We start from the raw sequence: 72,089 nt of genomic DNA on the forward strand, positions 1-72,089 counted from the left end.
GTCTCCATAAATTTTATATATTTCTATATGATTAACCCGTAATTTTTTTTCTACCTCCTTTAAACTCCCTTTTAACGCAAAAATATGAAAATTCGTACGTGCTTCGTAAGATAGATTAAAGTATTGATTAAAGAAGAAAATAGAAGAAATGAAAACGACTAATCCTAGCCTCATTTTAACTGTCAATTTATCCAACTATTATTCTCTGCTTCCAAGCAACGAAACAACCAACCCATCAGCTGTGCAAATGCCGTCATTGTTCGCACGTTCGACCGCCGAAACGATTCTATCGACGGGCACCTATGGCGACCGTGGAGAAAATTTACGAGTAAAACTAATTGAAACATTTCTTTGCGTAGGAAGATTTTCCGAGCGTCCCGAGCGCCGCGGGATTTACTTAATCGTAATAAATAGTACGCGAGGAGCATCCACACAGCCAAGCAGCCTTCCTTAATCCGTTTCACTGCGTTCTTCCATTGTTTGCACGCTTCGCTCTTGTTAAATACGTCGAACAAGGAATTCCAAGCGCGAATCTCTACCCTCGTGAACTTATGTAACGTTAAGCGTAACACTGTGCGAAAACATTTGGATTTCGCAGTGCCAACGTTAAATGTTTACAGTCCCCTGATAGGAAAAGAGGTTTCGAGTTGTTGGTACGGTACAAAAAATAAAAATAAAAGTTGTCGCAAAAACTAAGTAGTTTGCTCGGATGGACGATGGATCACTAACCTTCTGATCGATGGGTAGCGGCGATGACGATCAACGCGGTCCACAGGATGACCAGGGATGTTATTATTGTCATAGTTGGCGTCCACGACGATCTCCGTTAGTCTCCTGTCACTTAACACGCACAAAGCGGTGAAATGTACGCGAGCCGGAGTCCAGATGCAGACTGACTGAGTCGTGCGAAATCCTGCAGGAGCAACACGACACGCATGCGTCCTAGCTTCCACGTGCCTGTCTCTTTCGCGTCTTTACTACTTACAGTGGTACTTGTGATTTTACGGACGTCCCGTCGCCCGACGAAGATTTCGGATATTTGTCGAATGGATTCTAAAAAGTACGTCCGGATCTAACATCAGGCACGCCTAGAATATTTACCGTCCGTGACAAGAGGATAGCGTGATCCATTATTTTGCGAAAATAGGTGGGAATGCTTGTACCTACAGTGTTGAAAAAGAGTATTAACTGAAATGGATAAACTAACAATAAGAATACTGACAGGATTACTGGTACGTATTCCTTTTACTTTTGTGTAGGAACGCAAATTATGATTGTTGTTCATTTGCTCATCGACTCGTAATTGTATTGACAATATATTTTGGTGGAACATGTTTTTGCAGAATGTTATCGGTCGCGTTTTGTTATTTACATTGCAGATCAGCAGGATAAGCTGTGTTAGGATGGTAAAATTTTTAAATTACTTTCAGTTTCTTTTGCTTGGTATTAATATTTCTCTTATTACTGCAGGTAAGCAATAAGTTTGTTAAGAACCACCAAAATCAATTAATCTTGGAGGAAGGCAATATTGAATTGTACTATTTGCAAGTTAATCTCCATTTTGATTAACAAAATTACCCTCGATATTGACTTTTAATGCATAATAAAAATCACAAAACCATAAATACGTACAAGTATTCACCCTCTAATTAAAAATCTTTGAATGAATTTTGTATTATTTTATCTTTCTCGAGGAATGTAAGATCTATTGTAGTTTAGAAGTTTAAATTTACTATGATTCGAATAATTATAACGCTACACAGTATGTGTGTGTGTGTATCTTAACGATGGTAACCAGCGTCTCGAAGGCTGCAATAATGACTGAGATTTCGTTAAATGTTCTACGAGGAACATTCCATTTATAAGAATTACGTTTGAAGAGATTAAACTGTAGGAATTATATTGCTGGGGAGCATTATGTCTCTGCTTGAAATTAATTTCAGCCATGTACTTGCGTTGTGAACAGAGAGAGAAGGGGCACGCTTCAGCACGCAGAACCAGACGTCACGAAACGCACTAAAATCGTGAAACGGAATGGAAATAATGCGTTAGGCTGTTGAGACAGTTAGGATTGTTATAATGCAACGTTTCGTAGAATCACGGTATTTCACGCTTAAGCTTTCGAAGCGATGTCGACGGAATGGTAATGAAGAACGAGTGACGTATTAACGCTAAGTTTTTGTAAGAATCCCGTACTTGTGCATACGTTTAGTTGACGAAGCAGTCGACAGTTATAACATTAATTTATATTTTCAAGTTGTAGAACGAAAGTACACTTTCTACACTATAAAAGGAATTTATACGTTCTAAATTATAGAATTAATTTATTCCTTGAAGTTATAAGATGAATTTATTCATTCATGTTATACAATTGATTTATACCTTCAACCTAAATAATCAATGTACACCTTTCAAGTTATATGATTAATTAATACTTCTACTTCACCGAATAAATTTGTACCTTCATTAAGAATTGATAAAAGACAAAATATTGCATGTAAAGATAACATAACGAGGCTAATGTTCGGCATATTAAAATGTATGGAAATAATTCATGTACCTACAAAATTTCACATTTATAAATGCACTTGTTTCCACTAAAGGAGTCTCGAAAATTTCATGATTCCCAGAGTTTCGAAACAGAATGGCACCTTAGGTAACACCTCGTGTGTGGATCGTTGCGCGAGAAGGTAGACAGAGATGACAGCGGAGGAAGGGGAAGAGCCACGAAGAAACGAGACAAGGAGGAGAGTCAGGAAGAGGAGAGAGAACGATGAAAAGAGAGGACGGAGCAACATAACAAGTGCGCAAACACATTCCACTAAACGAACATCGTTAGCAAGAGATTCACCTTTCGACTCCCACGTTTGATATGAATTTTTCCCTTCTGCTGGCGCGCATCAGCGCACATTTTTTGTTCGGCGAGGGGGGTTCGTACCCTGGATGGAAAATCGCGCACAGCGGGAGTCTTGTGACGGCGGTCTTAGGCGAAGTCAAACGAGAAAACTTTGCGGATTAAGCGCAATCAAGTACCGATAATTCCCTGGTGAATCGCGCATCCCCTTTCTATCCACCTGCAGACGAGTCGGAGGGACCTCTGTTAGGTCCCATCTCCAAGGGAGGCTAGATTATTCAGTCGCGTTCCCAGCGACAGCCTCCCTTATGGAAACCAACGAAAGCACCCGCGAGTATTATCTATCGAATTAATCGAGAAGATTCTCTCCTCGTCGCTTTGATTTTAACATTTATTCTAATATCAATTCGCTGACTGGCGCTTCGTCTCCTGAACAACGCCCGTGGCTCTTCGTTAAGATTCGAACCGCGACACGCAAAGGGAAAACGAATGAAATTCAACGCGTCCGATTTATTTCTGACTTAATCGCGAAGATAAAGGGCCTCGAATAGTGCATCGAATTTTATGATAGAACTGAATTAGCACACAGTGTGCCAATAACACTATTGCAATACGTATACAAAACTATTGCAACATATTATTCACGAACAACACGTTATTTATTTTTATTAGCAATGTTCGTTCAGTGATAATAATGACAAAAACATTTGGGACATTTACTAGATCCCATTATACATGGAATGAGTCCATTATCGAGACGTCGAATTGCGTTAGAGATAGTTTAATGAACGAATCGCATAATGTATTATAAATATTTAAATGCTGTAATACAGTGTTAACATGCAAAGTATGAGATCGTAGAGTTGAAAATATGCAACTCGTACGCGTGCTCTGCAGTGCATTATTCACATTCTACACGGCCACCATCAATCTCAATTATTCTGTACACATATGATATTTACGTTCGAACATTTTGTAAAATAACCTCTGTCATTGCAAATAAACATTCCATCTTGTTTAAAAAAACGTGACAATGACATACAAATGAGAACATTCATTTTACGTTGCCCGTGATCTGTTGTTGTCAAGGTTTAACGAGGATTTGACACTAATACAAAAAATGAATCGACGACGATTAATTGACGAATAGATATTGTTTAACTGTACTCATTGTCAGTACAGTTACCTCTTCGATTTGTTCAATTGCAATACTTTTAAAGAACTCGTAGTAATAATTAACGATCAAGAATATTGACAAGTCATGTGAGTAACACAAAATGAGTTCTCACGTTTTTATTTAAATGGAAAATTTTCTGTATAACACTTATACAATTATTATTATTCTATACTTTCTGTGTAATAGATTCTATATAATAATTACTTTCCCCTACGAAACAATTTAATCTATTTTTCAAGTTTCTTTTAATACCAACGCAACGGACACCATCGTTCGTGGAATTACCTTAACGTTACTCTTTCCGAGGTTTATTTTGATCAGTGGAGATGTTGTCCTGGACCAAGCGAAACCAGTAAACTAGGTAATAATGAGACTAATAATTCGCGTCCGGAAGCCTCTCACGTTCTACGTAATTCACGGGCTCGAGTACAAATGGCTCTTGCAGCCTCCGCGCCGTTAATGTTAATATACACCGTGGAGCCACACGTGGAGCATCAGATTTCTAATTCTAATAAATCCCATATGGGGCGTGCCTGCTTGGATTGCGTCCCTGGAACGCCAGCCAATGGTCCTTATAATTCTTTAATGAACAACCTGCACGTGGATCCAGAGGAAAGTGAGACACTGGCTTCAGGTACAATGATAGCCTGTAAAACAATGGACGGCATTGTATTCCACTTTCCAAATATAACGATTTGTGTCATGTATGTTCAGAGAGACTACGAAAGATAGTTCAGAAGTTTGCAGGTTGGTGATACGCTCTGAGATGGATAAAAAGGTTAAAGATCACTGGAAGATTTGTATTTATCGGTGAATAATAATAAATCTAAAACTTTTGCTGTTCACAAATTAATTAATTCAACGTAGAGGAAGAGAGAGATTTGAAAAATAAATTCTTCAAAGAAATTTTCATTCTCCCCTAAGTTATACTTGATTAATTTTTCGTACATTACTGAAATATTACAGAGGCACAGGCTAATTAACATATTACAATTTTCCATATAACCATCCCGAAAAGAAATTAATTTGAAACAAATATCGGGCAAAGTTGGCTCAATTTAAATTGTGAATAAACGAAAGTTGTTGAACAAGCTTTAATCTCAACATCGCTTTCGCTGTGGCCTGCGTGCCCAATACTATTTTGGCAACAAAATATCGTGTTTGCGTATCTGTAACTAGTCATCTCCCGCGGATTGAATATCAAACAATAAATAAACAACGACTACGTCTATCGACGGGCGTTCCATTTCATCGCGTATCTTTATTTGCACAATGAAACGAACGAACCTACGGATTTATAATCATCTTCTCGCACGTTTCTCGAGCAATCCTCGTTTCGATCTGCAGATTGCAATTGCGCGTCCGCAAACAACGCGTGTCTCCTCGTCGTTCGACTGAAACACGCTTACGCGATCAGTTAACAACGTATCGTAAATATAAACTCCATGCGTACGGCTACGCAGGGCTTTTGTCAACTGGAACGTGAGTTAAAAAAAATAGAAAAGCAACGCGGGGACGTCACGAGCACACTTTTCGCGCATCTTTTCCCGCGGCTCGATTCAATCTGACGGGCATTGTAAACAATTGGAGTGGAACCGACGTTAAACATTTGCGTTGCAAAATTCAGATGCGCAAGAATTACGTTCGGGACAGTGACGAATCGATGCGCTTCGTTTTCACTTGGCCACCAGCTGGGAAAAATTGCTACGCGAATCGTAAATAAAAGTACACGGGTGCGTGTACGCGGAAACCGTTTCATTTTAATTGCGAGTTAATACAATTACTAAACTATGGCAGTCTGCAGGGTTATATCAGTATTTCTTTGTAGGTTTCTATTAGGGTTGTAATCAGCTTATGTTGAACCTGGAATAATAAAAGTTTTTGAAAGAATTAATAAAGTACTCATCCCCTTCACTCGCTAACTTAGCATACGTAGCGTCAAAATAAATTGTTTCCCGTCGCGGAATCGTCTCGTGGTCGCTGCCCGTTAAATTGATAGAGGACATTAAAAGGTACACCAAAGATAGATCGTGAGAGTGAAAATGTTCCGACGTTGACTCCATCGGTTCACCGTGACGAGAACGGAAGACCCGTTGCACCTTATGGCGTAATCCAAAGGTAGCATAACGATCTGTCTTTTGTCCGTGAACTCGACGAGTTGGCTGCAACCAGCAAGCTCGCACACTGACACACGTACAAAAGGGATTAGCGAACGTGGACAGGCCGTCCGTGCAAATCCAAGAAGCTACCGGAACAAACACGGACACCCAGCTCCGCCCGTTTCCCCTCGGTACCCTTTTTCTCTTTCCAAACCATCGTCCGTGCTGTACGCCGAGTACTACCAAGCCAGTGGATCCCCGACAGTATTTCAGTGAAGTATCTAAGAAGTGAAATGAAATGTAGAGGGCTGGAGGCGTGACTCGAACTCGTATGAGTCGCGCCAGATGTTACAATATTTACTGCGAGAACAGTTTTCTCCTATACACCCCTCGATAACCCTCTATGTTTCCACTTGGGTGCTTGTGACGTGTGTATCCACGTATCCGTCGCGTACGTGCACGCGCTCGCACCTGTGGTAATATTAATGTCCCTTAATGACAGCCGTGAAGAGGAGGAGCCGGAAGGAAAAAGGGCGGTACGGACCGATTCCTTCCACGATCCTAGGTGAATACGGATGACGTGACTTTGGTGGGGTTCATGTACCACCAGAGGCCAGTATTCTTCCATCGAAGGCCTCCAATTACTCCATGGAAACTGTAGACTGACGTTAATTACCTTTTCGATCATGGACACTGCGAGTGCTCGCCACTCCCGTAGCGGATACCGATCCACTGACAGAGAAATAGAGTTCTCTTGACACCTTCGTAATTGTTTCTATGAACGTTTGTTAGGGTGGCTCGAGAATAAGATATGCCCGAGTGATAAGACACTTGATGGCGTTTTCTTCTAATGTTGAGAAAATTAGGTGCGTTCTTTGTGAAATAATATTGATTTTATACAGGACCTCGCCAGGGTGGATGAAAGAAGAGAAAATTCTGGTTTTAAAACAGAAAACTTGTACATAAAGAAATTCTGCCTTGCTGTATAACGCTACAAATATTTGATACAATTTATATAATATTTCTGATGGTCTACTGGTGATTTATCTTATGCAAGCTTTTGGCTTTTATATACGTTTCCAAATATAATAATTTTTTATCTCCATTTTTATTAAATAAATCGGTATCATTTTATTATTACAACAGAAGCTTGCAATTTTAGCTATTAAAGAATTTTTGATTGTATAACAATACATACAATATTGCTATTTTAAAAGTTACTTTGTAAAATAAGCTAGAGGAATCTTATTCAAAAAATGAAACAGTCATATTAACTGTATTATTTGAAATACTATTTCAATTTGAGATTAAATACAAATATATTAGCAATAAATTAAATTTAAATAGTTATATGTTCTTCGAAGAAAATTACAAAAAATGTGGAACGCTTCACGATTTTGCGTGTCATCCTTGCGCAGGGGCCATGCTAATCTTCTCTGTATCGTTCCAATTTTAGTATATGTACTGCCGAAGCAGTACGACTGTCGATCGCTCAAGGCTATATATATAGGAAAGAGTACTAGTTCGAATACTTGCGAGAAATTCTTGTTTCAACGTGCCATCTGTCGACAGCCAGACATATTAGTCTTGTAAGACACCTATCACAACGATAAATGAAATTCAAAACTGTTCTTGTACTTTGACCTCTTCAGAGACTCTCGTACAAACATTTACGTTTAATTTTTTATTTATTTCAAATAATATAACATGAAAATAATCACTAACATTTCCAATTAATATTCATGATCAAATTTCTTAAAGATATAACTGAAACATGAAACAGTGTAAACAAAAACGTGCGATTTTAAATTGATTAAGTATTACATTATATTTAGTCATTATGTTAAGTCTTTAATTTTATATTTTTATAGATTAGATTATTGACACATCTGACACTACTGATAAAAACGTCCCAAATATACTAAGTAAACAGAAGAGCGCAAGAATATTGTCCCAAATACCCCGTTATAATTAAACACGACTCCAAAAACATGAATTGAAAATGTTTAGACATGCAGGGATTTAATATACTTGGACTGGAATATTAAAACCACTACTGGCATAGTTTGCTTCAAACTTAAAACGATTTTCATCGACAGTGTCAACTGATATAGTAACTTCTTCCACCTTATCTGTCTCATGTTCTTCAGTTTCCAGTTTTCAACCATCGAATGATGGGTGCTGATCGAATCTTTCTGACGTGCAAAAGTAGGTTAATTCGATGGTATGGATCGCAGGAGGGTGTACTCCCGTGGGATGACTCCTTCCTCCGTACACTCTCCCTCTTCCATTTCACACATCGTCCCGGATAACGCGACGTCGCATTAATGTGTAATTGGTGGCGAGCTGGCAAGGTGACACGATACCAGGACGCCAAGAGGGAGGCCAGCTATGTGATGTAGTGGCGGCAAGCCTGCCGCTAGCATAGACATTTTACCCGTGGAAGACGCATGGTCCTTGCTAATATGACGTTTGAAATATGGCGCAACGCGCGTTCGAAGGTACAGGAAAGAGGCGCCGAGGCGAAGAAAAGAGACAGAATCGAGCACCCAGCGCAAACTGCCGAGGGAGAAAGCGGCGAAACGAACTCGGGGAGAAAACAAAGGTGAAAGATATTAGGCTCGAGCTCTGCGAGAGCAGTTTTTGAACTACCCGGTTAGGAAAACTCGTCGAAAGAGGAAACAAGTGTTCGCGCTCGTCCTACCGTCGCTCATTTTCGTTGCTTTTCGTGCACCCTACCCGACGACAGAAGAGTGACATCAGTTTTGCACATTTTTATTCCGTTTGTCGAGAAGAAAGTATTCTGGTTTATTTTCACGCGAGTGAATTAGTTGGCATTTCTAATGAAGCGAATGAATTAGTTGTGGACACCTTTCAACCAGGTTTCGGGAAACTTGAATTTATAATTTCAAAAAAAGGAAATTTCATTAGAAATACACTGTAGACATACATATAAACAATGGAACAAATGAGTTCGTTTAATATTTAGTTACCAAAACCTCTACCAAAATGCTAATGAATTGTGTTTGTGTAATCCTAGAATTTATGAACATCTATGAACAACATCGACGTTGATAATGATTATAGAGTGGCGCTGAATATTTAATTACCAGAATATCGCGCTGTTCCATCACTCATTACTGAGACACACAGAATGGATATCAATATCACATGTCTGGCTGCAATTAGGATACTATGAATGGTCGTCGAGAGAAAATGTAACACTTGCAATACGTTATACTGGGTTATGTTTTCTATGTAATTTTACGTGTTTACTTTTTATTCTTTCTCCTTTTACAATAATTAATTTCATAATCTTGTATTTACAGATATAACAATTACCTAGCCAAGTTTCAGGTGGAAACATTTATTTCTCATATCAGTATCCATACTTGTTTCATATTAATATTATAAATATATTCGTGTAGATTCAGTGAGCAGATTGAAAATGTTCTACGATCGAATAACTGCCCTCGATTACTAATGACGCTCCTTCTGCTCTCATCTACACATCGTCCTCTCCAAGCTGATCTTGTAGGTAGAATTAGAGCTCTGATACGATTCTGACTTAGTTTCAAAGACATAATCTTCCCACCCGTCGAACTCCACGGATATGGAATCTTCTCAACTTTCGAACCGTGTACGCGGAACAAATTTATCTCTCGTACAACATACATTGAACTTTCATCGCTTCGAACAGTGCGGATTCAGACTCCCACCACTTTGAGAACTACATTCATATCCATGACTGTTTCACACATTATCACATATTAGAATAGTCTAAATTTTGATTTTTAACATAAATATGTTCCTCAATGTCTAAAAGTTCGTATCGTAATTAAACAATATACCACAAGTTTATTCTCGGAGAATGTTTTACATGACGTCATCTTAAGGTTCCATTTTAATCGATGCGCTTATAATACTATTACTATTCATAATTGACATATGCAAAACACTTGAAACGAAAACAAAACGGTGCAAATTTTATTTGTCAGAAAAACGAACGTTGGATTGATACTAGCGCTAGATATGGACTCAAAACGCACGTCGACGGTTCTGAATTTTCCTGAAAAAATATCAATTCAAACTATCCTAAAGTCGAGGACCTACCGTGTGACTGTACTTTTATTTCAAATGCGGGGGTGCAGATTTTTCAAAAGCTTCGAGAAGGGGCGACAAACTCTCGCGCCGGCGTTTCCCGGGTCCCGAGAGCGCCAGGCCCGTACGGATTACGGAACACGAATCCAGAGGGGTTCAGAAAGTCAGAATCAAAGCAAGGACTCCGTTATACCGGAACGGCGCGTACTCTGCGCGCCACCGATTTATTCGAAAATCCGTGGAAAGTGGCACGTTTCACCCGTTGTGAAGCGTCTGGCCCACCCCCTTGCATCCCGTCGTGCCTGTCTTCCCTCGGTCGCACCTTCTTTTCCCCACCCACAACTCGGTCTCCGGCTGCCTTGGCCGCCTAACGCGTTTCCAGCACCCTCCACCCACCCTTTCCACCTCCTGTGCCCGGTATCCCGGTTTAGGTATTCCCGTAGTAAGCTTGCTGGAGCCTCAGAGCCAGTTTAGCGTCCTCTCTCGCGCCCCTATCTGATTTCAATGTGGTTCGGTTACGTGCTTCAAATCAAAAACACGAACGTTATTTCTGCACGTGGTCTCCACTTTTCTCGTCCTCTAGCACCCCTCCCGTCCCACCCCTGGTGCCGCTCGTCCACGACACCCTCGCAACGCGATCATTCCTCGTCGGTCCTCGAGTCGTGTTCTTTACTCGTTTTCCCGCCGACACGTTTTCTGCTTTCCGCGCCTTCAGTCAACGTGGCCGAGCAGGGACACACACAATCGTGGATACCATTCGCATACGTGAACGGGTGTCTTGCAAACTTTTATCACACAACCGATTTCGATCGCGCGGGAGAGTTAGCACACAAGAAATGCGGTACCGACACCGCTCGTTGAATAAATCTGCGTTAGGGATACTTGAGACGGAAATATCCCCACCATTGGGCTTGAATAATGGGTAGACTCGAGAAGCAGTTAAGGAAACTCAACTTTCTTCCATTGTATCCTGTTTACAGTCTTCTTCGGCTTGTTCGTTTGCGCTTGATCAATTTTTATGAAGCTTCTATACAGGTGCTTCACTTATTGACAATTGCCAGGACTGATTTTCGAGCACTATGCGAAGATTTACTGCGCTTCTCGTTCACAGAAGAATATACTACTGCATTTGACTCTTTAATAAATCTGTGTTAGGGATACTGTGAACTTACTCTCTGCACTGTCTCTTTTTCTACTATTCAGCAACAGTAAAAGCAAATCTAGACTGATATAACTTCAAGCAATTGTATATCATTCGTTGTCCTCTTCTAGCAATCAAGTTTGAATTCCATCCAAGTTGCCTTAACACGTTGATTGCTAGAGAAATATTCTTGAAAATTGGATGATTAATAGCACTACCTCTGTTATTGATAAGTCAACGCTGAGAATTGTTGAAATGGAATCACCTTCATCACTATATAACAGACTGTTAAATTAATAAAATAAAATGTGATATTGTTTTAGAAGTTTTCAAACAGTTAATTGTACTAACTTTGGATCCCTAAAATATCATTCCGAGCTACTCTCAGAGCAGGATCGTATTTATAGCTGCCGGACGTGCCTGGGACGTTGGCTGTAGCTCTATTTCGTTCACGGTCAGCGTCCCATTCACTTTTCTCATCAGAAAGAACGCGGTAACAGTGGCCATTTCGTTTCTCCTCCTTAAATGTGAACTTCGGAACGCTTTAAACACTTTAAGCGAGGGTAGATTGCGATTTTCACTTGGAACAGAAGTCGAAGAATCGATTTAATTAAAATTAAATTTATTAAACTTATATTATTAACAAAATAAACCAAAATGCATCGCAAAAACAAACGATTCCTTTAAGTGAAGACACAGAGGGATGAAGTTTTACAGATACGACGATGACATTAAGCTCGGGCGGAAGTCGTCCGAGCTTCGACGATTTGGCAAGCACATAATCTGATTGTTTGACTTATAAACTTTTATTTTCACGCGAGGGAGGTGGCACAAAAGAGAGAGACAGGGGCGACACATGACAGAGACGAGGTGAAAGTTGGGGTTAGACGTTGAGAAAGGAAGGACGAAAGGATTCGAGCGGGACGGAGCGTATGTTCTGTCAAGCTGTCGCTGAGAGGGAGCTCGCCTGCCAACTTATGGGACACGTACAATGCGAGCCAAGAATATTGCAGCTTCTGTCGCCCTTTTCACCCCTTTCCGCCCGCTACTCCTTCATCCCGTCTCGTATCCGCGGCTATATCTTCCGGGCGCGAAGTGTCGCGTTCGAGAGGACTACTCCTACGTCGGATATTGAAATGTATTTAGCAAAAAAGAAGCGCATAAGTGCTTGACACGGACAACCGTTTTGTCGGCGACTCGGCAGCTCTCGCCTAGGAAGCTGGGGGTAACTTCCAGCGCGACGAACTGTCTACTACGGTGCTCATAACGCGAGGAAACGTATGACAGCTCGGGAGATACCGATCGAAGAGGAAGATGAAAACGGCGATGGAAACCGCCAGGCTTCTGAACCGGCACGTTTCGCGTCCCGTGTGCCGGGTCCCGCGCGCAATTTTAAAATAAATCACGGTTTACCCGGCCGGGGGATCCGGTATACTGCGTCGACGGATCTTCTTCCCTTGAAAGGGTTGCCATTGCCTCTGATCAGCGCTGAGACATGAATTTTTCAAGCGGCCCGCGGCAACAGGAAATTATTTGGCAAAATAACAGTGGACTGAGGCTCTGGGTCACAAATGACCACAGTTTTTAATGTTGCGTATTTGATATTATAGAAATTCTACAATTTGGGAGAAAGCTGATTGTGAGTGGAGCAATGGTCCTGGTTCGGTAGTGAGAGTTCTTTGAACTGCATTTTTTGTATCTTGCGACACCCAGTGAATGAATATCATGGTATGAATGTTCTGTTATTCGAATAGATCGACTTGTGGTAGTAGATGCCTTCTCAGGCTGTGAGTATAATATTTATTAGGTAAAAGCTTTTGGGCTGGGGCGCAAGATCTTAACGTAGAGGGCTATTCGAGGGATCGTTTATGGAGACTATCAGTCGACTAATATTTTTTTGTAGACACACATTCCCTTATAAGTTGGAATGTGGACACGTAATAGTAACACGTCAGCAGTTTAGTATGACTTTAATGAGGGTATAATAATTTATCAATGTAATATATTGCATGTTGCATATTGATTATGAAGTGTATTCAATTTGTAACATCGATTAATAATATCTAATCCCATTAAACTGATATGTAACAATATCATGTCTTCGATATAATACTACATCATTAACAGTAGTCATCTATGTCGAGAATAATATATAATAATGATAACTAATCGTTTTAAAGTGACAACGAATACCGTCTTATAATTCTAATGTGATGTTACTGACAATATACATACTTGAATACGATAACTGGCATTCAAAAATAGTATTTTTTGTTTTAAAAAGCAGGGTAGGATATGTAAACAATTCAATCTGGTAGCACACCTAAAAAATGGAATTCCACATGTAGCACGAATTGAAAATTTATATTGAAATATCGCCACCAAAGGCACCGTTTCCGAGGAAAACAGTTTTAAAAATTCATTGGGTAAGCATGGGATTCAATAGTCGCTCCATTATTCACTATTTCCATTCGTGTTGATGTTTGTTAATATTAACGCTGGTACAGTATTGCTTGAATTCTGTCCATCTTACTATCTTTCAATAAATCAGAGCAAATTAAAGCAGATAATACCATACCATCGTAAATGTTTACGTATACCGACACAGATAGAAATAATCTGTATTGGACTCGTCAGCCCAGTCGAAAACGCAGTCTCGTATGAGAAATTGATATTGTACGGTTTCGATTTATTTTTTCAAAAGTAACTGGCACTTTCTGCGAATACATTGTATTCGTTTTCCCAAAATGTATCGATGACATTAAAATGAAATTTTGGAATATTTGGGTATATCATGAATATAAATGGTCAATGTCCCTTTTCGTTTTTAAGAAAATAATTGCAAGAATATCGTTTAATTTACATTGAATCGTGTGTTCCAAGCAGTTAATAATTATTTGTATACATTTCATGTCTTACAATTATTTTTCTCAGAATACCTAATTTATTAACCATAGAATCACCTAAACGGAGGACATCATAGCAGCTTCGTGAACGGTGGCTAAGTTTCCGTTGTTAAATCAAATCCAGCGAATTGAGCCTCGTGTTATCGTCGTCTTCGCTCGGACACAAAAAGCAGCTTGACGACAGGATTTCGTGACAAACGATCGCATTGCGGACGCCAGGGCTTCGTCTCTCCTTTCCACGGATCTTTATACGCAAAGATTTATTTCATTTTCAGCTCTTTAATAATCGATCCAGCCGGAACACTCCGCATCGTTATGATTGACGACCACTTCGCATTTTTACCGAATAACAAATATTTAATAAATTACTCGAACGATGACACTGTAATGGAATCCTTCAGGTTCCGTAGACTTTCAATCGAGAAAATGTAGAATACTAAACTATGTTGCGAATAATGTTCATCCTGAAGAATTTTCAAAAGTATTTAAGAAATTTAGATACTCGAGAAAGCAATAAGGCTTGAAAGTAATGTGTTACAAATTCAATAATTTTTAGGAAAATATTAAATAAATTAGGATTTAATATGTATTTTATCCAAATAAAAGTGAACATACACACAAAATTTAAAATATTTAGTTCTTTCATCTAAAAAATCTCAAATATTCCACTTTTTGGACTCCAGACTGGATTCCGTGAAGAAGCACTCTGAGTTACGTTGCCAGCTCGCTGTCCACCTTAAACCACAGCTTTTTACAATCCTAAAACGGCTTACAGTTATTTCAAGTCAAACGTGAACAGCAAATTCCCGAGAGACTTAGCGCTTTTTTGAAAGTAAATTTCGTCGGGGAAAGCACGAATGCGGAAAGTCGAATGGATGAGGCACCTCGTGAAAATCGGTCCTCGTGCGAAGCAAACGAGGAATGTCTTCAGGCTTTCTTGTCGCACCTTTTAATCCAAAGATTTAAATGACAGTGACCGGAGGTGCGGAACGTATTCCAAACGTCTTCGTAAGCTCTGGTAGGGTTTTAGGGATTCGGAGGATTGAATGACGTACAGCAGTACGTGATTTAAGTGCGCGCAGTAAAATAGAATTGTGTAATCTTCAAGAGATGTTCGTTCTTATTCTCTCACGTTCGCGAAATTTTCAACATTTGCATAAACTTTTCAACTTGAGTTTATGATTGTGGAAAAATTTTTGCAGAATATTTTACCACTTATATTTTAAATTATTCAATAGTTGTGCTGCCAAGTACCACTATCTATCATCTAGTATCAACTGTTTTTGTTTTAACGACAAAAGTATAGATATACAATTAATTGAATTGAAAGAAGAAGCCTGTAAATAAGTAGTACCAAAATATTTAGTTATATAGTGATAAGCTCAAGTTTTGTAAACCAAAACGGAAAACAATAAGAATCAGGAATCAAATATTTAAATACTATTAACAATGTAGCAATGATTCTATCAAGTATGAATTCATTAAAGTTTACAATTGACCACAAACTTCGTAATCAGGCTGTTCAATTCTCAATCAATGATCGTAGTTAGAAAGTTCTCAATCTACTTTTATTCGCTGAGAGGAACCATAGATTTGTTTACTAATCGCACTTAGTTTCCCGGATCGATTGAAAATTATTCCACCGCCGTAAACAAGCAATTAACGCTGGAACAGAATAGAGTACATATCGACCAAGTTGTATCACGGCGAGGAGTATTGATGTCCCTCGATGCAGAAGTGCGCCAAGGGATTCTACAAAGTAAACTCGATTGTACCTTGTTTGTACACGCACCAGATTGAAGATCGAAAATCCGACGAGGTTATCGAGCCTATTACCGGGTAGCAATCTCATTCTTAAAATAGAGTTAATAGATACCTTGTTATTCTCGACACGAAATGGCTACGCAAACAAGTAAGACAGGGTTGAGGAAGGTTCGAGATAACTATTAGTGATTGGAATACTCTTAGGATCTACCTGATATCATTTGTTATATAACTAGAAATAGATCGTGGATTAAACTTTGAGAGTAATGAAATGGTAGTATCATCAGTCTGACTCTTCTACGTAGGACTAAACAAATACGTGAGATGGTACAAAATAATTCCTACTAAGCAGAATAATCATTTCCAGAATTTATATTAAAAGTACACAATTTAAGCAAGATTGAGAGTATTTGATCGGTAAGAAAGAGCATTCTGTCGTTAAAGTAGAGTACTGTGTTGGCAGAACTCGTAAGATAGAATACTCTGTTGATAAAATCTTCGTCCAGAAGGGGTTCTACGTTGCTGAGTCTCTAGAGAGTATCGTACCTTATCGAGGGCCACATTAAATCATTCGGAAGTTTAGAAGATGTATGTTGCGAATTCCTGATAATCGTAGTGTGAGTTGATGTATTATACTATGAGCGAATGAAGAATGAAACTCTGAGATTATTCAACAGAAATTTTAATTCATTCGTAACAAATGTTAGTGATATCGCTCTAATTCTATTATATAAGACACTGAAATGATACATAATAAATACAGTACTGAAGATACGCAAATTGTTATGGTTTAATTAAACATTATAAATCTACATTGGTGAGATAATTTAAACATTTCACAGACTTCAGTAAGTCATAACGAGTATATGAGCATTCCGTAACTGTTATTAATACTGATATTACCTCGTACAAGATGATAATAAATAAAGATCGTACACAAAATAAGAAATATTTACATAGATGTGGGTTCTGAAGTTGCGCGTCTGACCCCTAAAAACGGTTCAAGTTACTTGAAAACAGTAGAACTTTTTCACTTAACCGCTTATTTTATTTAGTAATAAAATTCTTTTATTTATTTTGCATTTCGATTAATTTATTAAAAGCTGATTCAAAATTAAATGAAAAACTCAAAAACATTGAAGGATATAAGTAAAATTAATAATAAGTGAAAGTGATTTTTATAGTTGATTTACCCAAACAGTTCTATTCTGTGTTTATAACTTTTATCAGCTGAACAGTTTTTATTCCGTCACTTTTGTATTTACATTCGAATATCACCTAAGTATAAAGTCGTTTTCAACTATTCATTATAATAATATTAGTTGTGCACGTTTTAAATAAGAAACGTATTCGAATTTACGCTAAATTAAAATTGAAAAAAGCAACTAAATAGAAAATATAAGCATTGCGAATTTATTACCTATATTTGATGAAATCATTTACTCAAGTCTTAACAAAGCGTCTTTTAAAAACATTATAACGAAACCTAGAACAATTCCAGAACGTCGAGGTCTTTCAGATTCCTCTAAATTCACAACACAAGAGTCAAGTTTTCAAACGTAAGTACTTGGCGCCATTTGAAATTAATCTACACGAAATTTAAACAATATAGCTAAATAGGAATCAATCGTATAACAGAATGAATCGATTCTTTTTTAATGAAAACAAAAAGAATGCCATTAAATAATTAAATATGATAACGACGAAACGGTGGGACGCAATTTTCATTATTCTAAAATTAATAATAATAATTTCTTGATTGAGCACACAGTAGTTTTGTATACGTGCTGCCATCTTTGGCAGAGTTGCACGCAGTCGATAAAAAACATCTTGTACGATAATCGTTTCACTCCAACGCTACATCCTTGCAGAAAGGTTTCAGATAGAGCGGATGCAAGACCAGCACTCGCCCGATGTTGCAGGGACCTTGTTCACCCTCTCTGTAACACCGACGGTCACCCAGCCACAGGATCGTGTTATCAGGACATCTCGCAGTGGATAGTTGGATGTACTCTACTTGTTCCGGGGAGTAGATGATATCCTTATCCAGAATCCTACTGAACCCGCTGGTACGATCGATAAGGATGCAAAGGACACACAGGCTCAACGCTGATATCAACGTCGTGAAACGCATCGTTACCGATCCTCGATGAAAACTGTAATCCTGTGATCCACTGATCCTGCAAACAAAGATACCAGTCGATAAACAATGTCTTTATGCTAATATACATATTTCATTGTAAATATTTGTTTGTTTTTTCAAAAAGACACTTACGGGGAATAGAAGATGAGATTACCTTAAGATGAAAAATTATACTGAATGGAAGATGAGGTCACTTTGCATCTCATAGAGTATCTTTGCATCAATCTTGCCATAAAGTGATAATGGTTTTATATACCGAGTCTCGACACACAGATACTTCATGAAACGCAAAGGAAATTCATTTTGTGATATGCTTAAAAAATTTGTAGTTTGGAAAGAACATATGAGGTTTGCTTTAATAATTGTGTTTACTATGTTATACTTCGTAATGCATCAGTTAATAATTCGTATGCTTCAACCGAACATGTTTGCAACATTTCACACTGATTGGGTGTTACAATATTTGATAAGTGAAATTTTAGTTTTAAGATTTGTCACAATCAACCAAAACAAATTAAATAAAAAATACAAAAACGACATCCTTTGTGTATAGTTCCAATATTCTATAACATGTCCGTTGGATAACTAGTCGACGGTAAATTAAAATGGCTCTGATAACGCGCTCAGAGTTCGTTAGAGTTGGCGAAGGTCTGATTTAAGCTCGCGGATCGAAACAACGATAAACGAAGTGTGAAATAATAAATACCTTTGAGAATTACAACATTTCACGGTGCAGTCGTTACGATACACGCTTACTTTTATTAAACCGTTCATTAGTATCGTTTCAAGCTATTCGGATGAGCATAGCCGCGCTATCGTTTGACACGACAACTTGCAGCATCACTCGTAAGCAGGATTTACGTTCCAATGATCGGGAAATGCTGAATCATTCCGTAAAATGATATCGAAGGTCGTCAAAGCGCGTGAAATTGCATACTTGGCGAAGCAGTAAGTCCGAATGCCAATTGCTAATTATTCCTGCGCCCCGGTGTACTTATTAATTGGACTTGCGAAGCTTCGAGTTCTTTACTGATTATTCCTGTGTGGATAAAATATTCGAAGCTTTCAGGGTGTAGTCTAGCGACTTCTTGCTATGAAATACTCGTTAGTGGCCTAACCAAGGATGTGCAATCTTGCTCTAGATTTCAAACAACCCCAAAGTTGTACGTCGTGTGAGATGTAGTATGGAAATCCACGGAGAACACTTTAGCCACTAATTTGCTGGATGTATCACCATCAGCATGATTTTGTATTTACGAAAACAAGGGTTTAGCAATCCTCGTCGAAGATATGAAGTCATAAAGGAAGGTTAGAGCTTCCTAAAGGGGAGTGTTGAGATTGGAGTGTTTAGAGCAGGTGAGCAATTTTAGCTAGGGTCAGGTATATTAGCGATTCCTCAGCTACCTGGAGTCTTGAAATTATCTGAAACTTTCATCCAACCATGACAGCTGGTCTTGACTTTGAAAACATGAATAAGATATTAACATAAAAGCAATTACTAACATAGTGGCTGCAAGGTGATGATCTAGGATTTTACTATAAGACACGAATTATGAGACTACAATACCGATACATTATTTCCATTGAAAATTAAGAAGAAATTAAGTAAGTCAGTAAAGATGCTACAATACTGTGCAGATAATAAACAATCGAAATTTTAGAGGGGAAAACAAGACCTTTTGTGTCTGGACACTTCTCCACAACTTTCGCGAACTCCAAATGCATACTGCATGCACTGCAGCTTGTTTACTATACGTCATCCATTCCTGAAGAAGTAAAACCAGTCTTCTTTAGTTACATGTTACGCAAGAGTTTATAAATCGTTGCTTGTACGAGTTGAGAAACCTAGTGAAACGACTCAGGAATCGTGACATCTTCAGGCAAACTTCAACACAATAATTCTAATGTCTCCATAAAATATTTTTCAAAACCATAAGCAAAACTCAGTTCTCTGGTACATTCACTACTAGGTTATGCTTATGTTTGCGCCATCCAGAAGTTAGTTTGAACAAAAACCCAGAAAAACGCAATACAATTTTTACTGGTACGCGATGGAGGCGACATAACGGAGTGAAGTTCTGGAAACTCGTTCCGTTGCTACAAGAGTTTCCGTTCTGCCCAAGACATGCGGTTAATTGCGTTAGGAAATGTGTAATTGTTCTTATTCTACGTTCGACAATGCCATTATTGAGATTGTCACTGAAAAGTTTCCAATTCTTTATGATACAGAGGCAAACAACACTACTTTGTTTCCTTGCGTCTAACGTAAACGTGAAGATATTTGTTTGAAAGTTTATTATACGCTTTATCCATAGAAATAGAGTTCATTTTATCGGACGTATGACATTGTTATAAAAAATTCTTGAAGTCCGGTTAGTAAGAAAGAGGATAGTCGATAATGCATTGCGTTTCTTTAGCAAAACTTGGTAAGGTAGAACTCTGATGAAAAGAATTTATCAACAGAGTGTTCTACATTGCCATCAGAGCGATTTCTCTTATCGACTGAGTGTTCTACATTACCACCCTTAAATATATATATTCCCAATTATCAGCGCTTTTTTTCAACCCGAAAGATGTCGTTTCTCCTTAAATCGATGTTCTACATACATGACCCACGTAGGAGAAACGATACAATACCAGCATCGAGAGTACACGTTCTTCCTAACCAATACGTAAACGTTCCCCGGGCTCTTTTTGCAAATGAACGAACTTCTCTAACGCGATAAAGTTGCCGCGAGCCGAGGCCACACGGAGAAAGAAAGAGATTATATCGAATTCACCGTGTACCATGGCACGGAAGAAAGATAGGACGATTGTTTCTTCGCTATCGCGTTCACGAAATTTCCACGAAGGCTGAGGAGAAAGGGGGAGAGGGTTCAAGCCAGCGGAAAGTTTGAATTTAATTTTCCATCCGAGACAAAGCCGCTTCGCTGCAACGGCGTACGAATGAGATTCGGCGCGGTCGACTTGTTACGCGTCAATTTGGGGTCTCCTTGCTCTTTCGCTTCCGGCGTATCGACGATAAAACTTGTGTACGTCGCGCGCTACCTGGCACGAGTTCGAAAAGCCGCTGTAAAGCTTGACTTAAACGGGAAAACCGTTCCCCGCGACCAGGTTGGACGTAAATTTTTACGCCCACCTATAAAGCGTTGAAGCCAACGTTGCTTAGCTCGAAGTGTCCTCGCCCCACGAGGATTAAGGGGCATTCTAGTCTGGACACGGCAAAGCTTCGGACGTTTTGTGAATTTTATTACGTGAAAACTAGTGTGGAGAAGGTTGCCCAAATCGTGGCTCTTAAATTTCTTTGTTATTATTGCACAAAAGCTGGCCAATAACTCCTGCTGGTGGTTATACTGTTGGATTTCAAATGCTTAAATCCTCCAGGTGAATTTGCAATGGCGTGGCAAAATAAGTGAAGCATATGGTTTTATAATTTAAATATTTCAAATAACGTTACAAACTCAATAACACAAAGGTTCACGCCTACTTTTATTCACTCTAAAAATATTTTTGTAAGGTTAGTAAGTTCCATTAAAATCAAACAGAGTTAATTTGACATCTTAACTATCTTACACTTATTTATAAAACCTTCATATACCCAATACCAAAATTAGCCTGATAAAGTAACTGTGTTATCTTCGCCTGTAAAAACATTTTAGACAGTCACACATACAGAAATCCCTTATCCGGAATTTGTTGCGCAGTCTAGGGAGGAACGCCACCGGACTCTGCAGGTGTGGAGGTTGCAATAATTTTAAAAGTAAGTTTTCAACTCTTCTGGACGATACAATGACCGACGATTCAAGAAGATAGGCCACGCAAAGCTTTTACATTATCATCGTTCCTCGCGCGCCCTCCCTGGCAATTTATTGCGTGTAGATAGCAATTAATTGTAACTCTTGTCGGAGACGGGAATTCGCCCGAGGACAATTCTTCTCGTCCTTTATCAGAATTCCTCGAGAGGAGAGCAGCGTGAAAGGCATCCATTATAATACACGTAACGGCTTTTTAAATAATTTATCGCTCCGCGCCTCCCCCACGAATGTATAACGTAATTTTTAAAACCCAACGTTCGCTGATTTGTTGTTTCAATAAACTTGTATCACTGGAAAAATGTTCGCGTCGTTGTTATTCGATAATTGGGTTTCGCCATTATTCTTCCAGCTATTTCCTGGCTGAGCAAAAGTTATTAAAATCGCGTTGCTCGAATACGCGGTTCTGCAATTTCTTTTATTTATTTACAATTTTTGCAGATTTTACATTGAAAGGATATCAATATTTTAATTAAAAATATCAACATTGAACTTCTCGTAAGGATTTTAGATTTTGTCGAATTAATCAGTACTAGAACCTATTACAATTATATTTTCTGTAATAACACTACATAATTAACGGTGACCGAATTCTTTCGTTAAAAGTGTCTTGTTATTTAGCCTTTATTAAGCATTTATATTTTTTGCGCTCCTACTTATACAAGTGCTATTTTTAATGTTATGCCCACACTGGAATTCAAGATTTTTTATCATGTTTGTGTTAATTTTTAGAATATATATGAAGTCACCCATATGGGAACCTTCAATTTCGACAGAGACGTTGCCGATTAATAAACAGGTTTCTCATAATGCTTTTACGACAAGAAAAATTAACATTAATTCATCGATTAAACTCATATTGAAACTCAAATCTGTAGAAAAATAACTATTCCTCGCAAATAAATTTCGTTCTATTTCATTGTATGTATCCAAAAAATCGGTAAAATATTTAGAGAAACAAAAGGGTACCCACGCGTGCGTCATATTCTTTGACAAGTCATTTCGGGAGTCTCATTGTACGTCTATCTCACTGCAGGTATCCATAAATTATTCTCGAAGCAAGGAATTAAAAATGAGTTCGCACCGGTTAAACGCAACGATACCCCGCGACAATTGATCACCGTCGCTCGAAACGAACACGATAACAAAAAAGGTGGTAACTCTATATAAATTCGCATAAACTTCGAATAATTCATCATGTTTGTTGCCGCGCGGCTCTACATTTCGCATCGAACATAATGCAAACCGACATTGTGTTTCATCGATCACCTTCTCGTTTCTTAGAGTGGCAACAAACGTCCTTTTGTGACATAAACGGGTTACCACTGAATCGCCTACAGCGATGGAATCGAGCGTACCATAAGTTGCAATAGGAGGCAAGAGAGATTTTAAATATAATACTGCTTTTCAAAAATAGCAAAAAATCAATGCTTTTTTATAGTATTTTATTTATATTACGAGCATCCACCTAAAATGTGGATAAAATTTTGAGAAAAATGATATCATTCGAGCGAATATTGATATTAATATTCTCTATATTTTCCATCATTGAAATTGTACATCTACGCATCAATACCTTTTTAAATTAAACTGTTCGCGCAGAATGTGTTAGGAGCAATAAACCTGTCACAAAATCCTTATTCTCAATCATAGGTACAATAGATAAATAGGTACAGCAGATTCCATAGTGGAATAAAAACAAATCACCAGACCACTCAATATTTATTATTCCAAAATAATCGAATCAAAATCACCTGGTCAATATTTATTACTTGAAGACCACAGTGCATTTCGTCATTAAGCTACTCGGTTTCACCACTCGACAAGTGAGACACTTATCAGAGTTACAGATAAAGCTACAGCAATCTCTGTATCAGAGTTTCGTCTCTCGCCTGGAAATACCACTCGATTTTCATCCGACTGCCATCACGTCCGCCTCAAAATCGGCGATAAAACGGCGCGTTGGCGGTGCGCTTTACGCGCGCGGGCGAGAAGCCCTAAAGCGCCTGCTGGAGATGCAAAGCGTTTTCCATAATTTAGATTAAACTCGCACTTCCCACGCTTCTAGCCCCGGCAACAAGATTAACGATTACTTTGCACTCACGTTTGCCCGTTTATTTCCACCCTGTTCTTCCGGTTCTCCGCCCTTTATCCTTCGCTGGCTTCCGTCGCGGCGCCTTCGGGGCTCCCTGAGACGCGGCCGAGAAAGCGGACAGTAAAGTTTCGTTTTACGAGTGATTCGCTGTCGCTAATAGAGATTTGATAATCGGTAGCGCGACAACGGCGATGACGAGGACGTGTCTCAGCCAGCGCGTACGAATCGAGGCTCGCTCGGAGACTGCGAGGTCTCGTATCAAAAGTTAATCTACGCCAGGCAGCTTGAAAGGATCCGGCCCAAGGAGGTGGAAGGCGCGAGAAAGAAGACCTGTGCGTGTCGTCTCCTTCTAGACGTGTCATCAGTTCCTCGGATGGCGTAGGAAGGGGGTGGAGGCAGCCAACGAGGGAAGGGATTAATCCGAAGCAGCCGGTGATCACCTCTTAGAGAACTGGTCTGATCGTGAGAGGACTACATTTTCGAAGCGCCGCGTCGCGTTTCAGCATCCTCTCGGACCTCTCCAGGGAAATAAAAGAACGTATTTATATCTACGTCTGGATAGCGCCGGGAAACGTTCTATAGATGGAACTCCCGACGACGGGGCATCTAGTTTATGCGATTAATCCGTGCGTAACAGGGAGGCATTGACCACGTGATCAAACACTGGCCTTGATATGGAGTCTTTGATGAGAATGACGTTGATGCTTTTGGACAGCTAGAGCTACTTACCTTTAGGTGAGATCCCCTGGACAAAAATTTGTTAAACTAAAGAAAGATTCTTTAGGAATTTTATATTTTTTAGAACTACATTTTTATATATTGTTGGATGATCAACGCAACTAATCACAAACATGACAAAGACCATAGACTCGTCCTCAACCAAACATCCTAATCTCGGTCCCTAGTTCCTCACTCATCCTGTACTTCGTACCATTTCTTATTTGTATTTTCCTTTGACCGCTGTCCTTAACATCACTCATCCTCCAAGCAATATAAAAGCCCGGAAAAACCCAAGAACCAGACAGAATTCAGTATTCATCGGCAAGTGCGGACGTAGTTGTATAAATAAAAACGTTTAACACGTTGACTGCCAAGAAAGTACTCTTGATAATTTCTGTTGGAATTTAATTTTGTTTACAGACAATTGGAAACTCCATAATCAAACATTTATTGTGCTGTTTGTTTATGTAACTTCATCGAAATTTAAGAATTTCATTCAAATTTATTTACTTTGACATTTGACTTTCAGAATTAATTTTTGTAGTAGTTCTTAAAATTCTTTAGTTTAAAAATTGTACACTATGACGAAGTTACCTTTTGAACAAATAATAAAATGAATGTTTGTTTCCATTCAAGTGCTGATAGCTAGCTGTTTATATGTTTACCTACTTTTCTGTACAGCTGCCAGTAATACTATAATTGTTTTCTTTTTTGTTACAAGCTCGTCATTGAGCACTTAAGGTAAGGGTCGGTTACTTTCACCGTTTCCAAGGCAGAATCGATTACTTTTGGTCCGATATTGCTGACGCACAGGTATGGCAGGTACCTTCAAAGTAATTGTACTCCCAAGCAGTCATTCTGACGCCAGTCTAATTATGGACATCTTATTCGTAACTCTAGGTCAGGTATGAAAAACCAGTATTCTTAATCTGCCCTTCGTCCTCAAGGATTATTTATCAACTGTGGCCTTCTGCGAATTTGTCAGAAAATCTTATGCTCATTACCCTGTTTTGGCACAATGCGTAAAACTATTCAATACCTAATTTATAAAGGACTAACTGAAGTTATGGGCATGGACATTAAAATCACATTTTTATAAAACAATTACTGACTAGCTTTTCAAAAATATCACACCTACTTTTAGTTGGCTTGCAGAACAAATAAACGTCGTTGACGAAGTGTATCGCCACCACCAGTGAGTGTTGAGTAAATAAATGTTTGGAAATGGCTGCAAAAACATATCCAGCGGATTTAAATCTAGAAAACGACCAAGCCAGGCAATAGATCCCGCGTGACCTATCCATCTGTTAGAAAATCGTTCGTTCAAGAACTGTCTGGTATATTCAGCTGAAATGTGGCGGTGAACCGTCATGCATAAATCACATGCGACGGTACAACATCTAGTGGAACTTTCAATAACTCACGCAAATAATTACTTAAGAAACTGACATCCGATTGACCTGTTAATCCATCGTTAAGGAAAACGTGGAACTTCCGAACATTGCGTATAAACAATTGGGGAGAACCAGTTACACTGACTCAGTTTCAGATTGGAAAGTACGAAATACACAAAAGGAATGGCTGTAGCTTGTGGACAAAAGCAAATCTTTTGAGTGATCTCGATTGCTAAAGGTACATGTTGGGAAATATCCTGTATATTCGACAGAAGTATTTTTATTTTTAAATATAAATGAAATCGAATCATCTAAAATTTATTTCATTACTTTTTCAAAAGTAAACTTTACTATCGAATTATATAATGGAATATAATGTTATATATTTCTAGATAAAATATTAGTCTTTTATTTTATTCAGGTGAAAACTTCATATCTAGATGGGTAGTTAGATATATTTATACATGTTCTTCATATTTGTACTGGTCAGTTATAAAAACCATAAGATACGTTTATATATTATATAACAAATACGATCACTCTGTTCTCGTTTAATTAACATTGAAAGAATCGGTTGTGTTCGCTCGTGAATAATACTAACGATCTTCACCCGATTGCACTATCCTCGTTCAATGACCATGACCTTGACGCATGCGCTGACGTGTAACTGGCAAGTTGAGACGTCATAAATGAACGCGTTGCGTTGTCTCGCGGGAATTCCCAGAAACAAATGAAACGTTGCCCAGCGAGAACATATTTTACTGTCTGTAAACATTAACTGGAAGGAATATTACGATTCCGACGGTAATGGCGCAGTTTTTCATCGATTCATTGAAACGGCGCGCTTAACTGACTCATGGAAATCCCTTGTGTATATAATCCCAAATTATTGTAGACGAATATGTCGTTCATCAGAGTTAAACACACTGTTAAGCACGCCGTTAAGTCTACTTTGATTATTATTTCACAACGGGATTAGATTGTACAATTTAGGTCAGGTTTCTTCGTTGAACTTTGCCCTTTTCATCTTGGTGCGATTATATGATTATTTCTATATTCGAATATATTCGATTGTTTTATTTAATATGTTATTCAAAGTATCGAGAAATATTCCTAGTGAATACAACAATAAAATTTTTTAATTTTCTCAATTGAAAACTGTGCTAATTGCAGCAAGCACCGTTAGTATAATTAAGACTTGGAAAATATGTGTGCGAAGTCTAATTCTAAATTCTGGAATTCTTCCAGTGATTACTAACCATAATTATTGAAGTAAACATGCGAAGGTAAAGTGATGCTCTAATACGATTCTACGTTCTATACGAATACAAGATATGATATAATGAATCACGATGCACAATTTACTCATCTACATTGACGCGCAGAATTTTAATGAGTTTACTGTACTCATTTATCTTGATTACATGGTTTTATTTTCAACAAAATGATTGACTATGTTATTGCGAGCCATTCAAAATCTTTGTAAGAGTTTACAATAAATCTTCCGAAGACGACTCCAAAAGAAATATGTTTGTTGCTTGAACAAATATATAAATTAAATTAAATATTACATGAGAGAATTACACTTTGAAAAAAAATAATTCCTCGTTACAACCATAAGTGTACTTAATATCACAAAGTATTATTGACTTTACGGTTTACCTTGCTGCTAATAGACCAAATTAAACCTAAATTCCTCGTAAGGAATGATTGATCTCGAATAAATAGAACAATTCAGTCCATATCGTTCCTTCGCCTTCTCTTCCCAACTCCACCGGTCTTCATGATGCCAAACACGATAAAAAAATAGTGATTTCGGTCGCGTTTAATTTTCTGAATTTCATTCCACTCGCCAGCGACCAGAGCTTCCTATTTAACTTCTGCAACCACTTAACCGCGAAAACCTATAAACGAAAGAGTAATTTTCCATTTGCTTCGGACAGTCGATTGATGAGTCCAGGATGCTTCTTTGCGGTTCCCTCTTTTACCTCGCACGTTCATCAGATACCTGACGTATTGCATTGGCTAAAAAATATTTCTTTTGTAGACAGCGGCCACTGTGGTCACGAGATTTTGATAGAGAGCTGAGACGGCATTAATTGATCGAAGCAGGTACAAGACCCGGATTCGTAATAACGACACTTTGCATCGTTAATGTAAATGTATGCGTCATTTTTCTGGTTATTGCTGCCAGAATGTTTATACGCCTATGCATTCATAGAAGAAGTGAATAGTGGTAGCTGAAAACAGATAGTAGTTAAAATAAATATAGTTAAGCGAGTTAAGTGAGTCATTACAGATTGTTGGTGTGAAGTAATCGATGTACATGACGTAGATACACGGTAAACATACTTTGTAATTGTAACCAATAATAGAGACGTAAAGAGTATACTCATTGATTTCTAACTGATAATTTAACACGCGACTTTTACCAATCAGTATCCTAAAGCGTTATGGCCAGCAGAGAAAAAGTAATAATAACTAGATTGAGAACAAGACACTCAAAAATCACACATCCACATCTACTAAAGAAAACGGATCCTCCCACTGCGACTACTGTAATAAGGAAATTAAAATCGACCACCTACTGTACGAGTGTAGAAGATTTGAGCTACGGAGAAGGAAGTACAACTGGAATCAAGAGACAGCTCTAATATACCAGAAACATGTACAAAACACCATCAACTATCTCAAGGATACTAAACTCTACAATAGTATGTAGTACCGCTAATTAAACCGAAATTCAATTAAATCCGTCGCTAATTATCAAGCAGTAGATGCGATGAAGAATAAAATCATGTAAAAAACAAATTCACTCTCAGTTCGAATTGAAAATCAATTTAAATTATACTATAATAAATTTATTCTCCTCTTCGAGATTCATTGTAGAACTTCAACTGGTCAAACGATCTTTTCCTAAATATAATTTTTCCACTCTCTTTTGCCTGTAAAAAAAAAGAAACGGAAGAAACTGGAATGAAGGATTGTAAATTGAGTTGTTAACGAGTTTTTTATGGCAGCATCGCTGTATCGCAATCACCGCTTGATACGGATCAAAAGTTGATCACCGTGAGATAGCGTTCGTAAGCATTTAATCGTTGCAAATTCTAGCGTTCCATTTCCGCTTGGAATACACTTTTAATTACGATTTGATTACCCGATCTGCAAAACATTCTAGTAAATTGAACACAGCGGAGCCCCAGTTCGTTTTGTAACAGGTATATCGATGAGATATGTTCTCTGAGAATACGATGCATTATTCGTCGGTAATATCGTAGACATTTAATTAGTGATTGCAAATTGACGTTTCCATGTTCATATTCTGCAAGAGGAAAATTGCTATAAGCAGATATGCCAAGAAGATAAAAATGTATGTTTCGTGCTGAGTAGGATTTAGCCAACCATCAGAAATATCGTCTCGATATAACGTTACAATTTTAATTTCAACGCACTATGTCAAGCATCAAAATTTTATTTTGTGAATACGAAAATGATACAAATTGGGAACAGATATTATTTGGGTTTCACAACATTATTTTAATAGCGCCAAATAGATACTGCTCTGGAAAGTCCACCGACTAACTTGTTCTTAACATGTTTCCTCGGTAATCGATATCAAAGCACACAGTGATTTTTGTTTTTCAAACAAACATTAATTACAGTTGAGCAATTGCAGATATTCATATGACGAAAGTGTATAGAACTTTCCTCATAAGATAAGACACGTGGCAGGAATACACCATTATATCAAAAGTTACTGTGGTCTGTATAACTTGAAGGTGGAGTGTATGTAGATAAAGAGAATAATATACATAGTTGATTGGAGTATGGGTAAATTAGCAGTTAGATACGCAATAAATTATTCACGAATGCGATAAAATACTTTCAATTTTATGTATTGAAATATATAGTTTTATATGCATACATTTATATATATAGTATTTCAAGGTTTTCCATTGATAACAATTATTTGTAGATGCTCTGTCATTGGATTTCAACAATTCATCTTGTCTTTTACTATGTTGACTCACCGTACATCGGACTTGTTACTAATGGAAGCAAGAATGTTTGGTTTCACGGAATACCGCACGGTAAGGGAAACGTTTCTCGGCTCCGTCGGCATCTACATTTCGACCAACGAAAATAGACCCTCTAAACTTTAGAGTCTAAAGAATAATTTACGGCCCCTTAAAATAATTTGTTGATGGGTAAGAAAGAAAATTAAAAATAATTAAAAAGTCACCCTCTATTAAAGTCATTCTTTATTTTAAAATATTTTATTTCTAGTTAGTTCATGGAATTCCAAGTTGAACTACAAATACGTAACACAATTATTATGTAATCATAATATGAATTATTAATACTTGCGGTATATTATTTTTTTCCACGACTTAGCTTTATTGTCAAGCAATATTTAAAGCACCAAAATATTTTATTTTATGCCTCAGGTTATCAGAATATAAATATTTAATTTCTCAAAATTACGCTTCCCATGTAAAATATTATGTTATTCAAACTATGTAGCATGCGTTAATTAGAATGATAACTATATTTCCCCAAATTGTGCGCAACACTGTTGCTATCATTTTAATCAACTCAGAGATAGTCAAGCAGTCAATAGCTGTTACTAATGTCCGCGTCATATGAAAAACCCAGAGGAAAGCTGAACGATCAACAACAAGCTTTCTTACTTCAAAGCTTCAACAACAAGCCTTCAACATATTCTCACTTTGTACACCTATACGATAATTTTCTATCGACGAGCAATGTGAAGTTTCGTTAACAAAGTGCAACTTCTTTGGAAGCGTAACGCAACTCAACTTTGCTGAGAATTAACGTACGCGTTGGGACGGTACAAAACTTTCATGGAAACCCGTTGATAACATTTATGCAACGAACGATCATAAAGTTCGCACTAAACTTTCGTTAAGATGTGAAATTTACAAAAAGGACCTCGACAATCTTGGTATCTTGAACTACTTAAAATTTTCTGCTACTAATCGCCACTCGAAGGCATTTCGCAGAACTGAAGGATTATCTTCAAGTGAATTTTCCATTGTTATAAATTATTATAAATGCTTATTGTGCCATTTAGGCATGAATTAATTCTTTAGTTTTTCGAACCATTTGATAATTGAAAGGTCATGTTTATAAAAATTATTGGAAAATTATAAATGCTCTAATGTTTATTTATATTGTAAAGAATTTAAAAAAGATTTAAAAAAAAACAACAAACAATACTAGATACATACTAATCGTACTTTGAAATAATATTAAAAATGTGAGGTCGTAAAAATGTTTTGTACATGAGGAAAAAAAATAATCATTTATTCGCCATAAATAAAATACTCGACAGTACTAAAAATGAAACTAGTTCTTTCATTAAAAATACATTCGTAAATAAAGTGAGCCGAAATCCAGATATTATGACATATGTATGACATATGTACCTTTGCAAAAGTTTCGTAAATTATAATTTAGTACCTGAGCAGAAGTAATACCGATACAAAAAGAAAGCTCAGAAACGGATGTTCATTTGTTCTGCTGTCATATTTTCCGTAACACTTGAATTCAAAGTAATAATAGAATTTTACAACTAGGTTGTAATGTATCCTTCTTGTTCATTATCATATGCACTGGTGCCGGAATGTTTGAAGCAGTCTCCGCTTTTGAAATAACTAAACTCTCATTAAAATACATAATTATTTTACTAAAAATATTATTCTGTTACAATAATTGGTCCTTTCTCGATTTAAATATTTTTTTAGAATTGGAAGTTCTAATATATCTATATATTTTCAAGTAGAATGTTATTTATAATTGTTATTATCAATATCTTATCACTATTTTCGTTTGTATTAAATTACATGTAATCAAGATAATTAGTTTTGTCTTGCCATTTAAATTAAACGGTGCACATTGAAATTAATTTTCTTGTATGAATATCATATCAATATAATTTCTTGTTATTATATTTATATATATTTCTTGTCACGATAATTTGTCAATGCTCGTCGTTGATACCAGAAAAAAATATTTCTTTTCTTTACGGACATCATTTATCTTAATAATCCTTCAGCTTAAGGACGCAATTAATCAGCCAACGGGGTCATGAATAATTTATTCGAGAAGAAAAAGAGACCTCCGAAAATATTCCACCGTAACCGATCTTAATTCGTGCCATTCAGTCGCGCCATTTAATTCAACCACTTTCATTGGCAGGCGCGAGCATTCTCTGCCGTTGCACTTCATTCCGTTTAACTTCAAATTGATAACAGCTCGGTTCATCGGTTACATTACGAGACTTTATTCTCCGGAGGAAATTCCTTTCTCCGAGAAGAAACGGAGCCGTTTCAGGATGTTTTAAGAAATTAATACAGTCGTTGATCAAATTATCAAAGCGTTAAAATGCCCAACACAGTGCCAGGATACTTGAACTTTACTATTTTTATTAAACCACATTCAAGTAATGCAATCATCATACGATTATGCAATCTTTTAACAGAATAACCATTATAATTTTTATATTAGACATTTTTATCTAGCTATAACATTACTGCTTCAGATTAAAGTAGTTTCTAGCACAATTTCGAAGGCAAGATACGAATACATTGAGACTATTATTATATAAATCAAAAGTAAAATAAAATAACATTAGAAGTATTTAATAATTTAAATGATTTATCAAGGTATCGTCATATATTTTTATACCATCCACCTGCATTTCACGCATATTCACCCCCATGTATTTTGGAAACACGGTCGACCACTCTGTCTAGTATTTTTCACTCACCTTATCCTTCGCAAAACCGAGATTTAAGGAGCACCTTACCGAAGATGCATGGCGTTTACTTTAAAATTCCTGACAGATGTTTCTCATGGCAGTGAAATTGTCTCACGATGGAGGGGAACAGAACATTCTCGAGTTGTGAAATGATGTGGAACGTTACGAGTTGTAACGTACGACTATTGAAGCTCGACATATTCCATCGCAGATATTATTTCAATATTCGTATGAAAATGTCTGATAGCAACAAAGATTAAATTTATGATTTCATTATCGATGTTCCTCTGTTGCCTTTGTGCTTTTAGTATGCAACATTATGCTCGGGTCTACGTTTTATTTTACAATTAATATTAATATTTCAATAATTGTTTATACTTTCAGAAAAAGTATAAGTTATTACTAATCATTATAAAATAATTATTCAACTTTTATAGAAATTATGAATTATTTCATGAATCATTTTTTATCGTATGTTTATTTAATGTTTTGTTCATCATGAATGTGATAATATTATATGTAACAATCCTTTTCATGACAAAATTTCACTCAAATAGAAAATCAATTTTTCTAGATCCACAGATGTTTGAATCACGAGTGGGGAATTTACGATTTCCTTCAACAGTCTGGTATCGTTTCGAGTGCTATTGTTCTTGCTTAAGGTAATTATTTATTTGGGGCAATTACTTGGAGCGACGTCGCCTGACACAAGATTAAAAAAAGCCTTGCATCGGTGCCAGCGTCGCGTGATTCCGTGCGAAATCGCATCGAAGACGACAAAATTCATTAACATAATTAAAATAGCAGCGAGTGAAATGAAACTGAGATGGTGTAATGCGTGTATATAATCCACGTCCCTATTATTAATGTTGATGCAATTAATCTATCCGTGTCACGTGTCACGGGAATCACGCAATACACGGGTTATATTCGAAGCTCGAATCAAGGCGACTAGCTGCGGTCTGAAATTAATTTCTACGCTATTTTCCTGGGGTTTCCAATGGCAGGTAACGTCTAAAGTAGATGATTAATTTAGAATTCGTGTAGTCTGGTTCGCGTAAAAGCCGAGTTCCTATTTGACTTCTGCGGTTATAATCATTTCCTAGCACTTAGAAGTGTACGTCTCTCTGACAAAGTGTAACGAGCAGTATATTACTCTCTATCCCTTCGTTTGTTTTCGATAATATTAACTACTCGCTATCTTCGACTTTCGTGATCGAGTAAAGTGAATATGTAAATTAATTTTATGAATTACATATATCTTCTGACCTACAATTTTAATTTTAATTTTAACAATTGTATTCATTCCTAAATCTGCAATTTTAATTCTAATTTATTTCTAACTTCAACAATTGCATTCGCCCTGAAACATTGAATTCCGATAATAATTTTAGTTTCAATTTCAATTTCAATTTCAATTTTGATTTGTTTAATTTACGTCTGGCCTGTATTGGTCGAACTAACAAATTTGATGTTTCATAGTGAAATATACGAGAAAGTAGTATTAATATTACTTCAAAATTACAATAGAATTGGTGAATTCATTGATAGCGTATTTTCGAGGCTAATAGATATATCGAAGGTAAATAATGAATTCAACCATACATTTATTCATTGGACCACATGATTCGTAATTTCTAATAAAATTTAATCACTATTGTAAAACATTTCGAATAATTAATTCTAAATTTTGCCATTTTATGGATTCAAAGGGAGCGATATGTTTTTGCAGCAATATCTCGTTTTAAATAATTGCGATCACTTTCCGTTTTTACCGGCTCGTGTCAATGTTTACGCCGGTCGCATTCAATCTCTTCTTTTTTAAACGATTGTTGTTTCCCGTTCAGAAAATTCTGCATATGGTTTTGAAGTGTACGCTCCAATATTTCCGCTTTTTTTTTGTCTGGTAAACCGTGTTGCGCTGACCGGAAAAGCTTTCCAGCCGACATCGTGCAATTGTTCCTGCCTCTCTTTTGTAATATGTGACTGGGCTGGAGGTTATCGACTGTACGGTTAGATAATATTGACTGCTCGCAATCTTCGACTTTCATGATTGAGCACAATGACCATTCAAATTTATTTTCTGGATTACAATCATTGTCGGATCTACAATTTCAATTTTAACAATTGTATTCATTCTTAAATCTGCAACTTTTATTTTAATTTAGAAATTGTATTCATCTCCAGACTTACAATTAAATCAACAATTTTAAGTTCAACTCATTTATAATGTTACAATTTTTCGAGGCTATATCGAAGGTATGTAATAGAATATAGATTTTATGAATGTTTAAGTAATAAATACCTCAACAATAACATATATTCATCGATCAGACGATTCATAATTTCTAGTAAAATTGATCTTGAAATGGACAATTGTAACTAGAATTTTACTTTGAATTTGAATTTGAATTCTGAAACACTTGAAGTTTGAATATCGATCAAATGCATATCCCTGATATATTTTCCATCCCATTTGAAAGCCTTACAATTCAAAACAAAGAAACACATATTTCAAGTATCGCTGAAGCATCCCTTTGTTTCAATCTACGCTAGGGTATGGAAATAGATGGAACTTGGAAAATTTGAGCTCGATGCCACCTGTAACTTCGGAAACGTTCTCAGTTCCATCTACGCCAACACCTACCCGAAATATTCCAAGTTCCCAACCGTTCTCGCATCAAAACCTTGAGAATGGATGGAACTCATTATTGCAATACTTGCTGAGTCTGATAGGTTCGATGGAACCTGTTAAACGGGATTCATTTTATTTATCGAACTTCGTTGGCTAAATAAACCGTTGCGCAAAGTTCGTGACAGCCAATGGGTGGCCCGTTCTTTCCCAGTCGCGAAGAATGGAGGAGTAAATGCTTTCGAGACGAGGAGAGGAGAGAACCTGGCCTGCGGTTTTCGCTTAATTTTCAAGTAGCACCGTATAAATCTTCTAGTTTCTGGCAACCATGGACGTTCGAGCTCTCGTGTGAGAGTTACAACTGGCATCTATTACACAACACCGCACCTATTATGCATAGATATGCGCATGTATGCATGTATGTCCTTATTAGCGTCTACTGCAGACCGCGTTACTCGCTCGGCATCGATTATTACTTACGGCTCGCACTAAATTACCCACAAACCACCGCCACAGGAACTTCGAAAGACAATCTCGATAATTTCGCTGACTTATCGTTGCCCTCGTGTCGCGGTAGGCCCGCTGTACACCGTCCTCCCCCGATCCCCCAATGGTTTGTCGGTTAGCTGCGAGTTACGAAGCGCATTCCGTCATGTCGTTCCTGTAATACCTCACCTTCGGATTAGAGTTCAATTTCGGGATTACGATCAGCCAAGAAAATGAAAGTTCGATGGCTATTGGACACTGCAAATTGCTTGCTCGATCGTGCCACGAATGATCATTGGGAAGAACAGAAATCTTGGGATTCATGGTTAGGCAAGATTGTATAAACTGATGTAATAAGTGAGAGAAATAAAGGATAAACCATATAGTTTGGCAATGTCCATTATATAAATGTCCACGAATTAAATTAATAAAAAGTTTGAGAAAGTGTGGTTTTCAACTTCCAATGAATACAAGACTCTTACTTCGTAAATCCAACAGTAAATCGAGGTTTTACTTGTGTAAATTCATAAAAGAGTGTAATTTATACGTTAAAAAAAATGCTGTAATTATTTGAAACATAATGTACAAATAAGAACAAAGTTTATATCATGTACAAACCTTTGTAACTCTATATAACTCTCATCATTAGATAGTTTCATAGAGACTTAAAAAAAAAAAAAAAAAAAATATGAGAGGAGTAAAAATGATGTTACAATAGAAAATGGTCCTCGTATGTATGTGACAAATATTCCCCAACATCCGAACCAACGTATCTTTACAACTCCAATCTTGAAAAGTAAACGGCATCAATGAGTAGAAATATTGAAAATTAATAACTCTCTGTGTTGGCAACAAGTGTACATAATTCTCCAAAAAACTCCAACAGTTTTACAAACCATAAATTGTAGAGCAAACAAATTTTTATCCCATAAATCACAAATCAATTGATTTGTACTCTTTCGATAAAGGTACTGTTGTCTGTAACATCCAGACATCCCCCGCCAGAGCGGTTAATCCAGCCACGTCGTGAAGTGCCTTCGTAGCTTCGTAGATACTAATCTCATAATACTCGGAACGGGAAACGTGTTACAAATTGCCAAGGGAGTTGTTTCAATCGGATGAAACCGAAAGTGTCGAAACATTGGAAACTACTTTCCATCGACGAACCGTCTGAAGTTTTATTAATATCGAAGGCGGTGTACAACTTGTTTGGAAGTGTAACGTGGCCGAACTGCGTTGACGATTAACGTGCTCGCTGGAGCGCGGCGAAATTTTGAAGGGAAACTATCGATAATGTTTAAGTAACGAAGGACCGTAAAGTTCGCCGTGAAGCTTTGTTAAGACGCGAATTTTACGGGGGAAGTCTTCGACAATCTTCGTGTGTCCTGGTAGTTACAATTTTCTGCTATTAATTGTTAGTTGAAAGTATTGGTTACGGTAACGAGTTCCACGTACTTTTACTGAATTAAAGGTCCACCTTAAATTAAATTTTCTATTACGATCGGGGTGTAATTATTTCTCGATTATTTATGCTTGACAGAGTAAAAAGATTTTCTTGTGAAAGAACTGCAAAAGTGGATCTGAAATTTCTGTTATAAGTATTTTTTGATTAGTCATGCTTTTATAAATGTAGTAGTACTGAAAGTAAAGGAGAACAGATTGAACCTTCGGAGCTATTAATCCTTTGACTGCAAAGGGTTATAGAATATACTTCTATATAATATATATAGGACCATAGAAATGTTTGAGTTCGTTAAACCAATTTTTAAACATATCAGCTTACAGGGGATGATGAAACGAAACTTTTCTATATTTACAGTTTATTCATAGGATGCTTTTTTCGAATATAAAAAATAAAAAGTTAGAAGTTTGTTGCAAAAATTTAATTTAAGGAAGAAGGTCTTCCAAGTTTTTAATTTTTATTTTGGAAACTAAACATCCTACGAATACATTATAAATATAAAAATGTTCCGTTTTACCATTTCCCTTAAGCTGATATTTTTGTTTAATTCACACCTCATCGCATCTTAGAATTTCCAACAAAAATCGTCCCGCCATCAAGGGGTTAAATGCGCAGTCCTTCGCAATGACAAATACACCAAAATCACTCCAATTCAGTACCACTCCGATCAAACAGTATTATCCGCGTTGACTCGCCATTTCTCGACTCGTATCCCAGATTCAGCCCTCGAACACAGCCACCCGTTTCTGAATTCGTCTCGCCCCCTTCTGGCACCATATATAATCACGGGGCGACGCGGCGAAGGAGTCGTGAATCGATGACTGAAGAACCGTTGACCTTTCTCGGCGTTTAATGACGCTCGCGACAGACGCGGCTTAGGAAGTCGAGAAGATTGTTTACGCGCGACAAAGCCTCGGAATAGCGATGGTGTGCCGAACTCACCTGGCGTCTAACCTCCCCACGGAGGGGGAGCTGAGAAATGAATACCACTTCGCGCTCTTAATGACGTGCTTAACTCGGTCTTCATCTGGTTAAGCGAAAACATTCGCAAGGAGCTGATGGCAGAGGCGGCTGGATGCTCCGTCGACAGGAAAATTAGGACACCCGATATATAGATAGCGAAGCCAGCCCTAGGATGACGGAAGAGGGGTGTTGCAGGAGTGGAGCAAGAGCGAGGCGGCTGCCAGAGGCTGGAGGGTGTCGAGAGACCCGTCCTGGGAGTGTGGATGGGTAGTAGGGACTCCCGAGTGAGCTGTTTGCAGTTCCTTCCACAAGCCTCCAGTTTGCATTAGTTTGCATACGTGAGTGAAAGTTTAAAGTTTAGTAATTTAAACAGCCGCGCGCTGTCCCTTTTCCGAAGAGCTCGGATATATGTGCACGCGCGGATATGTATGTATATTATGTGCACCTATATCGATGCCGCCCGGGAACCCGCGAGAGAGCGGGGGCGTACGTGCACGTCGGCGTGTCTCTGTCTCGGAATATTCAACGGATGCAGTTAAGTATTCCTGGCGGCCCAACCTCTCCCACTAACCCACCCCCCTCCCCTTTTCTCATGTTCGCGCGTTGCACGGGAAAAAACAAACTGGGCTGCATTTCCTTTGCATTCGTTCCTCTGCTTTTTTTCTTTTCTTTCTCGCCCCCCCCCCCCCCCCCCCGCGCGCTCCCGACCAACCCATACCCAGTTATCCTTTTTTTCAGCGGAATCCTGACGGTTCTTTCACCAGGTACGTTTATGCCAGAGACTGCATCATTTTGAAAATATTGTCAGGTCACTTTGCAACTCGACCATATTTCCGCGAACGTTGGGGACGAATTTCACGGTAAAACGAAGAGAACGAGTTCAACGGCGATGGAAAAATTACTCGAATAGTAGGAAATATTAATGCGACAGGATGGTCTTGGAGTAACGGCTGGAAGTTGCAGGCGAATACGTTGGACGTGGCTTGCGGGTCGACGGGAAGTACGAATGGGAATGATTTTAACAATAAGGGACTGTGATTGTGATGGTCAAATCATGCATTGTTGATTTCGGATGAACAATAAAACAGTTTAGATAAACAGGAGATATATGTTATATTAAATCAAATAAACAGTTGGTCATGTCTATTCATTTATGAAAGATTCCTAAAGAATACTAGTGTCTATAAAATTCCAATGTTTATAATATTATATATTATATTACTAAATAGTATATTATTGGGTGGTCCAGAAAGCTCGTGCGAATTTTTAAAAACAATTCAAAGGCACATTTGAATTTCGGTATACATTTATTGAATTACATAGGTACCATAGGTTGTTCCACAACCTTTCCAGCTTTTAAGGGATGTAATTAGACCTGCATTAACATGGACTTTCTAGACAGTCCAATATACAATACTTGAATTTACAATTTTTTCAGTCATGGCCATCCATTAGAGATTTCAGAATAAAAATGTTTTGTACGACTGCGAGATTAAAAGATTTCACTTTAATTTTCAGAAAGGTTGTAAAAATAAAAGCTAATTATCCTACTTTGAAAAATAGAATGTCAAGCTTTTACTTGCAATCAGTATACGGTATTATTTTTACTCAAAAATAGTGCAGCTATTTTAATCTTTAATATTAGTACAATTTTGCTAAATATTACAAGCCAGATATTATACCAGATCTACAAGAATTAAAAACGTTTTCATTTTGAATTTTTCACAACGGTATTACACGGAACCAGCAGGTACAAGAAGAATGGAACGCCACAAATATGATAAAATATTTGTTCGATTTAGGGTTCAAAATGTTTTCATTTCCCATTATCGACCACCGTTCTACCCGAACACACATCCCCTTAATAATAATTCCCATAATGAACGTTTCGTCGTATAATTTTCGCTAACGGTGTTTCAACACGTTACATCCAGTTCATTTAACGATTTAATTTTTTGCAATTCTCGATTCCAGCTGTGATTACCTCCTTGGAAACCGCTACTAATAAGAATCCTTTCAATTGAACTAAATTCCCATTTCTATTCCTTCCTTGGGTATTCCCACTTGTCCTTTTGCTCGTGGCTCCCCAAAAGTACGAATTCCCAACCACGTAATTTCATTTCCCTCCCACGCCACCCCCCTGGCCCCAAATGGCGCCCCCTTTCTCTCTCCACGCCTCCGCACCGACGACATAGTTATTTTTCGGGAGGAAGATTCGACATCGATACCGTTACATCTCTCCGAATACATTAGCCAGCTTCCGAGCTGTACGCATGCGAATGCATTACGCTGTTTGTACGCGTGTACGTGCACCGAAGATGGGGGGAAAGGGGGGAGGGAGGGGTCGGGTGATTTACGATATCGCAAACTACTTTCCGAAAGCCCCGACTCCTTCGCGTCGCCATACTTCATCATTTATGTGCTCGATTCTTTCGATTAAAGTTTCATTAAGCGGAGCTTTATAGAGAACTCTCCAGCAACCTAATACACATCCCCTTTCCCTTAAGTGGATTCTTTTCAACGGGGCCGCAATAAAACTGGATTTGTGTGTTTTTTTCTCGCGCTGCAGAACTGTAATATAGGGTGTTACGAACTCCTTTGAAATTGTATTTATGTCGTTGTGTGTGTATTTGCGAATGGGGTGGTATAATTTAGCGCACGAAGAGATAACTTGCGGTGGAGTTTCCAGTATTCGAGACAGTAGTTTTCGAAGAAAAGGGCACGAAAGAAAAGTTTTCGCGTGGGAATAAAATGTGTACTTTTATTAATAGATTGATCGTTAGATTTTAAGAATTTTACCAGTATATATTTTCACTGATGTTATTCATTTTTTTCATTCATACATATATAACTTCGCATCAACTCCAAATATGTGCATCTTTGAGGGGGTAAATAGGTTTATGACTACGTTTTTTTTTAGTGATTTGCATGAATTTTTGTTAGCAAGAATGAACTGTATATAATTTGATGAAACTTTGAGAACATTTTATACATATGTTCAAGTAGTTTTTGTAATTTTTTGGAATTATCTCCTCGGAAAATATGGAAGATATCAGCTGCCACTTATCGGAGGTCAAATAAAAAATTGAAAATAAAATCAATTAATAGCTACACTTCTAACTGATATTCATCTACCCGATACTATTATCTGCATAAAATCTGAAATATTTCCAACATTCTTAAGTCTCGAACTATCTAGTTCCAGAACGAAGAGTGAATTGAATAAAAGTAATAGACACGTGTTTATCCAGATGATATTTCAGCATAGCGATCGTTGATAACGTTGCCAAACTTCGTAAGTTCGAGTGACGTTTAAGTAACTATGTTCCCGGCAGGCAATAGACTCCGTTCGTTAATTCGACGGACTTTGATGAGTCTCTATGAAATTAGGAGCAGCTTCGAGAGCTTAGAGTAATTTCGACCAGTTGGGTCTCCCTGCTGATGGAGACCGGTTCCGCTGGAATCTGAAACTATCCGAAATCAACTGCAAGTGCATAGAGATGCTGGGTCGAAGTCCTCCGAGTGCTGAAAGGACAACGAGACGGCGTCGTTAACGCGGCGATGCCGTGGCTAGGTGTACTGGAAACGCACAGCTATCCAAACAACGGAAATGGACTGCAAGGTATTGTTATAGTTGTTGGAATTGTGACAGCGTCACGTGTGATGTTATGGCGTGTCACAGCCTTCAGAGGAACGTTACGTCGCTGCATCCTACGGTAAACTTATATTGCCGATTTGATTTCAAATATATTTTATAGACGATACTTTAATGCATACAGATTTCAGAAAATTTGTTTAACTTTGCAAGTAAAAGTATATAATTTTTACATCTTTGGAATGTCAAACTTTGCGTTGTGTACAGAACTAATTTAAACTTACTTAACTTACTTAAGCATTTAATACTTTGTTTTCTAATAGTTTCGTTTAGGCATGACAAGGAGTGAGACTTCCCTCAGTCGCTATTAACATTACGCCAGATGTTGTTGTATTCGCAAGCATCGTGCAAAGCTAGCTGAGTATGTGTGTAAGTCTTACACAGCAAGACGTTGCAACTGAGACAGCATTCACGGTCTGCAGATAAACTGTAAACAGAACTAAACCCTTTGCGGTCGGATGTTGTGCTAGAGAAGACGCAGGTTTGCGAAAAGAACAAACTTGGTATTTTCACTAAATTCAAAATTCGCTTTGTAGCCGAGGTTTCTAAACCTTTTGGTCGGGGTTCTATTTTAAATAGCAAGAAATTTTTGAGTGGGAAATTTATTAATTTTTAATTAAATTCTCCTATTGGATGGTTACGTAAAACGATTCAAACTAAAAGAAGAGAAAAAATGTGATTATCTCTTTGACGAATTAAATTCTACTTAATAGGCAGCTGGATAGATAGTAATAACTAAACGCTTCGACAGGAGAAATGTTGGAATACTCAAAGGGAAATTAGAATATCCAAGTAATAAGTCTTTAAACAATGTTATTGGACGGAGTGACAGATTTCAAACAAAGACAAAGTAGCGACGAGGGAAAATTGCATTATAACGAAGTACGTACTGTAAAATCTTAATATCTATACCTTTCAATGTCGCTGAAGTAATAACGAAGATGACAGGCGACATGATAAGATCCTCGGTAAAATATAAAATATTATTTACAAAGATTAATCCTAAAGTTTACAACATTTAGAATAATAATTTAATTTTGAATTTATTACTACACAGTATCATTCATGTAATACATACTGTTTCAACAGTTAAGAGATTTTTATCTTTTCGCATATATATATTTGGCCTCATTAAATTTTAATCGCAGTTCATGTATAACTACTTCGTCAATTCTAAACTCGAAAATGCGCGGTACCACACACTTCGAAATAATTTAGTTTCAGCTATGCTCATGATACTTGCAATGACATCGATCGTTGCAAATTATAAAATAATTATAGTATTATGACTTTATTACTCCACAGTGTTGTAAACAAAATTTTGAACATTTCATTGATAAAGATGTTTTTAAATATTCCTTTCTAAATGTATACTCTCATTAAAATTTAATTCTAGTTTACATGTAACAACTTCAGTTTCGTTCAATCTGAGGTTTAGAAAACGATGCAGTCACTTCGTTTAAGTTTCACACTTTTTATTGAAATCATCATTTATAACAGTAAATGCATAATTATTTTCTATAAACATTGGTACAATCTTCACGTAACTAAGATTATCAATAAATAAAATAAATTGAAAAACAAAATTAGAGTGAAATTAATACGTGGACGTCAAAGCACATTTTTGTCGACATTTAACCTCGCCTAAAAATATGGAGCGAATTTATTCACGCTTATTTCGATTTTATTTCGAATTTTATTTACATTTATTAGGAATTTATTTCGTATGTAATTTAGTTGAAGCCATTATTGCAAGTTGCTAATAACGTTGTTTTTATTCGAGTGAAACTTCATTCATCGGTAATGTACACAAATCAACAAGTTAAATTTTCGGATAAGCAATCAACAGCCCATATTATTTACTTTAATTTAATAAAGGAGTGCATTCGTGTAAAATTAAAAACTGAGAGATAGAATTCAATGGTACGTGTGTGTGTTCTGTGCTGATTGTTTCTCTGCTTTTTCTCTGACATTTCTCTGCACTCGTTTCTTCCTCTAGAGTGCGCGTCGACCTACAACGTCGATCGCGATCTCGTTCCCATGTAAACATCGAGATCTAATGACTCGCAAGGAACTTGCGTTCGTTTTAGAAATTTCCCGTTTCTCAGGTCCCATTGCCTGACACCAAAAGTATTCACCATTCAGGTCGAGCGAATCAACATGCTGAAAGAAGTGGGAAGGAAACAGTAAAATAGTTTTCCATGTAAATATATAATATATAACAATGATATAGTTTAAAGGAATTATTTTATTTTATTGTTTCACTTAAATACAGTTTCCTGTTTTGAATCTACAAATTAATTGTACCTATGTTTAAACTTGTATCTATGTATTTGAAATACTAAATGAATTAATCAAGACATTTTCGGTAGATTCTTTTTACTTAAATCCAATTTTATTTTTGTATGAACCTAATTAAATTTGAAAAATTTAAATAAATTTAGACATAGTTTAATTGAACACTCTTCAGTACAATTGTACTGTAATATATAGTAGGCATTATATAAAAATGCAAACAGTATATTCGAGGACAGCGCCAAAGCCAACAATATGAATTTTTAATGCAACATAACAAAATTAGAGTTGAAAGAACACTGCGATCCGCGTGGAAGCTCAGGAATTCTCTTGTTTCTCGACTCTCCGTTTATGCAAATGCTGGGAGCCAGCAGGGATGGCTAATATTTTTACGGCAACTATCGCCTGGGCATCAAAAGCATTCGCGATCGGGTTCGGTCGAATCGGTCGACGCTGCCAAACCAGCTACGGCATTTCCGTGGCCGACCAGGATAACGATTTAAAGTTCAGCAAGCTGTTTCTGGCCGTGTGAAGTAAGAGCTGATTAGAATGCGGATGAGGTCGATCGCTCGGTGGTGGTGAACATGTATATTCAACGTGGTTTCCACGAGAGCCGTCGAGAAATCGATTTTCGTGTCTCGAAGCCGCGCGCTTCGAGAAACGCCAACGGTCGAGCAAAAAGACACAAACTGATTTTAATGCGCTATTATGCCTTTTTACCGAGTCCGTTTCGCGATAACTGATTTACTTCCCTACCCTCTTGAAAACTAAGAGCACAAGGGAAGGGTGAGGGTTGGGGGTTGAAGTACATCAGCGCTCGGGGAAATATAAATGAAACGCGATTGAAATCTAGGAGGGGGGAAATATTTAAATATTTCGAGTGCAGCATCGATATTCAGCTCCATAATTTATGAGGAAGTAGCTGGTACCCGCGAAGCTTTTCGCGACAAAATTAATCGAAAATATGAAGTACATAAACAACATTCAAAGGAATGCTGGTTTGTTAGTAACGCGAAACAATGAAGATATATTGGGAATATGGTTGATCAGATAATGGGTCTGATCCATTGCCAATATATTCATAAACTTTTCAACCCTGGGCTTCTTCAATAACAAAATATCTGTGAATCGTACAATTATTTTTTATAATTATTTATACTATGTTAGTATTGTATACATAAACAGTAATACAATAGTATGTATACGTAAATTTATCGAGTATATTGTATATTTATATAAAATGTATTGATGGAAAGATTCATGTCATCTTATTATTGATAAAGAATGAATTAAATGAAGGGAATAAAATTATTAAATAAAAAATTAAACAAAGAAATAATTGAATAAAAAAAAATTACATTTTTGGCAAAGAAAAATTAACCCAACTTGTAAACGAGTACAAGTCCAAGATCTGTTTATCAAAGAACGATTTGTTAAATGTGAAATTTTCCCTTCATACTTGGTTAATGGAAAACTAATTTTTGCACGTCATAAAGATTCTATCTGCAATATCACTGTAGAAAAATCAGTGGTACACATTAAACAGGAAATTTTACATCGGAAGTACAGGACTGCTTCTAATTTATAATTTTGTTTCCAGCGATTGCGGGACTTCGTTACACGATAAAATTCTAAATACGCAGGCCAGGGGTTATAAATGCTTTAACGCAATAAAACGGAAGAGGACGTAGAAGTACGACGCATAATGCCCGCGCAAACATTTTAGCAGGACAGTTTTCAGATTTTACGGCCGTGTACTACATTCCCCGCTACAGCAAGATATACTGGTAACCAGTTATCGGAATCGACCAGGGGCGAAAAAGTCGAGCAAAATTACGCGTGCCTGCTAGCGAAGTGTATCCTGAAAAAAAAATTAAAAATCATCTTATATTCTCATCTATTGATAAAGTAGACCCATGATACGTGACACTGATAGTGATCAGTTATATATGTAGTTTGGGAATCTGCACCTTTCGTAGTCGAAATATTATTTTACTCAATATTTGGAATTTATAGTTTAATTCAAAATAATATTAAGACACATTTGATGTTGAACTTGGTAGAATTAAATAAACACTTTTACTAACATTTTGAGTCTTCAAGTCCTGGATTCGTCGACTCGACCTCATTATATATTCGTTAAGTAAAATTTGCAATTTTAATTCTTGCAATGAAGTGTTCGTTTAAGACTTTTTAATATTCATTCTTCTCCAGTTCACATAAACTGTGTTATTAATATTTATACAATTGTTGGATAGGTTTGCCAACTCGAGTAATAGCTCCCATAATTAGCACGGATTAGAAAAGCATTCCTTTTGTTTGAAACTCCTATCGCGCAGCGGTTGGCGCCTTTGAACGTAATAAAGAGTGCAATTACATCGTAATTATATATAGTGAAGTACACTTCAAACTCTATAATGCATAAACTGCAATTCAGATCTATTTGAGCACCCTCAACGGCAGATTTAGTCGTGGGTCACTGATCGTGGTTTTGTGGCTTAGCCTTACTTACTGATATTAATGGAACCTTGCTCCCAAAGGGACTAATTGGTAGTTCTCCAGTGATTTCCCTTGATTTTCTCGACAGTCCACCGTCTCGAATATTCTATGTGATTTCAAGCGCGACTAGCAAAAATTTGTAGGATCTATTGAATGAACGCATTCGACCAAATTGAAACCCGAATCGGGAATTACTGGAATAGGTAATAGGTAATAGGAGAATCTGGAACCTAGATTGATCAGTTTCGTTAATAGAAGAATATTCATCGAGAAAGCAAATAGAAAAAAATACATATCAGTTTCCTTTCGTAACAATTGTTGACAATACGTGATTAGAGATATATTAAAAGGCACATTATCTTTCGTTTAGTGAATTTATTTTCTTACTTTGAATGAAATATCTTCTTGTTTAGAATCAAGTTTTGTATAATAAATTTTAAACAAAGTTGAAAATTATGGAGATTGCAATCACACGACACGCGTTTAGTAGCCTTAAAAGATTCGAGATTGAAATGCTTGCCATATGCGGTCGACTTGAACTGCCGCTCGACTTTTATCGCTGCTATCGAGCGTGTATACACGTTATAGATTGCATCGAGGTACATTGTCGAGGTACATCTTGGCAGAATGTCGTTACTTTTCACCGTATCAGACTGAGGTTTCCATTTGTACCTTTCAACAAATTCTGCGAGATATTTCGTGTTCCTTGTACTCGCTTTGCTCTGCCGTTTACAGATCATCATTTTGTTTTACTGTTTCTTATCGGGAATCTACGGTACCAAACAGATATTCAAGAAAAATGAACAACGAGTTAGTTCAAGAGGAACAGTTCTCTAGAAGTTACAGCTTGAGCACGATCCATTGTTTCTTTTTTCCAATTTTTTGATCGTGTTTCGATCTTGCTTTGAGACAATCCAATTCGATTTGTTCCTTTTATACGAATAAGTTAAGGATTATTAAAGAATTCATCGCTTCGATAGGAATTTAAATTTTTTCCATATTTATCAAATAAAGAATTCATGAAACTATGTTTCATCTTCTAAATAGAGTAATTTTAGTATTAATATTTTATACATATATCTTTGCATTTGTGCACATTGTCATACTATTTCCCGTACTTCAAATTAGCATTAATGGTATAAATCAACTTATAATGGAACAATACGCATTAATAATCTAAACCTACCTTGAGAAAAAAGTAAGGAATAATTTTTGCAACAGTGTATGGAAATTTTGGATGCTGATTACAGGTTAACATTTAAATAGAAGCGCTTATTTATGCCGTCCTGTGGTAAGTTTATAGTTTATACTTCTTCAAAGGTATGCGAAGACTATTCCCTTATGTTTCTTAGGGAGAGGATGATAAGTGAGCTGGAGGGCAGAAAAAGAATGAGTGAATGTTTCATCCTGAAATTGCGAGTGGAATCCTCAGGCTACCTATAGTTGGGTCAAAAAAAAACGAATCGATATAGAAGACCCTTCATCAGTCATCTTACCGTTTCATTTATGATAACTAATGATGGTATCAACAATCTCGTGAGCACTAGCCTAACCAAACGTGTTCCACCATTGATTCAAAATTAGGTAACATATTACAGCTGAACATTTATAATAGACAAATAAATTGAAATCTTCCCACGTAATTGGGATAAGTAAAACTCATACAACATTTTCAATTCTGGGCGATTATGACAGTTATTAAAACAGTAGGAGTGAAGCAAAAATTAATAGGTTCATACCACAGTACTCTCATAAACCAAGTCAAACGATTTTTCAGTCAAATTGAATTAAATCCTCCTTCAGACACGTGTTTAATGTTAAATTAGAAGCTGCAATAAGAAATTGCAGCATTATGTGATAGAAGGACCTCCCATGTACAGAGCCAATACTATAGCCTAATAATCAAACAGTTTGTGCAGTTGACCAGATTTATGATACAAAGGAACGAACGACAATTGCAAACTTACCAGCAATAGCATTGTGTGTCATAAATCTTGGGCCACGAGGACACCGTCCCCTGATGAAAAGTTGAACCGGAAGGACGATAGGGTTAGACTAGCAAGCACACGGACTTTGTTTCCACATCAAAAACTTTCTTCACATACGTGACTGAAACACCGCGTAAATACGCCCTTTAGAGAAATTCTAGAAACGGTCAAACTCTGGACCACGCTAGACTTCAAATAAAAATGACGTCGATGGATTCCTCCATAAAATATCCCAAAGAAGAAAATCGATGGAACGAAAGAGGAGCTCACTGGGAAACCTTAATTACTTCCTTTGTAGACATAATATTGTGTATTAGAAATCTTTTGCATCTACTTACTTTCTTTAAATCTTTTTGTGTGGTTCTTTTTATATGTTTTCCTCAAATGTCCATCCCATCTCATTCTCATATAACATATTCCTTGTGTATGTTTCACGATCTGAACTGGATTGTTTTCCTTTCTAAATAATTATTATGTCACGTATCTGAACTATATTGAACGTATATAATTCAGACCCGTGAATTATCACTTTCACGTATCATTTAATTTATTAGTTCGCATTGTACATGTCTTCATAAGTATCTCTTATTTTCTTTCCTATTTAATATTATTGTTTCAAGTATATATTTTACAGGTTACATAATTGTCAATCAATAGTCACTCCAAAACTAAAACAATTTCATTTATTAAGTTTTATTGTTTTGAAGCCTCCTCAAATAAAACAGCTTTAAGCCAAACCCTTTCAAATGCAACCTAACTTCTATATTTCTATATTACACTAGAATACATGCTGATGATTACTCTCGCAGCAGCTATTCAATATTTCTTATTCTTTTAAATATCCATATTGATGAAGTAAGTCGAAAGCGTCGATGACTCGAAGGTCTAAAATTAGCTGTACTTACGTTTCCCTTAATCCTCACGAAAAACAACTCGTTACGGAACACTTTGGACAAACCACAGGCAGTTAGTCTCCCTGGGAACACCTCGTCAGGATAGTATCATCTTAATCGTCACACGCGATAGCGGAGAAATAATCTTTCCCTTAGCGCACCTACCGTGCATTACCATTCTTGGCGCACATTCAACAATCTCATATCGACTGTAATGTCGGTGCCTCCCCTCCCCTGCCCGCGTTATTCGCATCCTCCAGCTCAGCCAGTTTTTGCACGATCACGCGAATCGTCAAATTATTCGTCGGTTCCCCAGCATATCGTTGCCCATTTCCATGTCTGCTCCAGAAATCCGCATACGGGAAGAGTCGCTTCGCTCTACAATCTCGAATTATTCGTCAATTGCTGCCGTACTCGCGATAAGAGTGAATATCTGCTCTACTTCAAACTACAAGGCTGTGTAAAAATGATTTGATTGGTCAATAGTTCAGAGATTAACCCATTCAGACCTGAATTATGTTTTTTCTCGTACAAATGTAATTTAATTTTTAGAGTTAACTTGGACTAAAATTACTATGGAACAAATAAAAAATAAAAATCCTAATAGCATAGTTTTTGAGTAAAACTGGTCTTTTTTTATCCATGGTCTTTCGGATCCAGACTAAACCCAAGTCTTACCCATTAAAATATCAAAAGAAACTATCCCCTTACATTACGTACCTCGCCTGAGAAATATTCATAACAAAAGTTCTACGAGATAAAAGAGAAACATGTAAGAAAAAGGTCGGCCTTTCGCTGCTTTGTTTCCGCACATGTTTAAATATTTTAACCGTGCTCCGTGGACGAGTAATTTAAAACCGGGGTCTTTTAATGTTTCCAATCAGAAATTCACATGCACTCTGGCGAAAAGTCGACGAGGAAAGTTAATCAGACACGGTAAATGTAGCGTGCTACAAAAGCGACGCTGCCAGTGACAGGCATGCCTGTACCGTAGTAGTAATTTTTGTTGAAATTGCAGTTCGTTTCGAATCGACTTCAGCCAACGACGAATCTTGACCGTACGCTGACGAACGAACAGGAAAAAAAACAATCGCGAGGGCGAAACTGCATAATCATAATGCGCACTGCCGGGAATGAATGTAAAAAGATTTTTCATATTGTATTTTCTGTTTTATTAAACAAGAAACAAACGAGAGAGGAAACGTTCGAATGATCAACGTAACAAAGTATTTAAATGCAGCTTCCTGCATAAAAGCAACGATATACTTGCACGGTCCAGTTGCATTCTACTATTGAATTGGGTCGTGCTTGATTATTAGAACGAATTTCTTTGTTCGTAAGTTTTTAGCGATGACAGTTATAGATAATTAAAGGTGAAATTGAAAGTTCCATAAACATTTCCTGTAGGGGAGTGATCATTCTCATTTGATGTAGACTATGTATTAACTGGTACTCGACACGATCAACTGTGCTTTCATTATTTATATATATATTTGATCATTCCCAAAAATATATTGAATAATCTCGTATCCGCGTAACTGAGACGCTGACCGAAATCAGCAAAAGGCATCTTGAAACGAATGATTGCTAACCAGGATCCCGATTAAATAAACGCAAGGAGCTATTCGGAGAGGTAAACTAGCGTCGAAGCACAGGTAATAATTATGTTCCATCGTAAACAGCCAGTAAAATATCGCACAGCGGCGCAACTTGGGGGTCTGGGTGAAATCGTGCGAATCTTCAAACGTGAAAAAGCGCGGGGCTGTTCGCGGGGTAATGGAGCTGGTAATAAAATGCCGGCGGGTGTAAGGAAACGGATGGAAGGACGAGTGAGACGCCTGGGAGCGACTTTCGGCTACCGAGTTGGAATAAGAGGCGGAAAGGGAGGGAGGAAGGAAGCGTGAAGCTCAGGAAGAAGAAAAAGGGGAGAGGGAGGACGAAACGAAGAGGCTAGGTGAGAAATGAGAAAAAACTAAAAATGAACGCGCAGGCACGAAAAGAAGAAATATCTGAAGAAGGAAAAATAAAGGTACGGTCACTCCGGGGGGAGTGTTCAGACTTTAAAATTGGGTCCTGGAATCGTGCGAGACAAACAACATTGTGTGTTCCTCTCGTAGCAGTCACTAAAAATAATTAAATTTAACGAACTGCAAATTTGAAGCACGGAGATTATATAAGTAGAAGATTATTTAAAATGAAGAGACCAGACAAAATAGTACAATATTACGTGACAACACTTCGAGAATACAATATTCAGTATTTCAACCAGGTGAGCTATAGCTGAGAATAGAAGTTCATGCAAGCTTATGGAAACTCCAAATGTTTTAATCTCAAAGGAGACAAATTTATAAGTGGAAGAGGTATTCTATAATTTTATTAAAGATTCTGGAAGTTTAAATTACTGTAACAGCTCTTGGAAGAAAATCACTGCCTCTTGAGTCCTAAGTAAAATATAGATAATGAAGACCATAAATTAGTCTGTGAATTATTTTTTTCTCCTTATATTCATATTTATTTTACATCATGTTTTACTGAAGAGGATTGAAACGACTAAAATATGCTGTAAATCTCTTCGAGTTGCAGCGATCCTGACCGTGCAACTCCAGGATTCTCCCCACCAGTTTCTAAAACTGCTGATTCGAAACAAGCCTCGCTTTCCGATGAACTATACGGACTGATGCACATGTCAGCCGCGTCAAATTGGCGTTCTAGCTGTATCATAGATTCCTATAGTTATTACATAAGCAGTCCACACGTGACATAATTTCCACTAGAATGTAATTAGATCTTCAAGACGCGACGTCAAAAGTGACAGTTAAGATGGGTTAAACTTCCCCTCCCTGTCCTTCCAGTTGCGAATTCTACACCCCGAAGATACTGCAACTGAAGGGAATTCGCTCTATTCATGTTTCAGCTGATGCTTATTTAGCACACCATTTTTCCAGTGTTTGTGTCGAAAACGTAACAACAATTTTGTAATTTGTCTTAAATCTGCATATTCCTGGTTATGACAAAATTATGAATTTTCTTTTCTTTTCAAAGTGAACCATGAACCAAAAAAGAAGATAATGAATCTTCTTCAAACCCGTACTGTGAGCTTAGAAAAGTTAGGAACCATCGACCAGGTCGTAAACTTGGTGAACTGTAATGATAGCATTATTCAAACCGAGCCGCGCACATAGAAAATATTATTTCATAAATTATCGAAACGATCGTGTTCTGCGCTGTAAAACCAGACATGTGTCCTCTAACAGAAGAAGAGCAATGCCAGCAAATAACAGCAAGAGGGGCTTGTAAGCAAACCGATATAAAAGGCGCGCACGATTTCCTCGTAAAATGCTAGACGGATACGTGTCGTGCGAGGACAGGAAGGTATTTTTTGCCCCGATAACCACCCCTGGAGCCCCGGCTTGAACTCTTCCACGGTCTAGGCACTCATATTTCGACATTTGCTTTCTTTTCGTGTCCGTCGACACGACAAGATACTCGCCAATCTTGGGGATAGTTCTGTCGTTGATACGAAATGCCGTGTCCAAGCTTGGAAATGGAGGGGAGGGGGATGGAGGCGTCTACACGTGACAGTAGATGTACATATTGTACCCCTACCTCCTCACCAATTCTGTCTGGGTAGCGACAAAAGAACTCGTTGCGACGCGAATGCAATCAGGTAAGGAGCTGTTGTGGGCCTCGGTTTCTTCTCGCTTCCGAAGATTTTTCCCTCGGTCAGCGGAAGTGCTTCCTCCATTTCCACCGGTTTCATTTCCTGTTATGTGCAGTGAGTGCGTACGATGAACAGGAAAGGTCGAATTGAAGAAATTACACTGGCCTTCGGGGAGGAGGTGACCGTTGGTGTTTACCGTCGAGATAGTACATCGTGTATTGTATGAAAAAGTGTGATTTTGTTACACGTAGAATTAACAATCCTAACATGTTTAGATACGACATTGTAGTCTTTACATTTCAATAGAACAATTTTTCCTCGGTGTCCATAGAAATTTGGTGTTTTTCAATTTTATTAATTTTTATGAATTAATTAATTTGACTTTTGTTTTACGGGTGACTTAAATTGTTTCTATCAACCAGTTTTGTTTTTTGTAAAGTATAATGTGGAGTTTAACGTGCCTATACAGTCGCATTTCACAGTTCACAAAAGTGGACTCATTTCACTTGTCTGACCAATTTGGGTCTTATTCTACTTGCCTGGTCTAGAAGTAGAATAAAACCCTGACTGGTCAGCCAAGTGATATTCACGCCTACCGATACAATATCGACAATGAAATAAATATTTTACGAAGAAATGAACTCAGTTTTAATAGAATAAAAGGACTATCCTATTTTTTACACAGTACTTTCTGTACGACCGAATAAACTGATCTTTAATTTGCTATTAGAACCATTCAATTGTCATCATTGCTAATAATAATATGTTCTGTCCAATTATGTTTTGCAATCTGCTAGGGCCTTTCTGTGATAAATTAACGCAGTACAAATGATTTGTGAATGCGTTATGGAGTTGACAGTTACAGTGAACTTGGAGTAACAAATTCTGTACATTTGCATGTGACAAACCGTACGAGTATGGTCGGACACGTAGCTGGATGAATGTATACTGTAAGGTGTTTAGACATATAGTCACTGGCAAGTTCAATGATGTATAACATGCATTCTAACCTAATTTGTACGAACGACCAGAGCAAAGAATGCTTTTCAATTTATTGCTACGTTTTGTTTCTGAATGAATAGCGTTATGGTAATTCAAATAAATGAACAAATTAAGCTCTATTTTGGAGTATATAAGTAATACCGATCTCTCTCAAATTATTAAGAAAACAATTTATGGCACGGCAGAATGAAAGTGGCCATAAACCTTTGATTTCACCCTAACCTCGTTAATGTGTGCATCATTTGAAAATCTTCACAGACACATGGTATTGAGCACGGTGACCGCAGGGAATTTTTGTAGTCGTCGATAAGTCATCGCGACAGCCATGCTATAAATGTCACGAGTAAGATGGAAACAATGTTCGCGGCACTCGGAAGTTCTGTAATTGCACCTATCAAACGCAGAACGAGCTTGTTAGCTCGATTAGTTGTCGGGGACAAAAAGGACACTCGTTATAAAGGTTCGTCGTATAGCGAAAAGAGGATTTTGACGTTTTAATTAAACGTTGTCTAATGCTTTTGTCAAGAGAATTTGCCCGTAGTCAGTGATTACAACGGGAGGTCCTGGTACAAGATAAAATAATACAAAATACTGTTTCATACCGTGTGTAGCTTATAATTAACTTATGTCTGATATTACTCCAGTGACATTTAACTCGAGTACGAAGAACTTTAACGAAATAATTATTTTTCACTGCGTTATATTCTCTTTAACGAGGACAATTAAAAAAGGAAGTATTTAAATCCCTTCCAGTTTGAATCATGCAAACGATTAGCTACCTTCGATCTGAAATGTCTGAAATGTTCGAATAAATACTTATGTCGAAATATTTTTACTTTTACATACATTTAGTAATAATGTTCTAGGCTTAGTTTTCACGCAGGTTCAAACTTTTATATTAGAGAACTGTCAACACTTTGTCAAATTATTCACACTTTATTTGTTACGGAATCACATTGGAATCGCAAGTGTTACGAATTCACACTTTGTTTGTTAAGGAATTAATGTTTACAATATTGTAAAATTATTATACAATTGGTAATTATATTCATCGCTAATTAAATCTAAAAATTGCTTCTAACGTTAATAACATTAACGCTCCTATTTACGTCAATTACGTAAGACGATAAAGCAATACCAGACCTTTTAAACACCTTGTATAATACATAAAGAATTTTTTCCATGGAAAGCAAACGAAGCGTGACGTAGGCACGATAGAAAGAACAAAGAAATAATGAAATTTTTCTCCGAGTCTCGAATACAATTATAGTTGGCGAACTACCTGCAGAGATATTATGTCAGGTTAAAGGAAAACACGAAACTTTAATGCGAAAAATTCAGACTGCTTGTCTTTTTTTTTTAATTACAGGCGCTCCTAAGAAAACAATCGCATGAATTCTTAAAGGCTGGAACAAAATTAAATACCTTGACTGAATTCGCATTAATCAGATGACACGTTTCGTGACGTATCGGTTCATCTTATAAATTTCAGCATAATGTCCCGTTGTAAACGATTGAGGGAATGTAAAAGAATTAATAATGAATTGGAGTGCAGAGGAGATCGATTTACCTCATTCAAGTCTACATCTTTGGCTGGAGTTATTCAAATATACAATACCGGACACGAAAAGCCGATAGCTCGCGAATTAACAAAAGCCAACCGCAAATAATAGATCCATTTCAGCTCTTATTTAATATTTCAATTTAGATGCGAGTCCTTTCATGACTAGACATTATCGATTACGAAAAGAGATTAGACGTTTACCATTGAGAAGATAGTAAGGAACTAAATAAAAACATAAACAAATAAATTCGTTGTTAATGTGTACATTTTTAAAGGCATCCTTTTTTAGATGAACGAGTTGTATTTGTGAAAAATTAGGTAGCTTATAGATGGACAAGTTGTTTATGTCTGTTTGACAGTAATAATCTGTAGTTTATGATGACGTCTGAAAAAAACTTCTACTACTATTTGTTCATTTAATTTGAATAAAATATACAGTGTTTGCCCAGAATTTAGTGGAGTAATATATTTTATGTATTGAATTTATTCTCTAGATAAAAATTATTAAAAATTTACAGAGATTCTATTTTGATAAAATTGAACATAGAAAGTATCAAATAGAGTTACTCGTATTTATTTTTCAATTCTGAAAAGGCTAAATGTGATTGAAATTCATGTTCAATGAAAAAGTTTTTCCCATTTTGGTCCTTTGACAACCAATATTTCCATCCATTTGCTAAAATATTAAAAAAGATTTCAGAATAGCAAAAGCCAAGTTTAAATAACTAAAATATCCCTTTACGGTTTCTATACCGCTATATGCTCATTCCGAATCTGTTAATTCCGTACTTGTAATTTATTGTATAAATATACATGACGTGAACTTGAAAATGATCTGATCGAATCGTGCCTGAAGCATTGCTGTGAAAATGACCCCGCCGGTTTTCGAAAACGGTTAAGTTGACTGGCAGCAAAAGGGTTGAACGCACCGTATCGAAAGTCAATTCTCATAAAACGCACGCGAATATCTACAGGGCCGATCCGCACCGAAGCCGAGAGACGGTTCCCACTGTTGCGGCATGTTTGAACGATTGACGAATTGATCACCGTGGGCAACACGCAGCGCACACAGTTCAACCGAGCTTGGTGCAGGTTTTTAGTTTATTCGCTCGCATATCCCCGAACTTGTAATTAACCCCATCAGCGAATGGTTTCGAGCGTTTTGTCGAAAACGTTGGCTACCGCGGTAGAACAGGCAGCCGGTGATAGCGAGAATCCCGACGCGTCGAGCTGTTCATTCCTGCACAAATTGACCGAGTTTTCTGACCCCGGGGACGTTTATTCGACTGTACTTCCTTCATGAATATGGACCCCTCTGTGTCAAGCTCGGCCTCGACGCGGCCAAGTAACAAAAGAGTCGACGAAACGCCCGGACGTTTAAGAAATATACCCGGTTATCATTTACGCGTTTTGTGAAACGGGACGAGCACCCCTAGATGCTATGGAAAGCATCGCTTTCGGTATGGATTCGTATTCTTCTTGGAAACGCTGTGCTGTTCTTTGGGCAGCAAGTAGTTATTTTATTTTTAAGGTTAATAATAGTATTAGTTAGTAATTTGTATTTTTTTATTTCATTATACCCTATTTCGAATCGTATGCAATTGAGAGGTTAGTAGGATGAGCAGCTATACTTCATAAAGACATATTTTGGAGTCTGTAACTGGTACGCTTATAGCTTCTTTAGCTTAACCCCAAAATTGCATTTCTCACGTCCACATTAGAAGTGCATCAACTTATGTGCGACGAAAAGCGACCGAATCACGAAAGAGTGAACGCTAGAATTTGTTATTCTGGCATAGAACGTTCGAACTGACGTGATATTCGCTAATATCACGGCGCCATTGTGCTCCCCATATCGTCCGAGTAATTCTGCACAGCGCTATACACGTCGACACAACCCACCCCCGAACAGAGTGATGTATCCGCTGCGTAGCTGACATGGAGGTGCGACGAAACGGTCGGTATGTGATGCCAGGAATATACCGGAAGCGTAGGTACGTGCTCCGAAGGGTTCTCGTCGCATAACACTATCGTGAAATTTCACCGGTGCTTCGCGTGTCCGTATCATTCGCGCGCCATTAATTTCATTCCCGTGCTCAAGAATATCCTATCGACGCCGGCAATCACGACGACGATTTGCCACGTATCTCGCGTACTGGCGTAAGTGTGGGTCCGTTGTGCATGTTTCTGAACAGATGTGGTCGGCCAGCCGGCCGTATCGCGCGTGGGGGCCGGGCGTGTGATCCGTCTCGTGTACGTAGACGGAAATTATTTCGCGACCCGCCTCCGTTCCGTTTAACGATACAGTTTGTCACACGAGAACAGGGCGTCGATAACTTCGGGGAAACGCGAGAGTGATGGAGTGAATTGTTACCCACTCGAAGCAGGTAAGTATCATAGGCGACAGTGCCTGGAAATTTCTGCCCAGTTCTAAATTGTTGCTTAATTCCATTATCTATGTGCCGATGACTGGTGAAATGGTGCTTCCCTGTTCTTCACTCGATGTGGTTTGCTGAAGGCTGCCATTTTATTTCTGAAACTATTGCTGTTAAAGCAATTCTTGAATGTATTTATTGAAATAGGAAGGTAATTCTATTGTGAAGACTGTAGGCAGTGGATAAGATAGAGTATTTGATTGATAGCGAAGTGTACTGTATCGATAAGAATTCTGTACAATCGATAAAATAGTGTAGAAAATGCGGTCTGTGAAGTAGGTAAAGTAGAGTACTCTCTCAATACTGTAGTGTAGAGAGAGGGTTACTACGGTGTATCATGTTGATTAGGTAGAGAACTCTGTCGATAGTCACTGCTGTGCACTGCATTACCGAATGAGAACTCTACCTAACCAATCTGATATATTTTACATCTCATTATCATAGATCGTGTATGCTATTATTCCTGATATCAAATTATACAACACAAGTATTAGTAAAAAATAGGTATTAAATAGTAAATAGTAAATAATAGGTATTGTACAGATTATTAGACACGCGAGTGATTCTATGGATGAACACACTTTCTGGCCATGTATTTATTTTTTATATTTCGGATTATTCCTCTGGGAGATATCGACGTCCTCTCACGTGACAGACTGTATTTCATCGCGAACAAACTCGCTCGTAATTATCGTCGACAAAGCTAGGGTGTATCGCGTGGAAATTGTCTTTGGGGTATAAATCGGTGCCCGTAATTGGAACAATACCTTTTCCCGGTCGAACCGACTGATTACTTTATAAAGCGATTCCGAATAAAGCGGCGCCGGTTATTAAATTGGGTATCCAGCGGATTTATCGATCCGGTCGTTCGGAGATCGCTAATCGCGTCGAGTTTGTATTTACACTGGCCAACAGAATAGGATTATTAAAAGTTGGAGAGAAGTTTTATTGCTGGCTTGGAAATAAGTAGGCAAGATTGATGGCGGATAAAGGAAGCGACCGTGGCACCGATTTCCATCGCTGGTGTCCAAACCCCCTTCATAAAATGTCGAATTTCGCGAAACGGAAACTCTGATCGACCTACATACGGTATTTTACAAGTCAAATCGTGGTTCTTTGAAGCAATACCTTCGTTGGATGTTCAAGGATCTATTTTGATTTTTGTTGGTTAAACAGTCGATTTAATTAATGATTGTGTCCATTGTGAAATCCATTTGGTTGGTATGGAATACATATTTTTTTTGTTATTTTTTGGATTAATAATATTTAAAAAAAGCCTTTACTTATGAAGTAGTATTTATTTATATGTGTATTTGAGTCTACGGAAATACTTGGGAGACACTAGCACCATATACGGACAGATGAGTCACTAAAGTGCCGTGTGTGCGCGAGGTTGATGCGCATAGGAGTATTTTATGCTTAAATAAATTTAATACAACAACACTGAAAATATTAAGTGACAAAGTATGAAACACAAACAACACGGATAACGGAAATTTAAATTTCATTAGCCGTATAAACCCGAGAGAGATATCATAATTAAAACTCATGCAAAAATATGATAGCATAGAACAAAACTCGGTACGATATTTTAAAGTGATCACGTTGCACACCGGTACAATTAAATTAAATCCAACACGCTGTCGAGCTTCCAGTTAATTACCAGATTTACGATTATATTTTTACCGACATATTTTCCCACAGACTGAGTATCCGGTGTCCCCTGCGACATTATTCCAGTGCATTGACTGATTCATCCGGAAAACGGATGGATGATTCCTTGTTTTTATACGGTTTCTCTTTCTCTCTCGAGCGGGTTCCGCGCGAGTTCATCGAGATGCATTGCATTAATTTTCATCCGGAACGAAGTTATCGACCGCTGACGAGAAATTGTACGGGCGTACCGTTTAACTCTGTGTCGTGGATCCGACGCTCGCTGGGGAAAGAAGAATTTTCCGTTTCACGATTCCCTGTAATTTCTAGCGCGATGCAGGACCCGTCGGACGCTCCACTTTTTCGCTCGCATTTCATCCAGACACGTAGTCAGACGTTCGTTAATTACGGGAGAAATAATCGAAAGCGGTAACTTGAATCACAAGCGGCGGAGTATCTCGTTATAATCGCGCGGGAATCGGTAGGAAACGCAACGTGCATACGTATGTATTAAAACAACGAAACGAGAATCGAGTAATTGTGATAAACAAGAGTCAGAAGTGATTTGGGTTCAACGGGTGCATAACAAGGGGAATGGCGGTAATGAGGGTTGCGAGTGAGCGAAGCATATGTTCGAGCGTTTTTAAAAAAGTTGTGTGGGGAAATTAAATTGGATTATTCGCTAGATCGGTGGAATTATGATTCAAGTAACGAAAACGATTAAATGTGACGTTAATATAAAATAAAAAGTTTTGTTAGAATATTATTGAGCAATGGATTAGGGAGGTTTTCTGAGAAAAATTAAATCCAAACACGACCATATTTTGACTATTTTTTAATATACGTAAAATTACTTTAACATTGTTAAAAATACTGAGAAAATACATTAGTTTATTTGCTTGATAAGCGAGTAATCAATGAAAATAACGAAAATGTAATGTTATCGTCATTTCTAAGTGTCGTTTCATGATTTGACCGATGATACAAATTTTTACATTTTATTTATATCTCAATGCAATCAATACCAATAGATTAAAAAGGGTTTTCTGATAGAAATGAGTCCAAACACGACTCTATTTGAGCTATATTTAATTATACTGTGTTTGAAGTCGAATAATAAGGATGAAGTGTAAACAAATTTTCTCTCATTAAAAGAAATATTTTAGAAATATTTAAAAATGACAAGATATTGAACGTATGTAGTTTTTAGCAATTACATAAAATGCATTTGTTTGTATGAATCTTTGCCTTTCATCACGTGTCGCATTCAATTAAATATAAGCATGCTATAACATATTTACCGTGCGTTATCAATACACGCGTTCGATTACGCAGCCCGTTATATGTAAATTTCATTTCGGTTAAGTCAACCAGGCGAATCATAATTGTTTGTCTAATTATTGAAACTCGTTTGAGTTGCTGGAGGGTACGACTTAATTTGTCATTTCAGGAGTAATTAATGTATACTGCTCCCTATAGATGCTTTTATTGTCGTTTACATAAGTAAATTATTGTTGTTCAAATATATGGTAGTAGAGTGTCAACCAATACAATCTAAAGAAAATTACTCGATCATATTTTATTCATTCGCAAGTGATAATTTAAAACAATTGGTGCTTAAAAATAATTTCTAAATTTCAATCTTATTAAATAGATTAAATGGTTTTTTTTCTTTTTTTCTATAATTTGTAAATGATGTGACGTAAGCAGAAGTTCTTCTTTACGTAAGAATTACAAGAAATAAATTATCTATCTATCTATCTGCTTAAAAACAGAAATTTTAAAAAATTCCAAATCAGAAGGTACATTTCTCCTCAGAGTCAAAAGACTTAATTAAAACTATATATTTGTTTCATTCACGTATAAATCACTGAAGAAAATCAAACTATGTTAAAAAAAAATATATCATATCCTTCAACTATTATTTCTAAATTTTTGTCTTCAGTTCGCATCTGAGTGAATAGGATTGTAAATAACTCGTAATTTGTTCAGAATGTGTGCATGCGTGTATATTTTGAAGGAAGCAATAAATTAGCATATTCCCGTCACTGAAAATACATGTTTCGATTGAATTAATGGGCTCCAGCAAACGGAACATGTTTTGAAAGTCAATTGCGCCCCTTGTGAAATCTATTACTCAATGTGTACTGGGGGTCGATAAAACTATTGAAAATAAATTTACACCATTTCTGTACACACTCGCGAGGAGAATTTGATAAGAAACTTGGAGTTATATTAAACGTTATTCTGCTGTTCCAGACGGTTATAAGATTTCTTGTTCTATTTTGACAGTGATCGATGTCCATGTTATTTCATATCCAGCCGCTTCAAGAGCGATCCCTATTATTTGAGTAGAGGGCGTTGGAAAGTCTGCGAAAAACTGATCGCGTAGCCGACGTTTGGAAAGTTTAATGCATTTTCTTCGAGCACAATTACTTCCTCGAAGTTGGTTACATTAATATGAAAAATATTCAAACTCTTTGCCAATAATCCGTACCGCAGACTATACGTTCTATATATTTTCTAGGTCATCGAACGATTGCGAAATAGTGTCAAATGGGATGTTCTAAATATATTAAATTCTTTATTACAGATGGTATGAATTAACAATTATTTAGCCCTGTAAACTATTATTAAAAATTCTTCATGAAAGTGTTTGTGGTTATTCCATTTTTCTATTTAATTTTACATTATTGACTTTTATGTGGAATATCTTATTCTGCTTCTTGTGTTTTGTGCAAATGATGATAACTATGTATATAGACTCCTCTAATTAATATCTTTCTTTATTACTATTTTCAAAAATACAGTAACTAATATTTCAGCTTGTTAATGTCATAAATAATAATTTAAACCGCTTGCTGTTTTAGACAAACCAGCTTTATACTATTGAAAAATCGAAGGTATCTACATTATGTAAGCTCTACATTTAGTTTCTCTAAAAATATTGCTCGCGATTCCATTTTTATCAACGTTTTAAAGACTTGGTATAACGTAGTGGAAATTCGGGAGCTGAATTTTCGGAAAGCAAACGATTACGTAACTCCCTCATTCTTCGGTGTCATCCGCAATTTCAATGCAAGCTTTCCCTGTGAAAATTCCGCGGAAAATCGAGATCAGAAATTACTCTTGAAACGGTAGGGGGTACACGCGAGTGCACGATGCGGTTTGAGAAATAAAGCAGTATAATTGCAGTCTAAACGTTCTCGTCATTTCTGGTACAATCAGCGGCAGACGACGTTAAAAGCAGTCGTAAAAAAACAATGCACCTCGCTGCAGATAGGTGCATCAGTCGAGCGTATGGTCTGCCCGTGATTCCTTTTTTTCCTCCACCCGTGCCAGAGATGAACTGCTACAAAGCCGAACGTATCTAGTCGATAAACGTTTGTAACAAACAAAAGCCAACGGTGGCTCAAACAAAAATTTTTTACCCAGTTAGCTGCTTATTAAATAGTTATGCCTGCGATGTGGTTAATGGAGACCAGTGATCGAAATTGGGAGCAAATAAAATTTTACCATAGAACCACTTCATTAGGGACAAAACATCAGAAATTTTGTGATCTAACTTCAAGCCTTTTAGTTCGAGCACACTCCCTAACCTAACTCTAAATCTTCTCTGACACGCCAATACTCTATCCTCGGCGCATACTACAGTTCACTCAACCACAACTAGAGTCGATTTGACTAGTGGCAACATCTGAGGTTACGCCCTAGAGCTTTCGACTCATGGCAGTTCACGAGGAAGAACATCGGTGGCGAAACAATTGGTTTCCCAGGGAAAGAGTCACTCGTCGACACCATGAAAGAGAACAACACAGGTAGAAATCTACAACGCTAATGAGAAGTTCCGCACTTTTCTGGTAACGCGAGCATTCGACGTCGGTTAACCCTCGCGCCGTAGCGGCGTTGGTTTCCTTCCGTGGGGTGCATTGAAATTCAAATAAACTGCTGGCACAACGATATTCACCGCGCGCTGCCTGCGCTGTCTTTATGAGCGATTTACTGCGAATATGTCCTACACGAGCGTATTAACCGCGCGAAACATAAAGAGAAAGAAAAGCCAATAGGGAACAATCGCGGAGGTGGTGGGTGTCTGCTCGAATGCGGCTGAAAAGAGCGGGTGCTTACCCCTTGGCTGACGAGGAGAGACGAAAAACGAGGAGTCGAGCACCACAATAGCTTGTGTAAGCGTGTTATTAATTACGATAGAAGTTTGGAAATTGAATTTAGATATATTTGGGACATAGTAGTGGATATAACGTCGCAGTCGTTACACTAAATCTCCAAAGCCAATGATAGCGTTCTTTTTATATTTGACCACTTATTAACGACGATTTTATGACAATTTGAAATACGAATACGAACGAATACGAAAATGAAATGTATTATACGCACCAGAGTTATATCAAGCAGGATGCCATGCTGTAAACTATACTAATTTTACCACCAGCTCTTTTAATGACAAGCAAAAATAGTTGAAATAAATTTTGCTTAACGTCGAGGGAGCTGCAACCTGATGTCACTAATTTACTTGTGTCTAGAGTTATGAATGACACATGAAAATCAACTTCTATTTTATTAATGAACTAATGAAATGAATAAGAAATATAATAGAAATTTCTATTTTAAAACTAATATTCTTTTAAAGTGCATGTTATTCTAGTCTCTGGTAGTCCAATTCTAATTGTATTTCCAGAGCGTTGTTTTTCCTCCTCAATGGAGATAGAGAAAGTGTCGCGTGAAACGTGACGCGGCACCAATAACTCGTTATACAACTGCTCATAAAATGTAAATTGCACTCCGTTTCTCCGGGCGGCCGAGTGATATTTACAGCGGCAACAGACGACTCTAAAGCTGAACGTTGTTCACGTTGAACTGGAGTGGGCCCTTTTTGGTATTTATATTCGTTTCTCTCTTGTTGTTCCCTTCGACGTGCAATAAAGTCTCTGCAGAATTCATTTCGATGAAGCTTTCGCGAATCTACGAGTATATAAATTCGAAAATTATTGTAACTTCTCGGGGCAACCAGCTACATAAACCTGAAGACTTGTACATCCGAAATATTCACACATTTGCTGGTGCGACTAGGATAATAAAGGAAATTTTGATAACAAAATATTAACATTGACTGTAAATTTCCCGATTATTGTCAATTTAGCAAATCTGAACAACAGAAATGAAATTTCATCTCTGGAATTATCATCCTGTTAAATTGCTATGCTTTCTCTCCAGAAAATTTTTCTTTTAAAATGAATAGTAGTTTTTTAATAAATAACTGGAAATTGTTTTTCAAGGAAATAGTTAAGAAATTAATTGAAATGGTTTCAAAGAGCAATTTTATTCCATCCTGAAATCTTCTATCCTCTATGGCAACAAGTTTCGTGGCCTAATAACATCGAACGCAAAGCTTGCATTGAAAGTAGACTTAATTCTCTAAGTTTAAACATGTTTGCACAGATTTCGAAGTTTTGCGAGTCTATTGCTCGCTTTAGAAACTCGAAAATCTGTTCATAAGTCTCCGAAATGAAGAGCTATTCTTTTGTCAAAAGTAGGGGTAGACCGCGAACCCTCATTACTATTAACTTTGCATTTCGGTACTAACAAATTACCAAGCAGTGGCGTAGAAATTCTCTAAAATGTCAATATAAATAAGACTTTCATCGCGTAATTTTGCAATAATTTAAAATACGCATCTGACAAATTCCAATCGTAAAGTAATTTAAATTTAATAATAAAAGTAATAATTTAATAAACATAATTTTGCCTGGAATTGTGCTTTCAACGTTCAAAAATTGAAACATTTGAAACACATAAATAATAAGTAATTAATAATGCAAAGATAGTTTGATTTAGAATTCTCTACTCCATTGCGCACGAGACTGAAGAGATCTTTATCAATTAATTTCGTTTGCTTCAAACCTTTCACTGTTACCTAAAGTAACTCATTTTTGGAGTACAGTCACCATCGATTACTATCCTTCTTAATTGCGTGAATTGTAATGGCAGTCAGAATCAAAGAGCAAAAAGCACGTTTCAGAGTGTACGCATGAAACGGAATGGAAGAACAAAATTCCCAGTCTGGTAGTAACTGGTGAATAATAGATCCGAATCATTTTATCTGCCTCGAAGGAAGTTCCATGGCAAACCAGACACACGCTAACACTCTTCGCAATCTACCGTAGCCGAGGTGAATTTGAAGGTGCAGGATGAAGGAACTGCGGCACACCGTTCCTGTCTGTGGAGGTCGCCAATGGCAACCTCCTAGATGCGCTACGACCTATTAGACTTTCAGAAGGGTGGTTGATCATCGAGCACATACTGCGATCCAGAGTTTACACATCGTAGACAAATACCCCGCGCCGCTCTTATGGTAATACCTTAACCCGTCAGCCTGGTCCGTGTACAGCATCGAATGGGAGCCTAAGTTTATTACGGGGATCAGGGAAGCTTAAATTCAGATTGTCCAATGGTATCCGACGAACTTCAGACAATTAGAAGTCCAATCCGTTATGTTTTCAACTGAATATGATGCATGAGAAGAATCAACGATAACAGAGGGAATCATTGTTCGGCTTTGTTGAAATTGAGATTATTACTTTTCGTGGTCTCGATTAAATAAAATTTAAGTCGATGGAAGAATATTAAAGGAACAGTCTTCAAAGTTTAGTGCTTTTGTTTTATTTTATATTCAAGTACTCTTGTTTGCCGAACGAAGACAGGGAAAGAATGTAAATAAGATCTGAATAAAGCAGGATTTATTACGTTACATAATATATTCATTTCATTTCATTTACTGTACTTATTTGCCATGAGCAAAGTTGGGTATGGCAACGAAGTATAAAAGAATAAATGTATATTGTCAATAAAAAAAATAGTTATATAATTATTTATGTTTTCAGAGCAACAAACTTAATATGAATTCTGTTGTATTTTCGTTAAAACAGTTCTACGTAATATTAATATAAGTGTTTACTTATACTTCGAGTAATGGAATTGTAAATAAATTGTTTTAATTATTTATATTAAATACTTATCTGAGCACTTGTTTTCATTGCCTCCTTCGCCTTTATTAAGCACCGTTTCATATTTCGCGCTCCGTTTTTGCAGTTTTCCCTTTGAGGAAAAGATTGCATCTTTCCCTCTTTCGTTTTAATAAAGAAGAGTCTTCCACAGTCATGAGCCTTAATTACATTTGTAAGAGAAAATGTCATTTATAAATACACTTGCATTAAAGATCCATTATGAGCGAACGATAACGCAGCAATAAACCGTAGCTAGCAATATGTATTCAGAAGAATATTATTCATTCAGATACCAACGGTTATTTATATTTTAAACAATTTTCGTTATTCGACATATTCATAATGAATGTCTGGAGGTCTTATAAGCAATGTGTAATTTTTACTGACGACGTAAAGAATTGTTTCATTATGTTTCCTTGAAACAATGCCAATTTTTTGCCAGACTACGGTATCCACCTGAGGCGAGAATCTACACACCGAATGCAAATGTCGAGGCAAGTGAAACGATGTCAAGTGTAAAATAACATAAAGTGCTCTTGAATCGCTAGGCATGATCCGTTTCAAATGCAAATTTGACTTCAAAGGTGAACTTTAAATGTAAAAGTTGAAAAAATATTGAGGAATACATTCGCCACTGTCACAGACAGAAAGGAATTATTGTTCGGGGAAGAACTTTTATATCCGTGTTCCATTTCCTCTGTTGTCCGAGAGTGAAACTTTTAAATTATACTAAAAACTTTTTCCGTCTTTTTATTCAGCTGCAAATGTAATTCGCATAAGCGAAATCGATAGATAAAGTTTTGTCAGTTCGAGACTTGTCAGTATTCCAACGCACTGGGAGATTGATTTTGTCAACCAAATTTCGCGAAATTTTGCTAACACGTAGAAATATCTATTGTTTCTATTGTATTCGATTGTAAATACAGTATTAGTAGATGCAAGCATATTTAACGCTTTTGTTGTCGATGTCTTCAGAAATATATTTTACAACGTGAATCCTGTTTACAGTTTCTTCTGCAATTTTCATTAAACAATTAAGCCATCGTGACTTAGGCTCAAGTAATATAACTTTGTTTATACTTCCCAGTAACAAGACTTATTTTTCTGCAGTTAACAATGATGCGACAAAATTATTTCGCGGTTGGTGCAATAACCTCAACTGTATATTTTTCTCGCACAGCACGTATTTAATTTTGCGAAATAATATATTAGCTTACGTACTATTGTACGTGACTAGAATTTTTGGCAAGCATATGAGTATTCTAACAGCAGGATATTTACATGCATGTACATGCGATGTACACCGTTTCTACAAATTATTGTAAACATTTTATTTTCAGAGATTTCATATTGCTTTTATATGTGAAACGTATCTGTCGACAGTAGATGTTGCATTGATAGAATTGATAAACAACGATCCACAATAAAATATACACAGATTATCTTTCCCCCAATAAAAGCTTTTTCTCGCGTAAATAAATGACGAGTGTTAAGCCTTACAACTGCATAAAATTGAAATTATTATAGAATATTTGTTCGCTATTACTTTAGCCACTGTTTTTTCTGCCGAAGATTATTAAATTCTCTTTTATACACTCGCTTTTTGCATGTTTTTTTTATTTTGTAATTAAAAGAGGAAAATGATAGCGCGGGATATGTATTAAATAATACATTCTATGTTGGGAATAATCCTCACAATAAAATTAAAAACTGAATACACAGCCCGTTGTTATACACCCAGTATTGATAAACGATGGATTCGTTCATTTTGTTATAGAATTTATTGTATGAAAGTCAGAATTTTTATATTTAACTGCAATACCAATGTGAATATTTGTTATTGCAAATTGAATAATTGTAATTAATTGCCTAAATATTTCTTGGGAAATTCCAATTTCATTTTAACACACCTCAAACACTGGATCTGTTTAAGCCGAGAGTTCATTGCTTATAAACGCATAAAACGTCTTAGTAAAATCTCTTTTTCATTAATTCAGAAACCGGGGCTTCCGTTATCGAGTTCTTGTTGCCGCACTGAAATTGATGAAGATTATCAGCAACGCAACGTATACGAAGTGCAGTAACTTCCTCAGGAAACTGCATTAACAGTTCTAGCATCCTTGGTAGTAGTTACAAGTATCATGAGCTAACGCTATATAGTTAATCGAACGTTCGTGCCCCTATTATTAATAAGCCGACCGAGGCACCGAACGTGCTGTTTGCTTGATACTACGCTGTTTCAAAGGAGACACCTGCATATGAGCCGCTCGGTAGCCAAACTGATCATCCTCATGGAATATGAAGTTAATGTTGTGATTAGAAGCGGTGTATCGTAGATTAACGCAAATTTCCATCATAAATGTTTATATCCACCCTTACAGTCCCGGTGTAAACTCCTCACGTTTGGGGATGCACTTACAATGGAAATTTATTTTTCCATTTATGTTTATAATAAATATTCATTTTTACATTTTTAGTACTGGTGTAAACTTAGTTTTACATTTTTTGCTTTCGTATTTCCTGTATACATTTAGTCTCAAAATTGTGAATTTATGTTTACATTCACATTTCCACTATAGATTTAATTTTGTATATATTTTTCTGGTTTGAATTTATTGGTGGTTTTAAATTTCTGCTTTCAGTTATAAATTTATTCCTATATCTTTGTACTTGTATTTCTGAAAGTAATCTCACATTTAATACGTAAAAGTTAATGTTCAATGAAATTTATAATACACAGGTGATACGAATGTAATAATTAATTTACAAATGTAAATGTAAATGTTTAAATAAATGTATAGTGTAGATGTAGAATAAAATTTAAATTGAGTATATATCACCAAAACTAAGTAGGTCACAACAAAAATAAAATATTCTTCAATTTGTTCCATTTCATAACTTTGAACGAAGTGCCTTAGAGCGTTAGAAGAACATTATCAAAAATTTGACTCTCTCTCTGCATGATTCGGGCTGCCTGCTCCGACATACTTCAATATATCCGACTGTCGTCCACGTTGTCGCCGATGTACTTTCGTAATCTCGAGATATATCGCCACCTGTACATCCGCGTATCGATATTCACACTCACCTTAAAATGTACAAGTCGAACGTCTTCTTATATCCGATATAGGTACTTATTTTAATAATTCCACGGAGCGATACTTCGACTTAAACGGATTCCATGTTATCCTTCATATTTCGCGCCAGTCTTCGATATCGTAGTAGACATAGCGTTACAAGAGCTTTACTCTCTTCAATTTCATCGACCAAAGTTCCCCACTGTCGTTTCATTCGTTTAACGTTTTCTTGATCAATCGTCTTTTCTCTTGTTACTTACTGGCTTCGATATTGATTTGTTCCAGTAGGAGTACAATAGGAAATGCCTCGATGTAAACACGATAAGACGATCACCGTTCGCAACGATTTTCTCACACCCGTGACAGTCTTTTTGTTAGTCAGGATCCGTCCACTTTAAACGTCGTAAATTAGTCTCGCTTTCGCAACTCATCTAATGGGGTAAATTCCATTGCGGCGAGTTCTGAACGCTTTCCTATTGGAACTTCGCTACTCTTTGACACCCTGAACCGAGTTACGTAACAAAATTAACTGAAAAGTAGCAATAAAGATTTGTTACCTCTGTGTAAACTTGTTTGGTGTGAGGGCCATTTTGTAGAAAATTTTTTATTACACTGGGTAGGTGTTCTTTGAGAACTACAAAATCTTTATTTTTGGAGAACTCATCCATGACATTTATAATTCGTACAATGAAGATTAATAATAAATTACCTATTTCAGAAGTTGGGTTGTTATTAAAATTGTAGGATTTTATTCATATGTCCTAAGAAGGATTATTGTTGATATTTTACCTAGGAAAGATGAACATAGAATTATTAATGTTTATTCAGCATTATACATATCATATGTAGTCGTACATATACGTAAATAAAATCAAAATAATAATTGTTATAATTTTATTTACTTGTCAAACCATCATATGTGTATAACAAATTGAAAATCGTGGTACGTTTCAAAAATAAATTTCACGATTTTTCAAATATTTTCCTAGTCAGACCACGGGAATACTAAAGGATTACACGATTTTTATGGTCAACAATTCAATCATTTTATGTAAATCCACATCCAAACATTGTAGTCAAATTCTTCGGTAAATTAAAACTATTCCACTGTACGGTGGAATCATGACCAACTGCACAGATTATTCATCGAACAATCTGCGTATTTTCTACTCGTGAGAAAATGTCACGCTTCATTCGATTTTAAAAGTGAGCTGATCTATCGTCCGTTCAAATTTCAAATTTTCTTATTTCGTTGAACTGAATATTCAACGCTCAAATGGGAACAAAATTGCGCGTCCATTAAACAATCCCAGTAATTGCGCCATTCGACCGGAACGTATTCCTCAAACGAAGTGCAAGGGAATCGAGAAACGTTACTCTCGAATAATCGACGGACGCGTTTCCAATAAAATCGTAAAATTCGACTTCGTCCAATTTGGAACTTTCCTGCGCATATTACACGTAGCCGGTGTACATTGTTAGGCATATTGATCCCTGTTCCCGTCGTGGAAAATGTACACGATTCCGTGTCCATCGAACTTTCTGTCATAATCTCGATACTGAATCTCGTCCCGTATTATATATTATACGACGTGGAAGTGTACATTCTACTTGTTATATTCGTATCATAAATATTCCACCGTGCGTGGTTCAAGGAAACGAAGTTCATTTACCTAAAAATATGTTAACATTGAAGATAAGTATTTATTAACAGAAAAGTGTTAATTTAAAGTGGAATTAACGTAAGTTACGACTGCAAGTGCTGGATTACTTTTCAATTTTATAAGGGTAAGTATAAAATAATTTTATTTA

At 37.0% G+C, this 72,089-nt stretch overlaps 1 protein-coding gene, 2 long non-coding RNA genes and 1 other non-coding gene across 6 annotated transcripts in view; 1 reads left to right on the forward strand and 3 right to left on the reverse strand.

The window, feature by feature from the left end:
* Nucleotides 1–869, reverse strand: part of LOC128886163 (neurotrimin) — a 318,713-nt gene extending 317,844 nt beyond the window's left edge. Inside the window, exon 1 of the mRNA XM_054140803.1 lies at nt 730–869. Coding sequence (XP_053996778.1) covers nt 730–802 — 73 coding nt within the window. The 5' untranslated portion in view covers nt 803–869. The remainder of the gene's footprint in view (nt 1–729) is intronic.
* A 6,634-nt stretch (nt 870–7,503) lies between these two features.
* On the reverse strand, nt 7,504–7,609 carry LOC128886515 (U6 spliceosomal RNA). The gene has a single exon (XR_008459856.1). It is a non-coding gene; the product is annotated as a U6 spliceosomal RNA (small nuclear RNA).
* Nucleotides 7,610–17,435: 9,826 nt separating this feature from the next.
* On the reverse strand, nt 17,436–24,356 carry LOC128886165 (uncharacterized). Its single transcript, XR_008459761.1, has 2 exons — nt 24,102–24,356; nt 17,436–18,222 (listed from the first exon to the last, which is right to left on the reverse strand). It is a non-coding gene; the product is annotated as an uncharacterized LOC128886165 (long non-coding RNA).
* LOC128886167 (uncharacterized) lies at nt 24,356–28,336 on the forward strand. Of its 3 annotated transcripts, none has more exons than XR_008459765.1 (3): nt 24,356–24,827; nt 25,534–26,444; nt 28,254–28,336. It is a non-coding gene; the product is annotated as an uncharacterized LOC128886167 (long non-coding RNA). The 3 variants fall into 3 exon arrangements; XR_008459764.1 differs by lacking the exon at nt 28,254–28,336 and adding an exon at nt 27,455–28,099 and having other exon boundaries at nt 24,895–26,444; XR_008459763.1 differs by lacking the exon at nt 28,254–28,336 and adding an exon at nt 27,455–28,099.
* The last annotated feature ends 43,753 nt before the right edge of the window (nt 28,337–72,089 follow it).

The sequence above is a fragment of the Hylaeus anthracinus genome, unplaced genomic scaffold, assembly GCF_026225885.1.
Source record: "Hylaeus anthracinus isolate JK02 unplaced genomic scaffold, UHH_iyHylAnth1.0_haploid 11982, whole genome shotgun sequence".
NCBI classification, from domain to species: domain Eukaryota; kingdom Metazoa; phylum Arthropoda; class Insecta; order Hymenoptera; family Colletidae; genus Hylaeus; species Hylaeus anthracinus.